Here is a 72,089-nt window from a genome sequence, read left to right as displayed (position 1 = left end):
ATAGCAACGAATGTATTGCTCAAGACTTCGATTAGTGACTTCTGTTTGGCCATCAGTTTCCGGATGGTACGCACTACTCATCCTTAATTTAGTTCCCATTTGACGAAAGGGCTCCTGCCAAAACATACTTAGGAAAACTCGGTCACGGTTAGAAACTATGGATTGAGGCACTCCATGTAGCTTGATTATGTTATGCACAAAAGCATCCGCGACGGTGCGTGCCGAGTACGGATGCGAAAGGGCTACAAAGTGAGCATATTTAGAGAGTCGGTCAACAACAACCATTATCACATTTTTCCCTGCTGATTTTGGCAGTCCTTCGATGAAGTCCATCGATACATCGACCCACAAAGCTTCAGACACGTCCAATGGTTGAAGAAGTCCACTTGGCATCCTCGTATCTGATTTGTTCCGTTGACAAATATCACAACAACGTACATAGTCAAGGACACATGCTCGCATTCCCGGTCAATAAAAAACTCGAGCGAGCCGGCTATAGGTGCGTAAGACTCCGGAGTGACCGACAACAGTGGAGTCATGGAATTCACGAAGTATAGCTAGTCGCAACTCCTTATCCTCTGGTACAACCACCTTACCATCTCGCAATAACCATCCCCGACTCACTGTATATCGAAGATCCGAACTCACACCCTTTTCTTAAATTTCAGCCACACGTTGTTTGAGCGCAACATCTAGTTGTGTAGCAGCCCGAATGGAGTCCCACAATTGTGACTTAGGCACTGAAATAGAAAGCAATTCACCCGTAGTATCTCTCCTTGACAAACCATCAGCGGCACTATTCTCGGCTCCTGGCCGATAAACTATCTCATAATCATATCCCATGAGTTTTGCCATCCATCGCTGCTGCTCGGGTGTTGAAACTTTCTGCTCCAGTAGAAATCTGAGACTTCGCTGGTCTGTAACTATCTTGAAACGGCGACCAAGCAAATAAGGGCGCCATAGTCGTACCGCTTCCAAGATGGCGAGCATCTCATTCTCATATTTGGAACGACCATGTTGCTTATCACTCAAACCATGACTCAGATATGCAAGAGGTCGCTTTTGCTGCATAAGTACTGCTCCTATCTCGTAACCGCTAGCGTCGGTCTCGATAACAAATTGTTCATCAAAATTAGGTAATGATAAAACTGGAGTAGACGTCATAACAATTTTAAGCTTATCAAATGCCTCTCCTGCCTCCTTACTCCAACCAAATTTACCTTTTTTGAGAAGTTGAGTGAGGGGTCGTGCGATTGCCCCGTAATCACGCACAAACCTCATATAATATCCAGTTAAACCCAAAAATCAGCGTAGCTCAGTCACATTTCTTGGAGTCGGCCATGTTTGCATTGCTCATATCTTTCTCTCATCCACCCTTACTCCTTGGGCCGAGATAAAATGACCCAAATACTCAAGCTCCTCTTGCCCGAACACACACATTGATGGCTTTAAGAAAAACCGATTATTTCTCAAAACACCCAAGACCATCTGCACATGTTTCAAATGCTCGTCCCACGTCGAGCTATAAATCAATATATCGTCAAAGAACACCAAAAAAAATCTTCAAAGATAGGAGCGTGATAGGTCGTATTCTAGGCCTTGGTTACTGGTCAGTATGATGTGCATAATTGGATTATATCTGCAAAACAGTTGCTTAAGTGTGCAGGATGAGTGTTCTAGCCAGTAGGCAAAGCTTCGGATACTTCAGGTGAAAAGGGCGTCAGAACGATTACATACTGACCAGGATGCATGCAAAAAAATATGGCTCGAGATGGAGAAGAAGGATAGCTGGGGCTGGTCAACTGCAATTAAGAGCAGAGAAGTCATTTCGCAATGAGGTTTTACCCTAAAATCAAGGGCAAGCCTCCCTATAAAAGGAAGCCACTTGGAGAGATAAAAAGGAAGATCATCATCCACTCTTAGGTAGAAATCTCTCGGGAGTTCAGTTCTTCAGTCCAGTCCAGAGTCTCATTCCTCGCCATAGCCATGATCACCTGAGTTCCAGAAACCTCCGGAGTTCCAGACGTTCTCTTTCCAGTCAGCACGATCGTAGTTAGCAGTTCCATCGCCCGGAGTGACAAAAACAATCTTTATTTGCTTTCTAGTTAATCTTGTTTGTTTTCTCTACGTTGGATCTTTCACATTTCCAGTATTTTGCTTATTTTGAAGTCTTGGTTGTGATCCAAACGTTTTCTAAATGATATGAAGTTGTTTCGTTTCGGTTGTATAGTTGTTCTTTCTTCTTTCTACCTAGTTAGCGTAGATCTAGTGTTTTAGGTTGTCTCTAGTGTTAAATCGCATATTTCAGTTTAGTAGGTAATTTCTCTAAGTTAGCTGGTTGTTTACTGTTTGATCGCGTTTGAAGATTGTTACATGCGAAGCTCAGTTTACGTGATTCTTACCACCTTGCATGTTGGCCGGTAGGTAAAGTTTCATTTTCATTGTTTGAGTTAGAGTTGGAATTTTGGTAGTAGATCTGTGTTCTGAAGATGTTAATCTGTGTTTTCATGGCGTTGAATCTGGTTGGTGATCTGATTATTTTCATGTTGAAGAAGATGACATCTCCAACAAGTTTTGGGACCACTTTGCTTTTTAGTTGCTTTTTACTTTTGTCCTTCACTTTTTAGCTTGTACCCTACAGATCTGTCAGCCCAGTCACCATAACTACCACTTATTCTCTGACCTTCAGTTTAGTCTTTTATAGAAACCCAGTACTTTTCACATATTTTTTCTGTTACACCTCATAAACCAATTTCCACGTACGCAACCACATGTCGACCACCCTTCTCCCGTCCTAGTCAGTAGAGTACCATCTTAATTTCCCGTCTAGGTAGAAACTCAACCCCAGCGTGGTAGCTAACCAAACCTTCCAGAATATCACCACAATCACTCCAAATCGTCACCATCTCTGTGGGATTCGACCCCTACCTTCACTATACTACCCAGTAGAAGAGGGTTGAGGAATTATTGATACCAGGTTCAGGATTAGCTGGGGCTTGTTTTATCTTGATCAGTAGGATACACCTGGGCTTGAACGACACCTGACGCAAACCTGCTCTTTCAAATGGCGCCGTTGCCGGGGATTAATGGCGTTATTAACTGTTATTGTGAGTGATACTTTGGCGTATATACTGTGCATAATTTTTCTCTTTTCCTTTCGTTTCAGTTTATGAGCAGCAGCTCGGCTCCTGACCATCGGGGACCGAAGATACTCGAGCGAGGGACTATACTCGTGACCACTCGTTCTGGCCTGTCAACAACTTTGTCTGACTTAGGTTCGAGTAGTGACGAGGAGCAATACATCATAGAAGGACCAATACCGGAAGAGATACCAAGGATAGAGGGAAACCCGATAAGGATGGCCACTCAAGGAGAAGAAGATCCTGAGATCGGGACGCTGAACGCACATACCGAGAGAGAACCACCTCAAGCCATAGTTGTGACCCCAGGGCAAACTGCCTGTGATGTAAAGCCTCATGTGATCGCAATTCTGCCTACATACTGCGGGAAGAGTTACGAAGGGCCATATGAGTTCCTTCATGAGTTTTGTAAAATTTGTAGGGCACAGAGAAGGCCAGCAAGAGTGACTGAGGATGATTATAGACTGAAGGCCTTGCCGTTCGTACTGAAAGGGGAGGCTAACACCTGGTTCATGCGCCTGCCCCCGACTCCATTGAGAGTTTTTCCCGTCATCCAAGACAAGCGCGCTGAAAAGGGAAATAACTAGTGTGAAGCAAGGGTACGATGAACCTTTGAGCGATTATTGGGCGAGGTATATGGGCCTTTTAGATGCATGTCCCAATCATCGCATGGCAGACATTGAGATACATCATACCTTCTATGAGGGGATGAACATAACAACCAAGGACCTGGCCAATTCGTCGTCGGGAGGAAGCTTCACGCAGCTACGGGTCAGCGAAGACAAGAGGGTCCTAAGGAAACTACCGAGTGCGAAGAATGAGTATGACCATTCAAGGGATGGATACAACCGAGAAAGGATTGCAAGTGCCTCGTCTACTGACCAGGAGCAGAAGCTTGAACAGAGGATGGATTTGAAGATGGATGAGCTGAAGAAGTCACTCCTGAGCGCAATCGAGAAGAATACACCGCCGACTTCCCCAGTTGGGAACTACAAGGGTACAGAATAGGGAAACCAAGAACCGAGCTATGATCAGCCAAACGACTCGGTCAGTATAGAGCAGGCTAATGCTGCCGGGTATTTTAACTCAAATGGGAATTGGATCCAGGGGAGACAACGGGACGCACCATGGAGGGATCACCCAAATTTTCGAAGGGGAGATGGGAACCAAAATCAAAACCAAGGTCAAGGTCAGAACTAATATAACCCCCACTCGAACCAAAACCCCAACCGTGGGCCAGCAAACCCGGACCACCAGTTCAACTGGTCAGGAAGGAACCAACAATCCCAAAACCAAAACCCACAACACCAAAACCCAAACCCTGTTTACATACCACCCCACCAGAGAAACTTCCAAAATTACCAAAATCAGCCGAATCAAGCACCCCAACACCATCAGAACCAAAATCATTTCCAAAACCAGAACCAGAACCAATATCACCAAGACCAGTATAACCCTCCTGGCCAGTATAACCAATACCCACCTAACCAGAACCAGCAAAACTTCCAAAATTTCCAGCCCAACCAAAGTTCCCAGTATAACCAGCACCAAGGCCCTAATCAGTCACAATATTCCAACAGGACCAGACGATCCATGGAGGAAATGATGGGAGAATTGCTCGCGTTGCAGCAAGGTATCAAGGGCGAGTTGCAATCCCACAACGAAGTAGTGCAGGGGATGCAAAATGCCCACAAGGAACATAAAGCGAACATGGATATGATGAATAGGCAGTTGGCCCAGCTGGCCAGTTTGGTGGGTGATTTGAAAGGAAATGCAGGGAAACTCCCGTCTACAGTCCAAATACCCGAAAAGGCGAATGTGAGTAAGGTTACATTCAGGTCAGGAACTACTTATGATGGACCTCGACCGAAACAACCAAGTGGAGAGCTGAGTGGAACGAAGATATGGGACGACACCATCTCAGTGGAAGAGCTTAATAGATCCATACCTCGGATGCAGGACCCATTTTTCTTGGAGGAGACGCCATGTGGAGGAGGTGAACCCGAGAACGTACTGGTCAGGAAGGAACCCCATCAAGAGGTAGAATCCAGAACGGAGGCTTAGTTCCAGAATTTGCCCAAGGAAGATTCCAAGGAGGTTGCTGAGGGACCGATAGAGGAGAGAAAGGGGGAGAAACCATTCCCTTTCCGCTTTGTTACAAAAAGAAAGAAGGAGAACCCGGTGGATTACTTGTCGATTTTTGGGAAATTGGATGTCACCATACCATTCCTCCAAGTCGTGAAGCTACCCTCTCTTGGGAAATTCATTAAGGAGTTCATAGCCGGGAAAGCCCAGGAGGATGGGAAGATCATGGTGGAAGGGATAGCATCGGCGATTGTGCAGGAAAAACTACCACCCAAGAGAGCCGACCCAGGTATGTTCACTCTACCCATAACTGTAGGAGATGTAAAAGTCGAGCATGCAATGTGTGACCTGGGGGCATCTATAAATGTTATGCCATTGTCAATCTATAACCGATTGAAGGGAGTTAGATTGTCGAGTACTAGGGTGTTGATCCAACTGGCTGATAGGTCATGCATAAGTCCTGAGGGTGTTTTAGAGAATGTGTTAGTTAGAGTGCATGATTTTACCTACCCTGCTGATTTTTATGTGATTAAAATGAGTGAGCCTGAGGCTAGGGAATCTAGTGGCATATTGTTAGGGAGACCATTTTTTAGAACGGCCAATACAATAGTAGACATGGCTGAGGGGACAATTTGCATTGATTTCCATGGGGAGAAATTTACTTTTGATATCAATGAGGCCATGAAGAAGCCTATTGATTCTGAAAACTTATGCTATGTTGATGTGATTGACCCCTTAGTCTAAGATTTTCTTGAGACCGAACTATTGCAGGAGAAAGACTACATTCACTTGCCCATTCGAAACCTATGCATACAGACGCATGCCTTTCGGCCTATGCAACGCTCCAGGCACGTTTCAAAGATGTATGATGAGAATATTCTCCAATCTAATTGAGGACTGTATAGAGATATTTATGGATGACTTTACGGTCTACGGAGATTCTTTCGACTCATGCCTTCATCACTTAGACATAGTTCTCGAAAGGTGTCAAGCAAAGAGTTTGGTTTTGAACTTTGAGAAGTGTCATTTTATGGTCACCGAGGGGATTGTTCTAGGACACGTGGTCTCAGAGAGAGGAATCCAGGTGGATCGAGCCAAGGTGGACGTTATATCCAAATTGTCGTTTCCTACTGATCAAAAGGGGATAAGGGGCTTCCTGGGGCACACCGGATTTTATCGAAGATTTATCAAGGATTTCTCCAAGACCGCCCAACCCCATACCCGACTTCTTCAGAATGAAGTGGAGTTCGTTTTTGATGAGCAATGCAAGGCTGCTTTCAACTTTCTCAAGGAAAAGCTGATATCCGCACCTATCATACGGGCTCCTGACTGGGACTATCCTTTCGAAGTAATGTGTGACGCCAGCGACTATGCAGTGGGAGCCGTACTGGGTCAGAAGATCGATGGGAAGAGGTACGTAATTTTTTTTATGCATCTAAGACTCTGAATCAAGCCCAGCGGAATTACGATAACACTGAAAAGGAGATGCTGACAGTGGTGTATTCTTTCGAGAAGTTCCGGCCATACTTGTTGGGATCCAAGGTCATCGTATATACTGACCATGCAGCGATTAAGTATCTGATTACCAAGAAAGAATCCAAACCCCGTTTGATCCGATGGGTACTCTTGTTACAAGAATTGATTGGGAAGTGGAAGATAAGGAAGAAGTCGAGAACTAGGTGGCGGACCATTTGAGTAGAATAGTGCAAGATGGAAACAACAAAGAGGTGCACGACAAGTTTCCAGAGGAGCATTTATGTGAGGTGATTTTTGAGGTCAGGAAAATTGACTGGGAAGAAGTGATGAAGCTTACTGGCCAGTACGATACATCAAGAGGGAAAGAAAAGGTAGGGCAAGAACCATGGTATGCAGACCAAGCCAACTACCTATTGACTGGAGAGCTTCCAGAAGTGTCGAGTATTACCAAGGCCCAAAGAATGAAGATTAAGAGTGAAGCAAAATACTACTTTTGGGACAACCCCTATCTGTGGAGAGTGGGATCCGATCAAGTGATAAGGAGGTGCATTCCTGACTGGGAGCAGCGGGATGTCTTGATCCATTGCCATTCGTTAGCGTGTGGAGGACATTTTGGGTCCAAGAAGACGGCAAGGAAGATTCTGGATAGCGGTTTTTATTGGCCAACCCTCAACAAGGATGCATACGAATTCTGCAGAAGCTGTGAACGTTGTCAACTGACCGGAGGAATATCTGCCCGGGATGAAATGCCACAGGTACCCATCATCGTTTGTGAGCTGGTCGACATATGGGGAATGGATTTCATGGGGCCTTTTCCTTCATCCTATGGCAATCTGTATATCCTAGTCGCGGTGGATTACGTTTCTAAATGGGTAGAAGCAAAGGCCACGAGCACGTGGGAAGCAAAGGAGGTGGCCAAGTTCTTAAAGAGTCAGATCTTCAGCCGGTTCGGAGTTCCGAGGGCGATCATATCTAATCAAGGTACACACTTTTGTAACCGTACAATTGAAGCTGTAATGAAAAAGTACGGTGTGCACCATAGACTTTCGAGCCCCTATCATCCGCAAGCTAATGGTCAAGCGGAGATTTCTAACCGAGAGATAAAGAAGATTCTGGAGAAGATTGTAAATCCTTCTAGCTAACCGAGAGATAAAGAAGATTCTGGAGAAGATTGTAAATCCTTCTAGGAAGGATTGAAGTGTGAGGTTAGAGGATGCTCTATGGGCCTATCGTACAGCCTACAAGACCCCCATAGGAATGTCCCCGTACCGGATCGTTTTGGGGAAGATGTGCCATTTACCGGTTGGAATTGAACACCGGATATACTGGGCAGTACAGAAAGTGAATATGAATGCTACAGCCTATGAAGAGGAAAGGAAGCTGCAGCTGTAGGAGTTGGAGGAACTCAGATTGGAATCGTTCGACTCAGCCATGTGGTACAAGGAGCGAACCAAATTGTGGCACGATAGGAATCTGAGGACCAAGGATCTCCATGTTGGGCAGAAAGTACTACTTTTCCAGTCAAGACTGAAGCTCATGCCTGGGAAACTCAAGTCGAAATGGACAGGGCCTTATGTCATCACCTCACTCTGTTCCAATGGAGCAGTAGAAATTTCAGGGAGTCCTTCTAACTCTGAACCTTTTGTTGTGAATGGGCATAGGCTAAAAGTATTTAGGGAGAATAGTGAGGTGGGTGTAGTGGATGAGATTCCACTACAACCACATACTTTATCCGCACACTGACCAGTAGGATAGGAATTTGGAATTCCACTGGGCCAATTCTTTTGAAAGTCTACATATACTGGCCAAGTAGAGTTCCAAATTGCCTAAGAGAAATGTAAATATTGTAAATACATAGTTAATTTTCGTTTGCAAAATAAATTTTAGAAAATCCAAAAATATTTTCGGGCCTTAATTATTTTGGAGTATGCATTGACTACGAGATTACTTTTCTGGTGCAACTTCAATTTTATTTAAGTGCCGAATAAATTGACCTACAACCGCACTCTCCCTCCCAAATAACCATACCGTCTCACCCATTCTCCCTCACAAACCCCCATTTCCATTTTCTCTCTTCCAAATTTCTCTTCCATCTCCTCCAGAAATCGAACCCAAGTCTCCACCAACAAATCACCACTTTGAAACCTTGGGAAAGAAGGCGTTTGCAACCAAAATTAAACCCCCTTCAACCCGCCGAGAAGAACCACCGCCGAACCCACAACCATCAGAGCCGGCTCCGCAAGCACCAGCGATGGTCTCTTTAGACGCAATGGCGGAGTTTCTTAGGCTACAAGATCCGACCAGAAATTGGGCGGCGGAATTGGCAAATTTCAGCCGAATCGGAGGACAGGGGAGCGTCACCGGAGCGGGCCCGACAGTAACCGCATCAGAGACAAACGCGCAGCCCACGGCATAACCTCCATCTACCATGCCGACTTCCCCAACGACTCCACAAGAAGAGGAATCTCCCACTGAAGCAGCTCCGTCAGAACCCTCGGAACCCTCTCCGAACCACCGAGAGGCAGAGCCATGGATGTTAACCCTATTGCGGCCTATTATAATTCTGATCCACAAGGAGAGGGATGAAGTGCAGCTGAGGAGACGCCGGTCACAGAAACCGTCCATCATGAAGTGGCTAGGGGAGAAATAGATCTGAATGAGACGGCCAAGAAGCAGGGCATGATGACGGATGACGAATTTCAGGCGATTATGGATGGAGTGAACCAAAGAGTAGAAAGCACTGCCTCGATGGCCGAGGATCTGAACCTCGCTTCGAGGGCAGTAGGAGAGAGCGAAGAGACAGGGGTAGTACGTGTACCAGAAGGGCCAGCCTACCAGCCTGGAGACCGAGCAGATGAAAGCCAAGCTGGGGACGATGAGATGCAAGTAGAGGAGGAAGAGCCAGTAACAGAAATCCAGGAACCAGCACCAGCGGCGCCTCCCGTCTTGATACCGAAAACAGTCAAGAGGCAGTTGATTTTGAAGAGCGGTCCTGCGGCAGAGCGGCAGAAACCAACACGGGTGTCTCAGAGATGCCTGGGTAAATGGGCAGCAAATAAAGCCAAGGCAAACACGGCAGAGAATCCGGTGGAAATTGTAAGCGAAGAGGAAAAGGACACTCCCAAAAAGTCTGGGGATGAGCCTATACATGCTACTGGCTTAGAAGATACCGCGGTTTCTCCAGCCCAGAGCGAGCAAGGCGAAGAAACTGAAAGGGTGGCTGAGGGTCTGGACCTCACACCCGAGTCAGTAGGGCCTGATGGATCTGAGAAAATCGATGCTCGTGTCCACGGAGAGACCACTTCTACTGCCCAAGATGAGTCTCTACTTCAAGCGGAGGAGGAAGCTAGATACCAACAAGCCAGAAAGAGGAAAGGGAAGGCCCCGATTCAAAGAAAGTTGGTAACCAAGAAGTCCCGAGTGGTGAACACTGGAATAGTCATCACTGAAACTGCTCGGAGAACACCACCGAGCCGACAGGAATTGAGCGACAGTGAGTATGCGGCCAGCGAGGAATCCGCCTTCGACGGCGATATCTCTTTGGAGGATGAAGAGCACGGGGAACAACTACTTTCGGACGATCATCGCGAACTTGTACATCCCCCAATAGAGAGGTTAAGATACCGGCGGTGGACAGTGGACTTTACTGACGAGATAGCAAAGGAGATGAAGCTTTTTGAAACCAAGAAATTGCAGGATACTTTTGACAGCATGGATGATGGAATAAGGACGTCAAGTGCGGGAAGGTAATGCATTACCCCTCTTTGGATGAGTTGGGTGTTCGAGAGCAGTTTGTAGCCTATTTGCATGCACTAGGGTTTAAATGGTTGCTGCCGAATGGAAACCTAGATATTTGTGTTAGGCTTGCGAAGGAATTCTTCACTACATTCAGGTTCAGGGTAACTACAGATTTAGATGAGGTGTCTATAAGTTTTAGGTTATTTGGAGGAGAGATCAGTATGAGTCTAATCGAGTGGACGGTTCGGTTGGGGATGTGCAGTCTTGAGGAGGCCATAGGGCCAGATTGGAGAAATAGGGAACGAGGAATCCCCCGCAGACATGTCGATTTTGACCCACAGGAGGCTTGGACAGAGTTAACTCATCCAGATGCTGGAGAGTTTGTTTCAACCATCTCTCGCTCAACCCATTTCAATGACCCCATTTTACGTCTAGTGCAACTCCATCTAGATTTCAACTTGTTGGGCCAGTCAAACTCAGCCGTCCGTACCTCAATGAAGGAATTGTATCTGCTGTAGTGTGTAAAACATGGACGGAGATTGCATCTAGGTTTCTGGACTGCATACCAATGCCATTTGATCGCCACCCATCCTGCCCGAAATCTCACCCTATGCAATATTCTGGGAATATTTGTCGGGAACAACATTATCGTCACAAAGGCTGAGGATTTGTCCCCGCTGACCATGGTACGCCCTCCTGGGTTGTTTGACATACCATTCTTCGTCCGCACAAATGCCGTGTACATGAGGGAAGGTGTTCCGCATTTCTACGCAATGGGACAGGAGGCTATACCAGCTGGTAGAGCTTCTGCGGGACAAGGGATGCAAGCTCAGAGGCAAGCGACTTTGGAGAGGACCGTGGCAGAGATGGGAGAGGAAAATCGACAAATGAGATCGGAGATGACCCGTTTAGCGTCAGTGATGGAAGGAATTTTAATGGAGTTAGCTCAGAGAAGGCAAGAGGAAGCGGCTGGACCGAGTGGCCATGGAGGCCAGAGTGATAAACCACAGGTACCCGAAACAGAAGCTGCAGAGACAGAGGAATGAAAGGCCGAGGTGCCGGCGGATGCTGAAGAGCCGGCGAAGTCTGATGAGAACCAGTCTGGAACTGAGAAGGAACAACCGGAGGAACCACCTGCACCACCTGCGCCGCGAAGGAGCAGACGACACCAATAGACCCCCCATGACGAGTTAGTTTTCTTTTTAGTTTTTAGTTTTTCGTATTTTAATTGTGTTTTACTTTGTTTAGGTAGTATAATTTGTGTATGTGTGCAACCCCCATTCATAACACTTAGCCTATTCTATAGTCTAAGTGTGAGAAGTAAAGGGTTTGTTTCTGTAACGCATGTTCTATTGTTTTTATGCTTTCGTAAGCATGTTGGCTCACACTTAGCCCATTGCATGGTCTAAGTGTGAGAAGTTTATGTATATATGTGTTTTGTAATTGTTGGTTTCTGTTTAGGTTTTACATTCTCCCACTTAGCCTATTCTATAGTCTAAGTGTGAGAAGTTTTCAGTTTTAGTATGTCGTTGTGCTTGTTTTGTCTGTGTGTCAACATACTGGCCATTACCTTTTCCACTTCACAGCCTTATCTGAGGGCAGACACTTGTGAAGTGGGAGGGGGGACGCAATGGCCAGTATGATGTATGTGTATATGTGTGGTTTGTGTTTGTGCTTATGTTAGTGTCTTGTTAGGTCTAGTTTTTTTTCTTTTGTGTGTTGATTGGGCTTAAAACTCAACTGTCCTGAGCTGACGGTGAGGGGAATTGAGGGAGATACGACATGCTGGAAAACAAAAACCACCCCCTTAGTACCTCCTAGCCAGGATAGATGATGCGAGTATGAAAGAAAAGCCCATCCTCAGAGCCAAACACGAAAGCCCTCTTAAAATGTGAGTTATAAGCCTTAAGTGGAACCACTTTCCACAAATCCAGAAAAGAAAAGAGTGGCTGCCACAATTTACCTAGGGCGAAGTGACCACAGGTAGCAAATACTGAAGGCAGTAGGAACCCCCCCTCAAAAAAAAAGAAACCACGTTTAGAACCCCTTTTCCTAACTTTTTTATACCCAGATATACACCCCTAGCCATTGGGATTATGTGCGTGCAAGGCATAAGATGAGTAAAGCTCACTGGCCAGAAAGGTGTACAAGAAAGCAGAATCTAACTAGGCAAGAGTGATTGAAGGCTCAAGGAAGAAAATCGACCAGGGAGTCATCCCAGGTCCAGAAAAAGAAGGAATAAGGGTGTCAAAGCCACAAGGGAAAAAGAAAAAGAAGAATATGAAGAAAAATGGTCAGAAAAACTTGACCACAAAAAAAAGAAAGAGAATGAATAAGGGTGGCGAAGCCACAAGAAGCTACTGACCAGTTGGAGATCAAAGCCAGAAGCGCCAGCCAAGAGAAGCAACAACCAAGATCCCAAATGCACACAGTTCCCCCACATCAAATAATGTAGAAGTTTTTGAACCTTAGAGCCTTAGGAACATCCACCCAAAACACTACAAACCAATAGCCCCGTTACAAGCCTTTAAGCCCTTCAGTAGCTGCACGTGAAATCTAAGTCCGAAGCAATTGTGGTTGAGCACTATGAGAGAATGCAGTCCTAACATTCCCGGTGAAGGTATGAGTGACTGAGTGAACCTAGTGTTTGGCCGAGAGTTTGGGCGATCTTGACGAACGGATATACTGACTGGAAAGAAAGGGGGGGCGGCGGAAGTTCAAGGCTGTCTAAGGCCGGATTGCACCTGATCCTGAGGGGAGGGATGGTTGAAAATATAACCCAATCTTTGTGTTTAGTCCTTCTGTGTTCGTTTATGTATTTTCTCTTCTGTGCTTGTTTTTGGTGTTTTTTTCTTTCCGTTGTAGTCTAGGGTCTAGTTTAGGATTGAGTCGGTCAGGGGAGTAACCAGACTAGAATTCGATTTATTTCTTTTTGTTTGTTCTTCACGCTTGAGGACAAGCATGTGGTAAGTGTGAGCAGTTTGATAAGTCGTATTCTAGGCCTTGGTTACTGGTCAGTATGATGTGCATAATTGGATTATATCTGCAAAACAGTTGCTTAAGTGTGCAGGATGGGTGTTCTAGCCAGTAGGCAAAGCTTCAAATACTTCAGGTGAAAAGGGCGTCAGAACGATTACATACTGACCATGATGCATGCAAAAAAATATGGCTCGAGATGGAGAAGAAGGATAGCTGGGGCTGGTCAACCGCAATTAAGGGCATAAAAGTCATTTCGCAATGAGGTTTTACCCTAAAATCAAGGGCAAGCCTCCCTATAAAAGGAAGCCACTTGGAGAGATAAAAAGGAGGATCATCATCCACTCTTAGGTAGAAATCTCTCGGGAGTTCAGTTCTTCAGTCCAGTCCAGAGTCTCATTCCTCGCTATAGCCATGATCACCTGAGTTCCAGAAACCTCCGGAGTTCCAAACGTTCTCTTTCCAGTCAGCACGATCGTAGTTAGCAGTTTCATCGCCCGGAGTGGCAAAAACAATCTTTATTTGCTTTCTAGTTAATCTTGTTTGTTTTCTCTACGTTGGATCTTTCGTATTTCCAGTTTTTTGCTTATTTTGAAGTCTTGGTTGTGACCCAAACGTTTTCTAAATGCTATGAAGTTGTTTCGTTTCGGTTGTATAGTTGTTCTTTCTTCTTTCTACCTAGTTAGCGTAGATCTAGCATTTTCGGTTGTCTCTAGTGTTAAATCGCATATTTCAGTTTAGTAGTTAATTTCTCTAAGTTAGCTGGTTGTTTACTGTTTGATCGCGATTGAAGATTGTTACATGCGAAGCTCAGTTTACGTGATTCTTACCACCTTGCATGTTGGCCGGTAGGCGAAGTTTCATTTTCAGTGTTTGAGTTAGAGTTGGAATTTTGGTAGTAGATCTGTGTTCTGAAGCTGTTAATCTGTGTTTTCATGGCGTTGAATCTGGTTGGTGATCTGATTATTTTCATGTTGAAGAAGATGACATCTCCATCAAGTTTTGGGACCACTTTGCTTTTTAGTTGCTTTTTACTTTTGTCCTTCACTTTTTAGCTTGTACCCTACAGATCTGTCAGCCCAGTCACCATAACTACCACTTATTCTCTGACCTTCAGTTTAGTCTTTTATAGAAACCCAATACTTTTCACATATTTTTTCTGTTACACCCCATAAACCAATTTCCACGTACGCAACCACATGTCGACCACCCTTCACCCGTCCTAGTCAGTAGAGTACCATCTTAATTTCCCGTCTAGGTAGAAACTCAACCCAAGCATGGTAGCTAACCAAACCTTCCAGAATATCACCACAATCACTCCAAATCGTTACCATCTCTGTGGGATTCGACCCCTATCTTCACTATACTACCCAGTAGAAGAGGGTTGAGGAATTATTGATACCAGGTTCAGGATTAGCTGGTGCTTATTTTATCCTGTTCAGTAGGATACACCTGGGCTTGAACAACACCTGACGCAAACCTGCTCTTTCAGAGCGAAAGAGGTCATTCATTGTAGATTGGAATGTAGATGGCGCATTACACAGACCAAATGGCATAACAAGGAATTCATAATGGCCATTATGCACTCTAAATACTGTCTTCTGAACGTCCGTCGGCGCCATTCGGATTTGATGATACCCTGCTCGAAGGTCCAATTCGGTGAAGTATTTTTCCCCAAATAATTCATCTAACAAGTCTTCTACAATTGGTATTGGAAATCGATCCTTTACCGTAACTTCATTAAGCTTTCGGTAGTCCACACAAAACCTCCAGGTTCCATTCTTTTTTTTAAACAAGAGTACTTGTGATGAGAATGGACTAGAACTCAATCCAGAACGTAGCATCTCATCGACTTGACGTTCGATCTCATTTTTTTTTTGAAAGTGAGCATAGCGATAAGGTGCCACATTCACAACCACCTTCTCATCTTTTAGTTGAATACGATGATCAAAATTTCTCGTCGGTGGTAAGCTCGTCGGCTCAACAAACACATCTTTGAAATTATTCAAAATCAATTCCATGTCCGGCTGTACACTTTCCTCAATATGACAGGTAGAAGAGCTTTTTAATAGAACAAATGCAGCAGCTCCTCCTTGTATCTCCGCATCCATCTCCACCCCATTAATAGCTACAATTTGATTCTTGGGACTAACCCCTTTCAATATACACTTCTGCCCTTTTCTTTCAAATTGCGTCTGACATATCAACATAATCAATCAAAACTGGACCCAAGCTTTCTAACAAAGGCAATCCTAACACCACATCTATATTACAAATAGCTAAGCCATATAGAGTAGTGGTAAATGAAATACCTTGAATAGTCACGCCAACCGCCTCGAATCGTATAAAACACGGCATTCTTTCTCTATTTGCCACTCGTACAAAAATTGGTGAGATGTGCGTTACCTGTAATTGGAGCTCCTCCGCCCTTCGGGGGTGAATGAAATTAAGACTCGCACCACTATCAATGAGGAGTTGCACCCCACCGTTGTTGATGTCGCCCGTCATCCTCATGGCTTTTCTCCCAATTTCTCCGAGCACTGCTTTGAGAGATATAGAGGCTTCGGTCTCCTCGCAATCCTCGTCGTACCTTGGTGGTGTTTCGCTCGCCTCTTCACCATACATATCGACAATCAAAGCTTGAGCACTTTTACACACGTACCCACGTGTAAATTGCTCGTCGCAGTTGAAGCAGAGGTTCTTCTCAAGCCGAGCCTGCATTTCCGCCCAAGAAAACCGTCGTGGTTGCGAAGGGCTTGCTACTGATGATGACCGTAGAGGTGTAGCAAAAGAAGCTTTTTCAGCAATAATAGCTTTTGGTTGTACACGCACCGAAGAGTATCCTGGACGCCGACTTCTAGATTGTTCATCAGCGTGTCTCGCCAACTCTATCGCATGCTCCAATGAATGAGGTTGAAAGAAACGCATCTCTCTTGCCAACTCATCTTTAACTCCAGCCAAGAACGCCCCTAATATGGCCTTATCCTCCCAATGTGATAGACAATTCACCAATCTTTCGATTTCCGCTAAGTAGGTACGAAAAACACCAGTTTGACGAAGCCGGATGATGGCTTCATTGGTCTCCTCCATCTCTGTGGTTCCGAAACGCTGCAGAAGCCCTCTCTCGAACATACCCCATGATACCCTCTTATGTCGAGTGCTGAACCACCTCCACCATTGGTTCGCCTCACCGTCGAGATGGTATGATGCCCACTGCACACGTTTGTTGGTGGGAATATGTTGTGCACCAAAGTATTGTCGTGCCCTATCGAGCCAATCCCGTGGATCCTCTGTCCCGGAGAACTTAGTGAAGTCCATGCGAACTGGATTCTTCCATTTCTTTCCTTTGTTGCTGCTGCTCTCCGATTCCGATAAATCAGAGTCATCGTCCTCCTATACCTCGTCCTCATCGTCTTGTAGTGTGCTAAAGGGATTCCGGACATGATCCTTCTCCTTCGCCTTTCTCGATTTTGCTGCACGTAGTTCTTGCAACTCCATAAGAACCGCATTAATCGAATTCTGCATCTCGGGCATGTTCAATTCCACCACCTCGAATCTGGCCCTTGTGGCTGCCTTTCCTCTGAGGTTGACGGAAGCGCAAATGGTTAAACGTCGTAACTATCACTGATACCAAATGTTGGGATCGAACTAGTCGAACGTAATCGTTTGGAATATCAAGAACAAGAAACGAGATGAATTTCAGCAAAACACTTGCCGAGACTCTTTTTGTATTGATAATTTGATAGATAACTCCTAATATGACAATAACCCACTTAAGTACAAATGCAAATCACAACTAAAGCCACTACTCCACTATTCAATAACTACTCGAGTAACTGCTATGCTAATAACATAAAATAACATAATAAACAAAGCATAAAATAACTACTGCATCCACCATTCCCTCGTCTCCCACTTATTCCACTTTATTGTCTTAACTTCCAAGTAGGTCTAGTAGTGCGTGAGCTGCGAAGAACCCCCGCTGGCTCAGCTGAACCAGACCCATCCTCTCCCCCTCTGGAAGACTTAGCTTGTCCTCAAGCGTGAAGTTTGGAAATCGTTTCTTAATCTCATCAGTTATCTCCCACGTCGAGTCATCCTCTAAAAGATACTTCCTCTTGATTAATACCTGACGTTGTGGTGCCCCCCGAACCAAGATTTATCGTTGAGCAAGCACCCACTCCGTCTCCACACTAGGCTCCTCTTGCTCTGAGAGTGGAGGTAAGGACACCGACACCACATCCCCACTACCCAATTGTCGTCGCAACAACGACACATGGAAAATAGGATGAACGCGACAATTTTCTGGCAGCTGCAACTCATATGCTACCTTCCCAATCCGACGCAAAACTTTATAGGGCCCAAAGTAACGACTTGCGATTTTCTAATAGACATGTCAGTAAACCGAATGCTGTCGATAAGGTTGCAATCGAAGATATACCATATCACCCTCCTCACACTCCTCATCTCGACGATGCTTATCTGCTTGAGACTTTTGTTGCTGCCGTGCTAACTTTAGATTAACCTTCAGCTGTCGGAATATTTCATCACGAGCTCGCAGGGCAACATCTACTTCTTGGACCATTGACGAGCCAAACTCATAAGGAACAACGACAGGTGGAGTCCGCCCATACACCGCCTCAAATGGGGACATTTTAATGGTGCGATGGTATGTAGTATTTTGTACCAATATTCAGCCCAAGCAAGATACTTCTCCCACTGCAGCGGTTTGTTCGAAGCATAGCAACGAATGTATTGCTCAAGACTTCGATTAGTGACTTCCGTTTGGCCATCAGTTTCCGGATGGTACGCACTACTCATCCTTAATTTAGTTCCTATTTGACGAAAGTGCTCCTGCCAAAACATACTTAGGAAAGCTCGATCACGGTTAGAAACTATGGATTGAGGCACTCCATGTAGCTTGATTATGTTATGCACAAAAGCATCCGCGACCGTGCGCGCCTAGTATGGATGTGAAAGGGCTACAAAGTGAGCTTATTTAGAGAGTCGGTCAATAACAACCATTATCACATTCTTCCCTGTTGATTTTGGCAGTCCTTCGATGAAGTCCATCGATACATCGACCCACAAAGCTTCAGACACGACCAATGGTTGAAGAAGTCCACTTGGTATCCTCGTATCTGATTTGTTCCGTTGACAAATATAAAAACAACGTACATAGTCAAGGACACCTGCTCGCATTCCCTATCAATAAAAAACTCGAGCGAGCCGGCTATAGGTGCGTAAGACTCCGGAGTGACCGGCAATAGTGGAGTTATGGAATTCACGAAGTATAGCTAGTCGCAACTCCTTATCCTCTGGTACAACCACCTTACCATCTTGAAATAAACATCCCCGACTCACTGTATATCAAAGATCCGAACTCACACCCTTTTCTTGAATTTCAACCACACGTTGTTTGAGCGCAACATCCAGTTGTGTAGCAGCCCGAATGGAGTCCCACAACTGTGACTTAGGCACTGAAATAGAAAGCAATTCACCCGTAGTATCTCTCCTTGACAAACCATCAGCGGCACTGTTCTCGCTTCCTGGCCGATAAACTATCTCATAATCATATCCCATGAGTTTTGCCATCCATCGCTGCTGCTCGGGTGTTGAAACTTTCTGCTCCAGTAGAAATCTGAGACTTCGCTGGTCTGTAACTATCTTGAAACGACGACCAAGCAAATAAGGGCGCCATAGTCGTACCGCTTCCAAGATGGCGAGCATCTCATTCTCATATGTGGAACGGCCACGTTGCTTATCACTCAAACCACGACTCAGATATGCAAGAGGTCGATGTTGATGCATAAGTACTACTCCTATCTCGTAACCGCTAGCGTCGGTCTTGATCACAAATTGTTCATCAAAATTAGGTAATGATAAAATTGGAGTAGACGTCATAACAATTTTAAGCTTATCAAATGCCTCTCCTGCCTCCTTACTCCAACCAAATTTACCTTTTTTGAGAAGTTGAGTGAGGGGTCGTGTGATTGCCCCGTAATCATGCACAAACTTCATATAATATCCAGTTAAACCCAAAAATCCGCGTAGCTCAGCCACATTTCTTGGAATCGGCCATGTTTGTATTGCTCCTATCTTTCTCTCATCCACCCTTACTTCATAGGCTGAGATAAAATGACCCAAATACTCAAGCTCCTTTTGCCCGAACACACACTTTGATGGCTTTAAGAAAAACTGATTATTTCTCAAAACACCCAAGACCATCTGCACATGTTTCAAATGCTCGTCCCACGTCGAGCTATAAATCAATATATCGTCAAAGAACACCAAAACAAATCTTCGAAGATAGGAGCGAAAGAGGTCATTCATTGTAGATTGGAATGTAGATGGTGCATTACACATACCAAATGGCATAACAAGGAATTCATAATGGCCATTATGCACTCATAATGTTGTCTTCTGAACGTCCGTCGGCGCCATTCGGATCTGATGATACCCGGCTTGAAGGTCCAATTTGGTGACATATTTTGCCCCAAATAATTCATCTAACATGTATTCTACAGTTGGTATAGGAAATCGATCCTTTACCGTAACTTCATTAAGCTTTCGGTAGTGCACTCAAAACCTTTAGGTTCCATCCTTTTTTTAACCAAGAGTACTTGTGAAGAGAATGGACTAGAACTAAATCCAGAACGTAACATCTCATCGACTTGACGTTCGATCTCATTTTTTTGAAAGTGAGCATAGCGATAAGGTGCCACATTCACAACCACCTTCTTATCTTTTAGTTGAATACGATGATCACAATTTCTCGTTGGTGGTAAGCTCGTCGGCTCAACAAACGCATTTTTGAAATTATTCAAAATCAATTCCATGTCCGGCTGCACACTTTCCTCAACATGACAGGTAGAAGAGCTTTTTAATAGAACAAATGCAGCAGCTCCTCCTTGTATCTCCGCATCAATCTCCACCCCATTAATAGCTACAATTTGATTCTTGGGACTAACCCCTTTCAATATACACTTTTGCCCTTTTCTTTCAAATATCAACATAATCAATCAAAACTGGACCCAAGTTTTCTAACCAAGGCAATCCTAACACCACATCTATATTACAAATAGCTAAGCCATATAGAGTAGTGGTAAATGAAATACCTTGAATAGTCACGCCGACCGCCTCGAATCGTATAAAACACGGCATTCTTTCTCTATTTGCCACTCGTACAAAAATTGGTGAGATGTGCGTTACATGTAATTGGAGCTCATCCGCCCTTCGGGGGTGAATGAAATTAAGACTCGCACCACTATCAATGAGGAGTTGCACCCCACCAATGTTGATGTCGCCCGTCATCCTCATGGCTTTGTTCCGAATTTCTTCGAGCACTGCTTTGAGAGATATAAAGGCTCCGGTCTCCTCGCAATCCTCGTCGTACCTTGGTGGTGTTTCACTCTCCTCTTCGCCACACATATCGACAAGCAAAGCTTGAGCGCTTTTACACACGTACCCACGTGTAAATTGCTCGTCACAGTTGAAGCAGAGGTTCTTCTCAAGCCGAACCTGCATTTCGGCCCAAGACAACCGTCGTGGTTGCGAAGGGCTTGCTGCTGATGATGACCGTAGAGGTGCAGCAAACAAAGCTTTTTCAGCAATAATAGCTTTTGGTTGTACACGCACCGAAGAGTATCCTGGACGCCGACTTCTAGATTGTTCATCAGCGTGTCTCGCCAACTCTATCGCATGCTCCAACGAATGAGGTTGAAAGAAACGTATCTCTCTTGCCAACTCATCTTTAACTCCAGCCAAGAACGCCCCTAATAAAGCCTTATCCTCCCAATGTGATAGACAATTCACCAATCTTTCGAACTCCGCTAAGTAGGTACGAAAAACTCCAGTTTGACGAAGCCAGATGATGGCTTCATCGGCCTCCTCCATCTCTGTGGTTCCGAAACGCTGCAGAAGCCCTCTCTCGAACATACCCCATGATACCCTCTTATGTCGAGTGCTGAACCACCTCCACCATTGGTTCGCCTCACCGTCGAGATGGTATGATGCCCACTGCACACGTTTGTTGGTGGGAATATGTTGTGCACCAAAGTATTGTCGTGCCCTATCGAGCCACACCCGTGGATCCTCTGTCCCGGAGAACTTAGTGAAGTCCATACGAACTGGATTCTTCCATTTCTTTCCTTTGTTGCTGCTGCTCTCCGATTCCGATGAATCAGAGTCATCGTCCTCCCATCCCTCGTCCTCATCGTCTTGTAGTGTGCTAAAGGGATTCCGGACATGATCCTTCTCCTTCGCCTTTCTCGATTTTGCTGCACATAGTTCTTGCAGCTCCATAAGAACCGCATTAATCGAATTCTGCATCTCGGTCATGTTCAATTCTACCACCTCGAATCTGGCCCTTGTGGCTGCCATTCCTTTGAGGTTGAACGGAAGCGCAAATGGTTAAAAATCGTAACTATCTCTGATGCCAAATGTTGGGATCGAACTAGTCGAACGTAATCGTTTGGAACATCAAGAACAAGGAACGAGATGAATTTCAGCAAAACACTTGCCGAGACTCTTTTTTGTATTGATAATTTGATAGATAACTCCTAATATGACAATAACCCACTTAAGTACAAATGCAAATCAGAACTAAAGCCACTACTCCACTATTCAATACTACTCGACTAACTGCTATGCTAATAACATAAAATAACATAATAAACAAAGCATAAAATAACTACTGCATCCACCATTCCCACGTCTCCCACTTATTCCACCTTATTGTCTTAACTTCCAAGTAGGTCTAGTAGTGCGTGAGCTGCGAAGAACCTCCGCTGGCTCGGCTGAACATGACCCATCCTCTCCCCCTCTGGAAGACTCAGCTTGTCCTCAAGCGTGAAGTTTGGAAATCGTTTCTTAATCTCATCAGCTATCTCCCACGTCGAGTCATCCTCTAAAAGATACTTCCACTTGATTAATACCTGACGTTGTGGTGCCCCCCGAACCAAGATTGATCGGTGAGCAAGCACCCACTCCGGCTCCACACTAGGCTCCCCTTGCTCTGAGAGTGGAGGTAAGGACACCGACACCACATCTCCACTACCCAATTATCGTCGCAACAACGACACATGGAAAATAGGATGAACGCGACAATTTTCTGGCAGCTGCAACTCATATGATACCTTCCCAATCCGACGCAAAACTTTATAGGGCCCAAAGTAACGACTTGCGATTTTCTAATAGACATGTCAGTAAACCGATTGGTGTCGATAAGGTTGCAATCGAAGATATACCATATCACCCTCCTCACACTCCTCATCTAGCGATGCTTATCTGCTTGAGACTTTTGTTGCTGCCGTGCTAACTCCAGATTAACCTTCAGCTGTCGGAGTATTTCGTCACGAGCTCGCAGGGCAACATCTACTTCTTGGACCATTGACGAGCCAAACTCATAAGGAACAACAACAGGTGGAGTCCGCCCATACACCGCCTCAAATGGGGACATTTTAATGGAGCGATGGTATGTAGTATTGTACCAATATTCGGCCCAAGCAAGATACTTCTCCCACTGCAGCGGTTTGCTCGAAGCATAGCAACGAATGTATTGCTCAAGACTTCGATTAGTGACTTCCGTTTGGCCATCAGTTTCCGGATGGTACGCACTACTCATCCTTAATTTAGTTCCCATTTGACGAAAGAGCTCCTGCCAAAACATACTTAGGAAAGCTCGATCACGGTTAGAAACTATGGATTGAGGCACTCCATGTAGCTTGATTATGTTATGCATAAAAGCATCCGCGACCGTGCGCGCCTAGTATGGATGCGAAAGGGCTACAAAGTGAGCATATTTAGAGAGTCGGTCAATAACAACCATTATCACATTCTTCCCTGTTGATTTTGGCAGTCCTTCGATGAAGTCCATCGATACATCGACCCACAAAGCTTCTGACACGTCCAATGGTTGAAGAAGTCCACTTGGCATCCTCGTATCTGATTTGTTCCGTTGACAAATATCACAACAACGTACATAGTCAAGGACACCTGCTCGCATTCCCTGTCAATAAAAAACTCGAGCGAGCCGGCAATATGTGCGTATGACTCCGGAGTGACCGGCAACAGTGGAGTCATGGAATTCACGAAGTATAGCTAGTCGCAACTCCTTATCTTCTGGTACAACCACCTTACCATCTTGCAATAAACATCCCCGACTCACTGTATATCGAAGATCCAAACTCACACCCTTTTCTTTAATTTCAACCACACGTTGTTTGAGCGCAACATCCAGTTGTGTAGCAGCCTGAATAGAGTCCCACAACTATGACTTAGGCACGGAAATAGAAAGCAATTCACCCGTATTATCTCTCCTTGACAAACCATCAGCGGCACTGTTCTCGGCTCCTGGTCGATAAACTATCTCATAATCATATCCCATGAGTTTTGCCATCCATCGCTGCTGCTCGGGTGTTGAAACTTTCTGCTCCAGTAGAAATCTGAGACTTCACTGGTCTGTAACTATCTTGAAACGACGACCAAGCAAATAAGGGCGCCATAGTCGTACCGCTTCCAAGATGGCGAGCATCTCATTCTCATATGTGGAACGGCCACGTTGCTTATCACTCAAACCACGACTCAGATATGCAAGAGGTTGATGTTGCTGCATAAGTACTACTCCTATCTCGTAACCGCTAGCGTCGGTCTCGATCACAAATTGTTCATCAAAATTAGGTAATGATAAAATTGGAGTAGACGTCATAACAATTTTAAGCTTATCAAATGCCTCTCCTGCCTCCTTACTCCAACCTAATTTACCTTTTTTGAGAAGTTGATTGAGGGGTCGTGCGATTGCCCCGTAATCATGCACAAACCTCATATAATATCCATTTAAACCCAAAAATCCAAGTAGCTCAGCCACATTTCTTGGAATCGGCCATGTTTGTATTGCTCCTATCTTTCTCTCATCCACCCTTACTCCTTAGGCTGAGATAAAATGACCCAAATACTCAAGCTCCTCTTGCCCGAACACACACTTTGATGGCTTTAAGAAAAACTGATTATTTCTCAAAACACCCAAGACCATCTGCACATGTTTCAAATGCTCGTCCCACGTCGAGCTATAAATCAATATATCGTCAAAGAACACCAAAACAAATCTTCGAAGATAGGAGCGAAAGAGGTCATTCATTGTAGATTGGAATGTAGATGGTGCATTACACAGACCAAATGGCATAACAAGGAATTCATAATGGCCATTATGCACTCTAAATGCTGTCTTCTGAATGTCCGTCGGCGCTATTCGGATTTGATGATACCCGGCTCGAAGGTCCAATTTGGTGAAGTATTTTGCCCCAAATAATTTATCTAACATGTCTTCTACAGTTGGTATAGGAAATCGATCCTTTACCGTAACTTCATTAAGCTTTCGGTAGTGCACACAAAACCTTTAGGTTCCATCCTTTTTTTAACCAAGAGTACTTGTGAAGAGAATGGACTAGAACTCAATCCAGAACGAAGCATCTCATCGACTTGACGTTCTATCACATTTTTTTTAAAGTGAGCATAGCGATAAGGTGCCACATTCACAACCACCTTTTCATCTTTTAGTTGAATACGATGATCACAATTTCTCGTCAGTGGTAAGCTCGCCGGCTCAACAAACACATTTTTGAAATTATTCAAAATCAATTCCATGTCCGGCTGCACACTTTCCTCAACATGACAAGTAGAAGAGCTTTTTAATAGAACAAATGCAGCAGATCCTCCTTGTATCTCTGCATCCATCTCCACCCCATTAATAGCTACAATTTGATTCTTGGGACTAACCCCTTTCAATATACACTTCTGCCCTTTTCTTTCAAATTGCGTCTGACATATCAACATAATCAATCAAAACTGGACCCAAGCTTTCTAACCAAGGCAATCCTAACACCACATCTATATTACAAATAGCTAAGCCATATAGAGTAGTGGTAAATGAAATACCTTGAATAGTCACGCCGACCGCCTCGAATCGTATAAAACACGACATTCTTTCTCTATTTGCCACTCGTACAAAAATTGGTGAGATGTGTGTTACCTGTAATTGGAGCTCCTCCGCCCTTCGGGGGTGAATGAAATTAAGACTCGCACCACTATCAATGAGGAGTTGCACCCCACCGTAGTTGATGTCGCCCGTCATCCTCATGGCTTTGCTCCCAATTTCTCCGAGCACTGCTTTGAGAGATATAGAGGCTTCGGTCTCCTCGCAATCCTCGTCGTACCTTGGCGGTGTTTCGCTCTCCTCTTCGCCACACATATTGACAAGCAAAGCTTGAGCGCTTTTACACACGTACCCACGTGTAAATTGCTCGTCACAGTTGAAGCAGAGGTTCTTCTCAAGCCGAGCCTGCATTTCGGCCCAAGACAACCGTCGTGGTTGCGATGGGCTTGCTGCTGATGATGACCGTAGAGGTTCAGCAAAAAAAGCTTTTTCAGCAATAATAGCTTTTGGTTGTACACGCACCGAAGAGTATCCTGGACGCCGACTTCTAGATTGTTCATCAGCGTGTCTCGCCAACTCTATCGCATGCTCCAATGAATGAGGTTAAAAGAAACGTATCTCTCTTGCCAACTCATCTTTAACTCCAGCCAAGAACTCCCCTAATAAGGCCTTATCCTCCCAATGTGGTAGACGATTCACCAATCTTTCGAACTCCGTTAAGTAGGTACGAAAAGCACCAGTTTGACGAAGCCGGATGATGGCTTCATCGGCCTCCTCCATCTCTGTGGTGGCGAAACGCTGCAGAAGCCCTCTCTCGAACATACCCCATGATACCCTCTTATGTCGAGTGCTGAACCACCTCCACCATTGGTTCGCCTCACCGTCGAGATGGTATGATGCCCACTGCACACGTTTGTTGGTGGGAATATGTTGTGCACCAAAGTATTGTCGTGCCCTATCGAGCCACACCCGTGGATCCTCTGTCCCGGAGAACTTAGTGAAGTCCATACGAACTGGATTCTGCCATTTCTTTCCTTTGTTGCTGCTGCTCTCCGATTCCAATGAATCACCATCATCGTCCTCCCATCCCTCGTCCTCATCATCTTGTAGTGTGCTAAAGGGATTCCGGACATGATCCTTCTCCTTCGCCTTTCTCGATTTTGCTGCACGTAGTTCTTGCAGCTCCATAAAATAACTACTGCATCCACCATTCCCACGTCTCCCACTTCTTCCACCTTATTGTTTTAACTTCCAAGTAGGTCTAGTAGTGCGTGAGCTGCGACGAACCCCCGCTGGCTCAGCTGAACCAGACCCATCAACTATGTATATGGAGAGAAAGAATGAAGGTTGAGGGTAGAGTTGTCAAGTGCGCTGGGCCAGGCCGGCCCGGGCCGGCTGCTGAGGCTCGCTTATATTGAGGGCCAAGCCCATGTCTGAGACAAGCTGGATTGGGCTTTTCTAATTTTGCTAAGCTCAGCCCGTCCTAGCCCGTCTTCCATGTAGGCCCGAGCTAGGCTAGGCTTTGTTTAATTTTTTAAAGATATCCTAAATGTATTATATGCAAAAATAAAACATATAACTTGTATATATATTTCATTAACTAAATATGGATTTAATTAATGTGTTTAAATTCATTTAATGACTTTGTATTAACAATATTTTTCATATATTTTTATTCTATTTAAAAGTAAGTATATAACTAAAGGAATAACCAATATTGTTAGTTTTGTTAGTAGATGATGACATATGAGTTGATGTTGTATTTTCAAAACTACAAGTATATGAACTAACTAACAAATTAAAAGAATTCTATAATTATTCATCAAATATTAAGGTTTGAATACGTAATATTTTTAAAGTTAAACTTCAGAACCATCATTTTTACATCTTGGATAAAAAATATATAAAAAACATTAGATGTAGTCAAGATTGAAGGTTGCATTCATGATTTAATTGGAAACCTATGTTGATATTAAACTATTACTCCACTGTTTGAGTCCACTTGGAGACATCCAAAAAATTGGAATGCTATAGACAAAATTAACATCTCTCGTGCACAAGATGACATGCATGAAAAGGGAAATATACTATTATTAGTCACTAATTATATTAAAATAGTTTGTATATAAATGTTTTTTGTTTTTGAACAATATTTATCATATAAATATGAATACATTTTGATAGTTAATTTAAATGGATCAACAATACGTTAATGGTAAATAATAATGAATACGTAAATTAAAAACTCTGTATAATACTCCCTCCGTCCCATGTTACTTGAGGCGTTTTTTTCGCCACGTGATTTAAGAAAGTTGTGTTTAGTGAGTTAAATAGAGTAGAGGAGAGAATAAATTAAAACAAAGAAGAGAGAGTAAAATAAAATAAAGAATAAAATATGTGATATTAGATGTTTTGTTTTTAGTGAAAAAAGGAAATGACTCAAGTAACTTGAGACAACCGAAAAAGGAATACGACTCAAGTAACTTGAGACGGAGGGAGTAAGAAAATACGAAAAAAATATTATAGTAGAAATTAAACAAAAATGAGATTACATTCTAATACCCAATTTCTTTTTACTAAGTGATTTTGCATTCTCCATACCCAAATTTCTTTTAGGTGAAAGAAAACTTGGAGTGAAAAGAATAGAGCTGAAATATAAACAATCACCATCTATTTCCCCAATCAAATCAATTCCTATAACATTTCTCTTCTCCTTGGAATAGTAAAAAAAGCATCTATCGTGTAACATCAATATGCCGCCATTTCTGTAAATTTTCATAGGTTGACTACACTTTCTGTAATCATAATGATTACAATGCTCTTCCCCGATGAGTTGTATAGTCGTCCAAAAGTTTTCAAGTTGTTCATATTCATTCAGCAACCATATCAGATTATTACCTAGTGTATCATTATGAATACATAGGCAATCCCCCAAACCATACAACTACCCTAGTGTATCATTATGAATACATAGGCAATCCCCCAAACCATACAACTACCCCCTTGTAAATGTGACATTAGTAGGAGGCACAAGAAAGGTGTTAAAACGTTCAGTTTCAAGATCAAAACAACAAATATGAATATCCTCCGTCTTACTTTTAACTAACCAATGGAGATTGCCACTAAAAAATGCACGACAAATGGAGGAGTCGCAGTAATCAGAAAAAGGGGGGCGGCTTCGACGACTCTCCACATAGATCTCGCTTTAAGAGTGTACACATGAATTCCAGATTCAGGGCTATGACAGACAACTTTATGTTGTCCACTGATTTTGCTCACACCAAATCCAAAATAATCTCCCTTTCGAGTAACAAGCCCACGAAGCTCAACAAATTCTCGGGTGATGGGATTACATACATAGAGATGATCATCCATGAAAGCATTTTTTAAAAGAAGCAGACCATTGGCAGAACATTGTATTGTTCAATCTCGATGAAAATCAAACTTGGTGATTGGACCATGCTTGGCATAAACATCGAACCAATTTGAGAACGGCTCAAGCTCGTCTTCCAATTTGAAAACACTAAACCAATTTGAATCCCACTTGGTAATGGAAACAGCTAGGGCATGGGCCGATTTAGAAAGATGGGACTTGACAAAAGCATCACTCTCAATGAGATTAAGCCATGGTTTGCAAATGCATTTGCAAGTTGCAATGCTTTGAGTAGAGAGTCTCAAGAGGATATTTTTGATGATTTCTAAAGGTAGGTACGGCTTCATTTTTTGGCTGGATAAATTTGGTAGACGACTTTCAATTTTTCTGTAAAGAATAAACAAAATATATACATAAGCAGAAATCATGAACACTAACAAAATCTTCAAAAAAATTAATTTCAACCAAATCCATGCGTATGCCATATATTACACTTTACACACCTAAAAAACAAACCACATGTGTCGTATGTGTTAGGGAGTTTAAACAAAAACGTAAACAAATCGGATGTCCTGAAAGGCGTGAAATACTTTCAGATCAAATCAATTTGGCGGTTCTACCAATATTTGATCGGATACAATTCAGGTTTCGAAGACATATTCGTATGTTGATTTCTCGATCAAACTTTGAACCGAAAATGATCATTAAGTCGAGGCAGAAACGAAGCATCGCGTCTCTTCACGAAGCATCTTGTCTGTTCATCAGTTAACCGATTTTAACTGATTTTTGGCGGGTTTATCAAATTGCAAAATAGTCCTTCAACTTTCGGAAATTTCATTTCCCGATGAATTTTCTGTACAGCAACATTAATTAAAATAAAAAATTTTCAGCTCGACCCCAGCCAGGTGCTGCCGCCCCTTGGACCCCGCTACTCGGGGGCGCTGCCCCCGAACCCTGGTCTAGTCATAACGAATTCAAATAAGTGTACACTCCACACTTCCAACTTATTTGATGTCTCATTATGATCACGTTGATCAATCAAGTTAATCCAATTACACTAAAATATCCAACAATCCCCCCCTATTTTAGTGCAATCCTTGATTAACTAAAACAAGTCATCTCAAAATTCAAACTTTTGCATAAATGAAATATCGTAACGATTGAATTTCGCCTTAACACATTATTCATTCCATACATTCGAATACACATGGTGTCTCTAAGGATTGAACCATGGGAACTCACTTTGAATACACGAAGATAATGTACACAAAAGTTTACACTTTATTTACTAGCCTATGTCCTTATCCTTCATAAACATGTCGAAGCCAAGTCCTAGCTTCTTGAAGCGGCTAACCTTCATGCTTATATAGGTAGTTCCTTTATTCTTGCACCTACATATGCAATTTTTCAAAAGAACTATTAAGAATATATACATTCAACCTTCTTAACTAGTAGGTTTGAACACATACCTTGGGATGATTCTTCAATGTGTTCCAATCTCAAAATATTAAGCCTTCCTCATTGAATTCATCATCTAGTGTCATACTAAATGGGAATTGGGCATCTTAATATCAGAGATTTGTAGTGGACTTTAATCCCATCCCTATAGTCGACTTGTGCACAAGATCTCTACTTTACCCTTTGGTTAAATGATCGGCTAAATTGTTGTGAGTTCTCACAAATTCCACAGATATCCCACCATCCGTAATAAGTTCACGAATCATGCTATGTCTAACACCTAAGTGTCTTGACTTTCCATTATACACTTGACTATATGCCTTAGCCAAGGTAGCTGCACTATCGCATCTGATAGATATGGGCGATATCGGTTTAGGCCACAATGGAATTTCATAAATTAAATTTCTTAGCCATTCAGCCTCTTTACCGGCTGCTGCTAATGCCACAAACTCTGATTTCATTGTTGAATTTGTGATAGAAGTTTGTTTCTTTGATGCCCAACATATAGCACCACCTCCAAGACGGAATACTCAAACACTTGTGGAAGAATGATCTTCCATATTGGTAATCCAACTTGCATCCGAATAACCTTCAAGAATGGAAGAGAATCCAGAATAAGACAAACTATAATCCATGGTTCCTTTTAAGTATTTAAATACTCGATTCATTGCTTGCCAATGGATTAAACTTGGATTGTGAGTATATCGACTCAATTTTCCAACTGCAAAGGCTATATCAGGTCTAGTACTAATCGTGGCTTACATGAGTGATCCAATAGCCTTTGAATATTCAAGCTGATTCACAACAACTCCTTTATTAGGCACGAGTTTTGCACTAGGATCAAAAGGAGTCTTAACTGGAGAACAATCTTTGAAATTGAATTTTTCCAACACCTTCTCAATATAGTGTGATTGAATAATGGAAATTCCTTGTTTTTCATGTGTGATCTTTATTCCAAGAATCATATCAGCCTTCCCTATGTCTTTCATCTCAAACTTAGATGACAAAAATTTCTTTGTTTTAGCCACTTGATCTTGGTCTGTACCAAAGATCAACATGTCATCTACGTATAGGCAAATGATCACCTCTTTACCAGTAGTGTCGAATTTGCTATATACACACTTGTCTGCTTGGTTTAATACAAAACCATTAGACAACACCAAGTCATCAAACTTTTGATGCCATTGCTTGGGGGCTTGCTTTAGTCCATAAAGAGATTTTACCAATTTACATACCTTATGTTCATTACCATGCATGACAAAGCCTTCTGGTTGTTTCATGTAAATCTCTTCATCTAATTCACCATTCAAAAAGGCAGTCTTAACATCCATTTGGTGAATTATTAGATTATGTATAGCAGCAAGTGCTAACAATAATCTAATTGTGGAAATCCTTGCAACAGGAGCATGGGTGTCAAAGAAATCAATTCCTTTCTTTTGTTTAAAGCCTTGGATAACCAGTCTGGCTTTATATTTGTCTATGCTTCTATCCACCTTCAACTTCATTTTGAAGATCTATTTACTATCCAAAGTTCACACCCAGGTGGTAAATCAGTCAGTTTCCATGTATTATTTTGGATTATGGAATCTATCTCATCTTGGATTGTCTCTTTCCAAAATGCAGCATTCCTTGAAGCCATAGCTTCTTTGTAGGTCTTTAGATCATCACCAATATTAAAACAATATTGATATTGAAAATTAATTTAATTCATTGATTCTTCTACCAAGTACAATTGGAAATCATCACCAAAAGACTTAGCTTTTCTTGCTCTACCACTCCTCCTAACCTCGAGAGGTGAATCAGTCACTTTGTTAGACATATCATAGTTACTAGAGCTTGCAATCATGGCTCCAGGTTTAGGTAAAGATGTGAATCTATCCTCATTCCCAAAATCAGCATCTCTTGACTCAATAATAGAGTGCACGGATACATAGTCATTAGGTTCCATGACATAGAACCTATAACAAACAGAATTTTCAGGATATCCAAGGAATACACAATCTATCCCTCTTTGACCTATGGTCTTTATTTTAGGATCAGTCAGTCTTACCACAGCTCGACAACCCCAAACTCTGAGATAACTCAGTTTCGGTGGTTTCTTATGCCAAAGTTCATAAGGAGTTATCTTGTTCCTTTTATTAGGAACTCTGTTCAATAAGTAACAGGCTGTTAACATAGCCTCACCCCAAAATCCTTCACTTAGGCCAGAATAGCACAACATTAAATTAACCATTTCTTTCAATGTTCTATTCTTTCTTTCCGCTACACCATTTTGCTGTGGTGTATATGGAGCAGTGGTCTGATGTACTATACCGGTAGATTTGAAATATACTGGATCATAATACTCACATCCCCTATCAGTGCGAAGAACTTTAATCTTCACACCATGATGAAGCTCTATACTTTCTTTGAAGATTTTAAATTTATCAAGAACTTCATCTTTTGAATGACACAAATACATATTGCAATATCTAGTAGCATCATCAATAAAAGTAACTACATACTTTTATTTCCAAGTGATGGAGTAGAATGAAAGTCACACAAATCACTTTGTATAAGTTATAATACCTTAGTATATTTACTGATATGTTTATTGAAAGGTTGACGAGTAATCTTAGTTAACATGCAAGTTTTACCCCTTTCATTATTCAATTCAAAAGCAGGTATTAAACTCATTTTCGACATGTCTTTCAATCTCTTGTAATGTACATATCCTAATCTAGCATGCCACAATTCTGATTTACTAACATGATTACTAGAACTAGTAGAAGTCATGCAAACAGAATTATTAACAAAAGAAACATCTAGATTTAACCTAAACATGCCACAAAGATAACCAAAGCCAATAAAAGTACCATGTCTTGACATAATATATTTATCACTTTCTAAAACTTGTTTGTAACCACAATTGTTTAATACAATACCAGACACCAACTTTTTACGAATGCCAGGTACATATACTATATTCTTTAACACTAAAGAGTTTCCGGAAGTAAACACTAGGCTAACAGTTCTTAATCCTTTGATTGGTTCAGTTGCAACGTTGCCCATCTTCAACGGAGATCCATCTTCAATTGGTTTGAAATCTTTGAACCATTGACGATCCTAGCACACATGACACGTTGCACCCGAATCAACCCACCACGAGAGATCATCATCCTGCACATAAAGTGCTTCAGAAATTATTGATGCATAATAATTTTCATCTGAATGATCATTAGGTACAGAAAACGAACCTGATTGTTTTCCCGGATCCTTGGATCCACTTGTACCAGCCACGTTCTTTCTTTTACTTCCACCGTTTCCAGACTTGCAGTCCCTTTTGAAGTGCCCAGATTTACCGCACTTCCAACACATCAGTTTAGGCTTCTTATCCCCAGCCTTAATGTAGTTTCCTTGAACAACGATCTTTTCTCTTTCCCAGCCTTGGAGGATTCACCCTCTTCCACCATGTTCACAGAAGAACCAACCATTGTTTTCCCATTACCGACAGAGCCCTTTTCCATATCACGTATGGACTGTTCGATTTGGAAGTCACTTCCAAGTTCGACCAAATTCAACTCCTCCTTCTTATGTTTCAGATTGTTTTTAAAATCTTTCCACGAGGGTGGCAGTTTATCGATAATGCTAGAGACAGAAATGAATTCATCCATTTTCATATCATATTGGGAAAACTGTCCCAATATCCTTAACAATTCGTTGTATTGTTCCATGACAGGCCTCGAATCAACCATTTTATAGTTAATAAAATTACCATCAAGGAATATCTTGCTAGAGGCATCTTCTGTCATATATTTGGCTTCGAGGGAATCCCACAACTCTTTAGCAGACTCTACGTTTTGATATACATCAAAAAGGGAATCAGACATATCGTTTAAGATGTGACCACGACATATGTAGTCGTCGTTCTCCCACTTCATCCGCCTCCTCATCTGTTCCAGAGTTTCATTATCAATAGCCTCGAGCATGGGAGTACTCAGAACATACACGACCTTCAAACCCGTTAACATGAAATGCATCTTCTTCTGCCAGCGTCTGAAATCCTGGTCAGCAAACTTGTCCAACTTCGCAAAACCTTTCGTTGCTTCCTTTGCCGTTTCCTTGTTCGACATTTTCAGAAAAGATTTGATCTTTGTTAGGGAGTTTAAACAAAAACGTAAACAAATCGGATGTCCTGAAAGGCATGAAACACTTTCAGAGCAAATCAATTTGGCTGTTCTACCAATATTTGATCGGATACAATTCAGGTTTCGAAGATATATTCGTATGCTGATTTCTTGATCAAACTTTGAACCGAAAATGATCATTAAGTCAAGGCAGAAACGAAGCATCGCGTCTGTTCATCAGTTAACTGATTTTAACTGATTTTTGGTGGGTTTATCAAATTGCAAAATAGTCCTTCAACTTTCGGAAATTTCATTTCCGGATGAATTTTCTGTACAGCAACATTAATTAAAATAAAAAAAATTTCAGCTCAACCCCAGCCAGGTGTTGCCGCCCCTTGGACCCCCGTCTAGTCATAACGAATTCAAATAAGTGTACTCTTCGCACTTCCAACTTATTTGATGTCTCATTATGATCACGTTGATCAATCAAGTTTATCCAATTACACTAAAATATTCAACAGTATGAACTATGGGGATTTAATCTTAATCAAGGACGTTGTATATATGTTCAAATTAAAATTCAAATGTATAACACTACATATAAAATTTACATGAAAGATTACCTTGATTAGATTTGCACACCACTGCACCCTTTTTGTCCACCAAATTTCGACTCTTCTCTGGAACATAATATGGCATATTTGTAAGATTTATGGGCTAAGCTTGGTGTTAGATGATTGATTGTAGCTTGTGATATAGAGCTTAATCGAGCTCGTTGTTGGCTGATATAAAGAACTACTGCATGGACCAATGTGAGCCATCGGATGCAGATTAGTTAGCTAGTTTAATGACAGCCGTTAGATTTGTTTTGAGTAGTTAGAATTTGAATGTTAGTTAAAGGAGCCAAAAACCTGATTTCAAAAGCTAACTACTGTTGTATCTTCGTTTTCTCTTCTTCGATTGAATAGAGAATTCCTTTCATTGATATTGTGTTCTTGAGCTATGGGGATTTAATCTTAATCAAGGACGTTGTATATATGTTCAAATTAAAATTCAAATGTATAACACTACATATAAAATTTACATGAAAGATTACCTTGATTAGATTTGCACACCACTGCACCCTTTTTGTCCACCAAATTTCGACTCTTCTCTGGAACATAATATGGCATATTTGTAAGATTTATGGGCTAAGCTTGGTGTTAGATGATTGATTGTAGCTTGTGATATAGAGCTTAATCGAGCTCGTTGTTGGCTGATATAAAGAACTACTGCATGGACCAATGTGAGCCATCGGATGCAGATTAGTTAGCTAGTTTAATGACAGCCGTTAGATTTGTTTTGAGTAGTTAGAATTTGAATGTTAGTTAAAGGAGCCAAAAACCTGATTTCAAAAGCTAACTACTGTTGTATCTTCGTTTTCTCTTCTTCGATTGAATAGAGAATTCCTTTCATTGATATTGTGTTCTTGAGATTAATTGTTCATCAATATTGATCATCACAATTGGCGTTGTCTGCCGGAACGATTGTTGTGTTCCCCAAATTCCAAGCTGAGAATCGGAGCGAGTTTTTCAATCGCGATTCTTGAAGATGGTCACTCGTCTTGAAGCTGAAAAATTCACCGGCACTAACGATTTCGGACTATGGAGAATGAAAATGCAAGCAATGTTGACGCAACAAGGACTCACATCGGCTTTGGAAATGAAGCAGAAAGATCCGAAGGAAAAGGGGGTTCTCGATGAGAAGACGATGTTGAAACAAGCCGAAATTGAAGCCAAGGCCCATAGCACGATTGTATTGTGCCTCGCCGACAAAGTATTGCGGGAGGTGGCAAAGGAGACAATTGCTGCGGGCATTCTATCCAGGTTAGAGGATCTTTATCTCATGAAATCTTTGGCCAATCGGTTGTATATGAAGCGTAAGTTATATTCCTATAAGTTCTTGGAAAGTAAGGGGGTGCTAGAACAGCTAGAAGAGTTTAATAAATCGATAGATGATCTGGAGAATATTGATGTGGCTATAGGAGATGAGTAAGGCCATTCTGTTGTTAAATGCTCTCCCTAAGTCTTTTGATCAGTTGCGTGATGCTATACTGTATGGGAGAGATAAGGCTATTACATTTGTGGAGGTTCAAACTGCTGTGAGAGCCAAAGAACTCAAAGAGGGAATGGGAATCGAGGCTAGTTCATCTGTGGCAGAGAGCCTGAATGTGAAGAAGCATAAGTTCAAGAAACCCTTTAAGAATGATCATGATGCTCCCAAGTTTGTCCAGAATAGCCAGAAGGAGAGTAGGTCTTGCCATTGGTGCAAGAAACCTGGACACCTAAAGAAGGATTGCTTTGCTTGGAAAAAGAAGTAAGCACAATCTGGGGAAAAATTGGTAAATGCTACTGACAGTATGGATAATGGTGATGATCAAATCCTGAATGTGATGGAGAATGGGATTGGTGGATCTTGGATTATGGAATCGGGCTGTAGTTTTCACATGAGTTCTAACTTGATGTGGTTTCAAGATCTAGGAGAGAGCATTGGATCAGTGGTTCTAGGCAATAACCAAGTTTGTCAAGTTGAAATTAAAGATGAATGATGGTTGTATTAGAACTCTCACTGATGTCAGGTATATTCCTTAAGTAAAGAGGAATTTGATTTCCCTTAGACTCCTTGAGAGAAAGGGGTGTGTGTTTTCATCTGCTGAGGGCAGAATGGTGGTTAGCAAAGGGGGAAAGGAGGTGATGGAGGCTGGGAGAAGAGGCAGCTTGTACTATCTACTGGCAGAAGTGCAGGTTCCTATGGCCCAAGTGAACTCAGTGACATCAGATGTGAGATTGTGGCACATGCGGTTAGGCCATCCTGCCGAGGGCAGTATAAAAGAGCTTGTGAGAAAGGGAGTTGTGCAGGCACAACTTGATAAGCAACCACTACAGTGTGAAGAGTGTGTGCTTGGAAAATCAAAGAAGCTATCCTTTCCAAAGGGGAAGCATCTATCCACTCAGCCATTAGACTATGCCCATAGTGACCTATGGGGGCATGCTCAAGTCAACTCCATAGGAGGTGGCAAATCCTACATGACCATAATTGATGACTTCTCAAGGAAGATCTAGATCTATATACTCAAGGAAAAGTCAAAGGCCTTCAAGAAATTCTCCAATTGGTGTTCTAAAGTTGAGCTAGAAAAGGGGGATGTGTTGAAGTGTCTCAGGACAGATAATGGTTTGGAGTATTTGTCAAGAGAGTTTGATGATTATTGCAAGAGTAAGGGCATTAAACGACACAGAACAGTCCCTATGAACCCTCAACAAAATGGTGTTGCAGAAAGGGCAAATAGGACTATTGTTGAGAGAGTAAGGTGCATGCTATTGTCAGCTGGATTGGAGAGGAAGTTCTGGGCTGAAGCTGCTTCCACAGCTGTTAAATTGTTGAATATGTGCCCAGCTTCAAGTATAGGTGGTGATGTCCCTGATTATAGATGGCATGGCACATTAGGTGATTACTCTAGATTGAGAGTGTTTGGCTGCAAGGCCTATGCCCATATCAGACTTGGAAAGTTGGAAGCCAGAGCACAGAGAAGCATAATGCTTGGTTACCAAAGTGGAGTGAAAGGATATAGGCTATGGTGTATAAAGCCGGGGAATGCAAAGATCATAATCAGTAGAGATGTAATCTTTTGGGAATCTGAAATGCCATTCCTTAAGGGCAAAACTGAGGCTGATCAGAGGAATGTGACTGCTGATTTTGAGGTGGAGCCAATGGAAGCATCATCTGAAGTTGAGAATGTTAGCAAGGATCAAGACTCTAGTGGAGATCATGGAATTAATATTGATTCTGATCATCCATCAGCTGATCCAGAATCACTTTTTTTTTTAGAATTATCAACTTGCAAGAGATAGAGTGAGGAGAAGAAATGTGAAGGCTTCTGCACGTTTTTCTGATTGTGAAATGCTGTTTTATGCTCTCTGTGTTGCTGAGGAGGTGGAGTATAATGAGCCAGCATCTTACAGAGAGGCAATCCAGTCAAAGGAATCAGTCAAGTGGATGCTTGCTATGGTGGAGGAAATAGAGTCTCTTCTCAAAAATAGGACTTGGATACTAGTTGAAAGGGTGGAGGGGAGGAAGGTTGTGAGCTGTAAGTGGATTTACAAGAAGAAGATTGAATCAGCAGCTCAAGGTGACCATATCAGATTCAAAGCCCGACTAGTTGCAAGAGGATTCACACAAGAACAAGGTGTGGATTTCAATGAAGTATTTTCTCCAGTTGTTAAACACACTTCTATTCGAATATTGCTTGTTGTGGTTGCACAAAAGAATTGGGAAATGGAGCAACTTGATGTTAAAACTGCCTTCTTGCATGGTGAGTTAGAAGAAACGATTTATATGTCTCAACCTGAGGGTTTTGTCAGCCCAGGAGATGAAGGGAAGGTTTGCTTGCTCAAGAGGAGCATTTATGGGTTGAAGCAGGCAAGTAGACAGTGGCACAAGAGGTTTGATAATCACATGGTCAGTTGTGGTTTTGAGAAATTCTTATATGATGAATGTGTGTATATCAAAAGGAAGGATTGAGTGTCTGTTGCTTATCTTCTATTGTATGTAGATGATATGTTATTAGTTGGAGCATGCAAGAAAGAACTCCAATCTGTGAAGGATGATCTGACAGCAGCCTTTGATATGAAGGATTTGGGCTCAGCCAAAAGAATATTGGGGATGAACATTGTAAGAGACAGACAGAAAAAGCTGATTTGGCTGACTCAATATGATTATGTGTCAAGGCTTTTGAGAAAGTTAAAGATGGATAACACTAAGGAGACTGCAACTCCTTTGGCTCAACAATTCAGGCTGTCTGTAGAGCAGAGACCAAAATCAGAGGCTGAAGCTATTGAAATGCAGAGAATTCCATTTGCCAATATAGTTGGGAGCATAATGTATGCTATGATCTCAACAAGACCAGATGTAGCTCATTCCATCAGCGTGATTAGCAGATATATGGCCAACCATGGAAAGGAACACTGGAGAGCACTCAAGTGGCTGATGAGATATCTGAGGGGAGCTGGTGATTTTGGTATAATATTCAGAGGTGATGATGAGTACAAAGGGGATGTGATAGTGGGTTTTTGTGATTCTGATTTTGCTGGGAACATTGATAACAGAAGATCACAAACCGACTATATATTCACAATGTTTGGAGCAGCTATAAGCTGGAAATCAAGCCTTCAAAGTGTAGTTGCACTATCAACTACAGAGGCTGAGTTCATGGCCTTGAATGCAGCAGTAAAGGAGAGCTATTGGTTGAAGGGAATAGCTACTGACTTTGGTTTCAGATAGGAAGCAATCTCAATAGGCTGTGATAATAACAGTGCATTGTGTTTGGCAAAGCACAAGGTCTATCATGAACGGAGCAAACACATTGATGTTCGTTTACACTTCATCAGAGAAGGCATAGAAAGGGGTGAAGTGAAGGTTTTCAAGGTGCACACGGATGACAATCCGGCTGATATGTTAACAAAGTCACTGCACAAGGATAAGTTTGAGAAATGCAAAGCTTTGGTGAATGTCTGCAAGTTGAAGACAGATTGAGCTTCATTCAATCAAGGTGGAGACTGTTAGATGATTGATTGTAGCTTGTGATATAGAGCTTAATCGAGGTCGTTGTTGGCTGATATAAAGAACTACTGCATGGACCAATGTGAGCCGTCGGATGCAGATTAGTTAGCTGGTTTAATGACAACCGTTAGATTTGTTTTGAGTAGTTAGAATTTGAGTGTTAGTTAAAGGAGCCAAAAACCTGATTTCAAAAGCTAACTACTGTTGTATCTTCGTTTTCTCTTCTTCGATTGAATAAAGAATTCCTTTCATTGATATTGTGTTCATTGATACTGTGTTCATGAGATTAATTGTTCATCAATATTGATCATCACACTTGGGTTTCCTATAATAAGTAGGGTTAGGACGTATAATGCGATTTAATCTGTTTAGCTTAGTCCAATTTAATTTAGTTTATTAATATAAATTTAATAATCTATTTGATTCATATGACTAATTAGAGATATGTTCAAACTAAAATTCAAATTTATAACACTACATATTAAAGAAAAGTATATCAAAGTTTACCGTAATTAAACTTTACACCACCGCTCTTTCTTTCCACCAAATTTAACTCTTCTTTGTAAGATACTCCTAGTAAGGGAGTACTAAAATTAATTCAAAAGGTGTGTCTTTATCTAACTAACAATGAGGCCTTTATATATAGAATCCTAAACTTATAAAAAAAGAAGGAAATAAACTACAAAGGAAACTATAATTTGGTAAAAATTAAAACAATTAGTATATTTTTCCATCTACAAATTCTATTAATTAGGAAATAAATAAATATGCATAACTACACACCTCAGATAACATAATCACATTAATTCACGCAACATATATATTATGTCTACCACATTACAAGTATATAGTAGTAATAAAGTTTTTTTGGAATACTCCATATTATACTCCGTTTAGAGGAATATTTCATATGCATTGAATCTTCCTAAAACGATGCTGATCACATATTAATTACAAGAGCCATCCAGCCCTAATGACCTAATTGTGCTATTTTTGTGATTCTAGTTGATATTTTAATGGTGTGCTAAGCAAATTCTGTAATTTCTATGTTTCCTCATTTGTTTTTGAGATTATACAAACACACAATATCGTGGTATGAAATTGATAAAAAAAAACTTAAGTCCAATCATCTACCGGGCCGGGCCCAAAATATAGTAGCAATCTCAAATTAATATTGGGGTGAGTTTTTAGCGTTTAATCTATTCTATTCTATTCTATTCTATTCTATTCTAATCTAATTTAATTTATTCTGTTCTATTCCAATTAAATTTAGCTCCGGCTGATACAGAGTTTCGCGGCATCACTAGTTTTGATTTCCGGCAACCATTCTTTAACTCTTCATTGCCTTGCGACTTGCGAGAGAGAAAATAATTTAGTGTGTGAGAGAGGGAGGAGGATCACTATGTATGAAATGAAAAATCCACGTCATTTCAACGCAAGTTTTGTTGGAGTTAAAATTTAATTTTAAAAAGGGAAAATCGATTTGTATTATCATTTAATTAATAACTAAATCATGCATAAACTAAATTATTTACAATTCTCATCATTATCCCTTTTTAAAATATTAAATAAATTTGTATAAAAGGTTAATTAAATTTATATGTGACGTGTGATATTACAAATTAAAGTTAAAGAATGAAGTGAAAATTTGGCTATTGGGAAAATTTGTAACTTTGTTCATTAAAAAATGCCTTCTAGCTAGTTTGGGGACAGGCAGATGCAGGGTGTCAAAATAGGTTGCTACTACTTGGATAAAATATTTTTTTACAAAAAATAATAACGCAAATAGATGGTAAAATACTTTAGAAAAAAAAAGTAGAAAAAAGGATTTTTTTTTTTGCGAGACTTTCGTTCGTATACAAATTAGGTTGCTACTACTTGGATAAAATATTTTTTTACAAAAAATAATAACGCAAATAGATGGTAAAATACTTTTAAAAAAAAAGTAGAAAAAAAGATTTTTTTTTTGCGAGACTTTCGTTCGTATGCAAAATTTGTACTTTCTGGATTTTGTAGAATCTTATACAGAGAGCATTAAGGCGCATCCTTAATTAGAGTGCTAATATATATCTAATCACGTGTTGCCACGTGGCACGAAAGATGCAATATTATATAGAAAAATGCAATATACATTTGTCAAGCTGTATATGCATTTCCGTAGATTGCATTTTAGTTATAGGCAAATTGCATTATATTGTTGAGTTTTGCATGTCAACATAAATTGTTTACAATGCAAAATAAACAACCTATATCTAAAATGCAAAACTCAACAATAAAAATTCAATTTGCATATAACAAAAATGCAATCTTCCGAAATTTATCTATAGCTTCTATAAATGTATATTGCATTTTTGTGCTATGTGGCGGCACATGATTGGATGTACATTAACACTCTAAAATCAGTTAGCATATTAGTATATCTCATCTTATACATGTATATAGAAATGTCAATGTGTCATTTGAAAATGACCTAATATTACATTTATATGAATTGTTGGAAAAAGTAGCACAATCTTTTTCGTATAAAAAAAACTATTAGCAAATTGATGATCAAATTAAAAATAAATAAATATTTGACAATACATGTAACAAATTCAAGAATATATCGTGATTGATGAATGGCAAGTTCCATCATGATTCTACCTTATCACTATCCATAATTTATTGCTTGGCCTAGGCCACATAAACAATGCAGTAGTGATCTAGGCAAACCATAACTTAAATACATAACTAAAGAACATGAATTTAGTTTACTATTATAAGAGTGATTTAGTTCACTACACGAAGGAGTGAACCAAAATGCCATTACAATAAACTAAATCCTTCGCGGAGTAAATACCTTACTATAATGGTGTTTTGGTTCACTCCTTGTTTTCAAATTCATATTGTGAACTAAAACGCTCATATAGTTAACTAGATCGTTTTGATCTAATGACTGAGATTTATTCTCTGGTTATGCACTTGATATTAGTTATATTTTGATCACCTCATTAGGTATATTTATGTATAATAAAATTAAAATTGTGTACAAAGGGATTGAAATACTAAAATATTAATGAATAATCAATCCAAAAATAGTAAATTAATGGATATGCGTGAGAAATGTGTATAGACTAAAAATTTCCTTTTGGAGTTGAACTAGTGAATCGACTCAGCACTAATGTATTCAAGTGTTATATGGTTTAAGCACAAAGGCTTTAAATGGGGCATATAATGCATAGTGACTCACATTTTGCTTAGCTCTATCATGAAATTGCTACCCAAAAAAAAGTGGAGCACTCATCATAATGGTAAGTCTTTTGCAAGTAAATAGTACTCAACATGAGGGAGGAGACTAGCTAGAATTATTATCTTGCAACTGAAAATGTTAATTAACACGTGGATGAATGGAAAAGAGGATAGAGAGTTAGTAATTAAAAGAAGTTGGGTTATGGAATCTAAATATTTGAATTTGTAGTTTTCCCCTTTAAAATAGTTTAAATATTGTAATTTGGGTGGCCTCTAGCTAATTAACTTCATGTTCATATAGTTTTTTTACAAACATTTTAACGAACCACTATGCAACTCCAAAAAACTGAATTCTTTCAATAAAATACATGATACTAGCAATACATACATATCATGACACCTTATTTTTCCTTTTGTCAAAACCTTGGGTATATTAGGTTCTTACCAACAACGTTTTCATTACACAATCAAATGACAACTAAGCGTCTACTTATCTAGATTTGAAGATATTTAAAAACTATATTGTCGAAAATTTCTTCGAAAGAAACCCAACAAGGAAAAGTAACACCGACATGAATTTTATATCCTCAACACTCGACAGCATAAATCTATGTATGAGTAGTTTCATTCATCTATAAGATCAATAGCTATTGGTGAAAATACATTGGTTTATCAAGATAAAATGATATTATCATAGTTTGACTCAAGCAATTATTGATACATCACTCAAGGCCATTAAGTTGGATTTAGGTGAATTTTGGTCCAGATTAAATTTTCGTTGTTATTGGATAATTCTCTTTGTTATTGGATAAGATGAAGGTGAATACTTTGGCAGCTAGCCGTTGATTCGCCCAACTATTATTGAGGCTAAAGCTTCCACTAAATCACATTACTAAGCTAAACCAGTTTTCATGTACGTAGGAGTACTATTTTGCACATTTGGTTGTCAAACAAAATTTATGATACTCCATTTCTTGAGGTTAATTATAAAAAGTACCCATGTTTCATCTTAGTCTAGTGCATATTTTACACAAGTAGTAGTATTCACAGATAAATCACGAAACTATACACCTTAAATTAAAATCACTCCACTAATGAAAATCATGCAAATGCAACAAATCCAAATACAAAATTCTCATGCTTCACACGTCTAACCTCCACTAATTCAAATATCGATCGATCAATAATTGAGCCAAAAACAACAACACACACAAACACTCATATATATATATATATATATATATATATATATATAGGGTTTTGATCTATGCAAAACTAGATTTAAATACAGAAACGCAGAACAATATCATAATTAGGGCACTTTTAAGTCATAATTAGGTAATTTTTAGGTCATGCTAACAAAGCATGACCTAAAACGATCTTAACATGACATTAAACCCAAATATTATAATATGACCTAAAATTGTTTAATTATGACCTTCCGTGTTTTTGGTTAATTATTGACCATTAGATCATCTAATCCTAGGGCCAAGATTTGGTCTGCATTTCTGGATTTAAACACATACTTATTTTGATCATCTCCCTATATATATATATATATATATATATATATATATATATATATATATATATATATATATATATATATATATATATATATATAGGTGCATTATAATGATAACCCCAATTTGTGTGATAACCCTATAACTAAATCTCCAACACACATTTTTAAAATATGTGGTCTAGATTTAATCTAACAAAACTATCATTTTATCAAATAAAACTATCATATTTCGGTTATATAAGGTCAAAATTGTCATTTCATTATAAAATTGGGCGCGTAAAAAGAAAACATGAACTAAACGCTGCATTCAATTTCTCTCACACTCAAACCCTCTGAATCTCATTCAAACCTTGCTTCTTCAGTTTCGAAGGAAAAACCATCCAAATTCTGGAATATGACGACGTAAAAGGATCAAGCATCATCGAAGAAAGGGTGGATGAAGTTTTTTACTTATTTCACTTTAGTTTTTGCTCGATTTTATCATTTTGCCAGTGATTCTCGTTTTTTTAGATTCTATAGTTTTTTAGTGTAGATTTAGAGTTACATATGACAGCGTGATGAATTTACGTTGAATTTACTACACACTTGGTTTTGTATCATCAATTCATACCTTATTCCATATTATTGTGTACAGCAGTAATGCAGATTCGAAGCAGTTTATTTGAGTGCTGATTTTGTGAGTAGTGTTTTATTCTACTTAAGTGACAAGTTATGCTCTCTCTGCTGTTTTGAACTCATTGAAATTTAGCAAATGATAGTTTCAGAAGGTAAAATGATAGTTACACTTGATAAAATGATGGTTTCAGAGGATAAAATGATAGTTTCAGAAGGTAAAATGATAGTTTCTGGGGTTAAAATGATAGTTGCACTTGATAAAATGATGGTTTCAGGGGATAAAATGATAGTTTTAGAGATAAAATAATAGTTCAATCCTTTAAAAGTTTGGATTTGTCAAAAGTTCAATCCTTTCAAAAGTATCATTTTATCACTCAGAGTATCATTCTATCAAGCAAGACTATCATTCTATGCGGCAAAACTATCATTTTATAAACCAAAACTATCATTTTATCAACTAAGAGTATCATTATATCCGGTAAAACTATCATTTTATCAACTCAGAGTATCATTCTATCCGGCAAAACTATCATTTTATCAACTCAGAGTATCATTCTATGAAGCAAAACTATCATTTTATGCAGTAAACATAACATTTATAAGCCAAAAGTATCATTTTAGCAACTCAGAGTATCATTCTATCCGGCAAAGCTATCATTTTATCAACTCAGAATATCATTCATTCGGCAAAAGTATCATTTTATCAACTCAGAGTATCATTCTATCAAGCAAAACTATCATTTTATGCAGTAAACCTAACATTTATAAGCCAAAAGTATCATCTTAACTACCAATCATTGGGTTCAAAGCATCATAACAAACAGTAATGAACATACCTACAAATCAGTAAAACTATCATTTTATCAACTCAGAGTATCATTCTATCCGGCAAAACTATCATTTTATCAACTCAGAGTATCATTCTATCCGACAAAACTATCATTTTATCAACTCAGAGTATCATTCTATGAAGCAAAACTATCATTTTATGCAGTAAACATAACGTTTATAAGCCAAAAGTATCATTTATCAACTCAGAGTATCATTCTATCCGGCAAAGCTATCATTTTAACAACTCAGAATATAATTCATTCGGTAAAAGTATCATTTTATCAACTCAGAGTATCATTCTATCAAGCAAAACTATCATTTTATCCAATAAACCTAACATTTATAAGCCAAAAATATCATCTTAACTACCAATCATTGGGTTCAAAGCATCATAACAAACAGGAATGTACATACCTACAAATCAGTAAAACTATCATTTTATCAACTCAGAGTCTCATTCTATCGGGCAAAACTATCATTTTATGCAGTAAACCTAACATTTATAAGCCAAAAGTATCATTTTATCAACTTAGACTATCATTCTATCAGGCAAAAGTATCATTTAATCAACTCAGAGTATCATTCTATCCGGCAAAACTATCATTTTATCAACTCAGAGTATCATTCTATCCGGAAAAACTATCATTTTATCAACTCAGAGTATCATTCTATAGGCAAAACTATCATTTTATCAACTCAGAGTATCATTCTATGAAGCAAAACTATCATTTTATGGAGTACACCTAACATTTATAAGCCAAAAGTATCATCTTAACTACCAATCATTGGGTTCAAAGCATCATCACAAACATGAATGTACATACCTACAAATCAGTAAAAGTATCATTTTATCAAGCAAAACACATCACTCTTATTTGTATTTTACTTCACTGTTGTTCACAAAACACTAGTTCCTTATTCAGTGAAGTAAATAGATACAACACAACAGTGAATTAAATAGTAAACAAGATATTAATGTACAATAAGTACTTGCTATTGAATTTAAATGAAGTTTTCTACAATAGTTCATGAATGCTTGAAGTTTACAATCATTTTTTTCACATCTATTTTATTTGTTTTCCCATATTCTTCATAATGCTTTGATGCTAGTGACAAGATATTCAATGCCTCATGGTTTTTTTCCGACAATAATAATGCGCTGAAATACTTTGCCCTTAGTCTTTGGAGTATTCCCTTGCTTCTTGCAGTTAATCCACACTTCCAATCTTGTTCACGCTTACCATAATAACATTCCAAATGTCGCATCAAAAAAACTCAACAATCTTCTACATTTGATGTTGTTCTCCAAGGCATTTTGAGCCTTACTATGATCACATCCTTTATTGATTTGCTTTGGTTGTGATACCCCATTTTTGTCAAAAAATGACAAAAATACAATCTATGCAATATATCATTATGAATATCAGATGTAGTTCACTATAAAGAGTACTATACTTCACTGTAATCACAAAAATACTTCGCTATATATCATGTATACTTACCACATTTGCAGGTATGCTACCATATTTGATTAATACGTCTGCATCGTCAGCATTCTTCGAATTGTCAATCACCACTATACTTTTAGTACTAAATCTGAAGCATATGGTATAGTAATGTTCTGCAGCACATATTGGAAAGAACACCTACATAGATAATAATAATAATTTCAGAATAAAAATAATTAGTGAATATAACAAAGAATCAATTGTGTTCAGTATTTACCAAATCTACATCGCCCCATTTGAAATACAGAATTTGTTCAACCTCAGTTTGTAAATTGTCACAGAATCTATCAATTAGAGTCATGAGGTCGACCCCATCAGGCCGGTGAACAACTGTATACAGCTGAAAGATGAGACAAGTCAAATCTGGATGGAAATAATTCACTTTGTGTCCTGTTTTATAGAACTAATGAACTGTGTATTGTGTAAAATAGTGAAGTGAAATCAGAATAAGAGTGAAGTGTTTTGTAAATAAGAAATAAGAGTGAAGTGTTTTGTAAACAAGAGTGAAGTAAAATCGAAGTAAGAGTGATGTGTTTTGTGAACAAGAGTGAAATGAAATCGAAGTAAGAGTCATGTGTTCTGTGAACAAGAGTAAAGTGTTTTCTGAACAAGAGTGATGTGTTTTCTGAACAAGAGTGAAGTGAAATAAGAATATAGTGCATATATACTTATGAAGTTTAAATATCATATAGTGAAAAGAATATAATTAGTAGTGAAGTAAACATGCTTTATAATGAACATATACCATGCAATAAATTTTTTAAAATTTATATTATTCTTACTGATGGGTATGTAGTGAAAAAGAGGCGCCTTGATGAAGATAGAGCCATGTATTCTTCCATATTATTCAAATAAGAACCCCATGCACTGATCACACCCACTTCTATTAGCGTACGTGGCAATAGTGAACAGAATTCTCTTTTTGTTAACATTATGACATTATCATCATACACTATGACGTCCCTGTTCAAATATGTGTGTGTGTTAGCACATCTTTTGTATATTTTTCTTCTAAATCAGAACTATAATATAAATCTTACTCATTTGATTCATATGTTGTCATAATCCACAAAAAGATTTGTGACTCCTTCAAGGTAAACTTGGTTTTGGCCTGGACCACCCTTTCATGGAATGGAGATTTCAATGCAGCTGATATTCTCTTCTCAGCTTTTGAACGTATCTCCATTTGTTCAGTCCTAGCAGTTGCCTGTCAGGGCAAGAATGATATGAAAACTTCACTATATAAGACATATAGTTCACTTGATGTTTGTTAAAAGTGTTGGTGAATGGATGAGATATATCACTGCTTAACACTTACCATGTCTGGATTGTAAACTACTATTTCGGTTGAAGGATTTTTGCCAGATACATTCAACTCTGATTGATCATCAGTATATATCTACATGCATGCTTCTATTGCATATGCAATCTGGGCATCTACAATGTCTTCCTATTTTCATAATAAGAAATGAAAACACATCAATATTAACACGATTTTTACTTCAGAATAAGAGTGATGTGTTTTGTGAACAAGAGTAAAGTGAAATCAGAATAAGAGTGATGTGTATTGTTCACAAAACACATCACTCTTGTTCAGAAAACACATCACTCTTATCTGATTTCACTTCACTCTTGTAATAAACACATCACTCTTGTTCAGAAAACACTTTACTCTTGTTCACAAAACACATCACTCTTATTCTGATTTCACTTCACTCTTGTTCACAAAACACATCACTATACACATGCAAAACAGAAACCTCACTTAACAATGGAACACATCACTCGAAGCACTTTTTTATACCTTCATCTGTGTGTTTTGTGATGTTGTTTTAGCTACATCTTCATAAAATTCATTTGTCTCCTGCAAATAGTGAAATGTGATATAACATAAGAATAAAAACTCAAAAAAGTAAATAAATTGTTTCCCAAATCTTCAACTTACTGGTTTCTTTCCCAAGTTAATATCAAGCAAAATTGATGTGCCTTCATTCACTAATTTGCATTTTTCATCATGGGCTTCCATCATTTTTTCCATAAGCTGAATCCATTCTGGATCATCTTCTTGATCCTCTTACATATCTTGTGTCATGTTTTCAGTTGGCTTAGACACAGCTTGGTCCCCTTGATCAACCTCCACATCAACCATCTTTAGTGCATTTATAGCTGCAACTCTGAAGCAGTTGGTGTCATTGGTATTTGCTGGAGCATTCTTTATATACCTCATCAGTTTACTAATAGCATCTGCAGCCTCCCTAATTGAACTTTTAATATCATCAGACGAAGGAACTTGATCAGTTAAGGGGGGCTTCATCAGTTGAAGGGGGGGCTTCATCAGGTAAAGGAGCTTCCTCAGTTGAAGGGACAGAGGTAGTGACAGTTATTGAATACTTGTTGGCATATAAAGATTCAATGGAGACAGGATCAATGATACTTTCTGTGCTTCCTCTTCCAATGGTGCCTCCATTATCGAATTCCATCTATCCTCTCTCCTTAAGAATGGATTCTGTCCAGTTACGGACAGTTGGGAATCTTCTAACCGCCAGTCTTGTTCTGTAGACAACCCTATTTACATAGCATGCCTGCAAAAATAAATCAATAATAAAATGCATTACAAGGACTTCACTCTTATTATGATTTTACTTCACTCTTGTTCACAAAACACTTCACTCTTATTCTCATTTTACTTCACTCTTGTTCACAAAACACATCACTCTTATTCTGATTTTACTTCACTCTTGTTCACAAAACACATCACTCTTGTTCTGATTTTACTTCACTCTTGTACACAAAACACTTCACTATTATTCACATTTTACTTCACTCTTGTTCACAAAACACATCACTCTTATTATGATTTTACTTCACTCATGTATAAAAAACACATCACTCTAACCATGCATTTACTACTTAACCGTGAAAAATATCACTCTAAATATGATTTTACTTCACTCTAAGCATGTTTTTACTTCACTATAAAGGAGTGGTTAAGATAGAAAACTCATCAAGAGGAAAGTGATTGGTCCAATGAATGGGGTGGATTTGTTCTTGAGTTTCCAGCTATCATGTGCTGTGATTAGCGTATCCAACACGTAGCTGCACCAATTGCACTGCCTCACATTTGAAATGTTGCCAATATCGTCCAAGATACGGCCAAGACATTTTTCGTTGGCAGTTGGTGAGATCAGAACATTGTCTAACAGAATAACAAATATTTTCTTAAACCACTCACCACCTTCTAGATCACTATCAAGCTGTTCTTGCAAATCAGCTGGGGTTATTGCTTTTTTCTTCTTAGTCTTGACAATGGTCTTCATCACATCATTCATTTCATGCTTCTTTTCTCTTTTAATCATCAACTCTCCTCTTGGCAGTCCCAATGTAGCATACACATCCTCCTCAGTGATGTGTAATGGTTGATCATCAACAAGTTTTATTCTGGAGCAGTTGTCATGATTAAAATTTTCAAGTAGTGAAAATGTCATGTCAGCAGGAATACATCGTATCTTCAAATGCACAAGCTGTCCAAAACCCATCTCTTCCAGAGCAGCTATTTGTTTGCAGTTCATTTTCTCACTGGCATCAACCAGAACTTTCACCCCTATCTTTACGACCAATTTAGGTCTTCTAATTTTACAACTAATATCTTTAACACTCTTTCTTTTATCATGTTTCTTTCTGGCAAGCATTTCTTCTTCGTCGTTGGTTTGTGACCTCCCACGCTTTGAGGCTGGAAGACATACAAAAAAAGTGGTGAAATTCATGAATACACACTAAATATAGCACAAAATTATTCACTGAGATACTAAATAATTAAATATTTCAGTTGTACTAAATATTTCAGCAATTTGTTGCGGTCTATCCTCATGCATCTTAAACCTTATTTCGGATGCAGCAGCTTCATTGATATGAGAAAAAAAATCAATATAGCAAAAAACGAAAGTGAAATAAGTAAAAAACTTCATCCAACCATTCTTCGATAATACTAGAGCATTTTCCATCGTCATATTTCAGAAGTTGAAAGGTTTTTCCTTCGAAACTGAAGAAGCAAGGGTTTGAATGCGATTCAGAGGGTTTGGATGCGATTCGGAGGGTTTGAGTGTGAGAGAAATTGAATTCAGCGTCTAGTTCACGTCTTCTTTCGACGTGCCAATTTTATAACGAAATGACAATTTTGCTCTTATATAAACGAAATATGATAGTTTTATTTGATAAAATGATAGTTTTATATGATTAAAATGATACTCTGAGTTGATAAAATGATAGTTTTGTCGGATAGAATGATACTCTGAGTTTATAAAATGATACTTTTGCCGAATAGAATTATACTCTGAGTTGATAAAATGATAGTTTTGCCGGATAGAATGATACTCTGGGTTGATAAAATGATACTTTTGGCTTATAAATGTTAGGTTTACTGCATAATGTATCGAATTTCATGTCAATCATTGGCTTCAAAGCATCATCATAAACAGGAATGTACATACCTACAAATCAGTAAAACTATCATTTTATCAACTCAGAGTATCATTCTATGCGGCAAAACTATCATTTTATAAACCAAAACTATCATTTTATCAACTCAGAGTATCATTCTATCCGGCAAAACTATCATTTTATTAACTCAGAGTATCATTCTATCCGGCTAAACTATCATTTTATTAACTCAGAGTATCATTCTATCTGACAAAAGTATCATTTTATCAACTCAGAGTATCATTCTATCCGACAAAACTATCATTTTATACAACACACCTAACATTTATAAGCCAAAAGTATCATCTTAACACTGCATAATATAATTAAATATGAAGTTCAATACATCACAAACATAAACCAATTGACAGCTAATATTATTCTAAAATCAAATTCAATACATGAAGCAAAACAATCAATAAATTAAAATATGAACACAATCAATAAGCTAAATAATAGATGATGATTGTTACCTTCGTTATTTGCTACAGACTCCATCGAAGCGAATTCTGACAACAATTTATAAGCCAAAACTATCATTTTATCAAGTGCAACTATCATTTTACCTTCTGAAACTATCATTTTATCCCCTCAAACTATCATTTTATCAAGTGCAACTATCATTTTATCCCCTGAATCTATCATTTTATCCTCTTAATCTATCATTTTATCCCCTTAAACCATCATTTTATCAAGTGCAACTATCATTTTACCCTCTGAAACTATATAAGCTGACATTTTAACCTGATAAAATGATAATGTAAGTGGATAAAATGACAGTAACCTTATAAAATGATATATAAGCTGAAGAAATGGCATATAAGCTGATAAAATGATACTTTAACGTGACAAAATGTCTTACAAGTTACTATTACAACTACTAGCTCTCTTTAGGGGGTTCAAATTCTCTAATCATCTTTTCAACATCGATTTCCTCTTTTTTGCTATCATTCTGAAACTTCTGCTGTATCATTGTAAATGTCTCAAGAGCCTTCTTGGTAGTTTCTCCAATAAGCAATGCTTCAGTATATTTGGCACGGAGTTTTGTGAAAGTGTATGTCGCCTTCTTCGTTAAGCCCGAATTCCAGTTACGAACAGCACCACCCATATAAGTCTCCATATGGCGCATCACATAAACTCCACAGTCAACTTTGTTTGTATCGTTCTGCCATGGCATAGTTATGTGTCTGATTTTTGATATTTTGACAATTCTCTTCATGGATTGATTAACTCCATCACCAAGATAAATTCGAAAGAAATGTTTCTATTCAAATAACACAAAACATACATGAGGTTGATTAAAAATGATATTATGTTCCGTACTAAATGATATTCAATGCATTTTAACTAATAAATATTGAATGCATTTGACTAAACATACCAGCATACTTGGTGCAGCTCCATATTTCTTCTTAATCAAATCTTCACTAATCAGAGCATTGTCAATCACATCCATCATTTGCATTTTGAGATTGAAGCACATGATATAAAAATGTTCGTGTGCCCAGATCGGAAAGAATATCTAATTTTCAAAACATTATATAAAAATGTCATTTTAAAAAATATAGGTACGTTGTTCTGTAATGAATATCTCATTATGACTTACCATGTCATAATTTTCCCATTTGAACTTTTCAATCTTTGACACAAATTCATTTAACGCTGTACAGAATTTTTCTTGAGCCTCGGCTTGAGTCCATTCAGATCTCCTTGCAGTAATATTGTATACCTGTCATGTTTACATTTTTGTAAATAAATTTAACTTTTAATGTAACACTATTATTTATTTACTCGTTTACTGTACTGTAGGTGTGGTGTTGATGAAAAGACGACTTGGTGATGCCTTTGATTTGAATTTTTCATGGTGGTTGAGGTACACAACCCATGCATCTATGATGTTGATACTGACGTATGTACGTGGAGCAAGACTGTGGAAATCAATCTTGAACATGCTCATCATGTTGTTCTCATAAACCATCTCATAACTGATTTCAAAATCATATGTAATATTAGTTAAAAGAATTTAATAAGAATATAATTATGTAATTCAAAACTTACTATTCGCTTTCTTCATGTGTCATCAACCAGTACATTATTTCTTTCTATTCTTTAGTCAGTTTTCCTTTTATGTTTACTGCTCTGACATTGTAGGGAGACCACAGTGCTTCAACAATTTTCTTTGTTGTTCTGGCCACTTTCTCCTTTTCAACTGGAGGTTCTTGGGAAACCATCTTCTTCCCTTTGGCCTTTTTCAAAATTTCTTCTCTCTCTTTTAAAACTTCATCATCTCCTATTTCACCATGTATATCCTCCATGACAGTGGATATTATGGTATATGCTCTGTCATGCTTTCAATCAAAAATATAAATTGTTATTGACATAAGGGATATTATTTTACCCAATGGAACTCATATTATCAGCCAAAATTATCATTTTATCAGCCAAAAATCTAAAACTATCATTATGAAACAAAAATTTCATTTTATCACTGAACCTATCATTTTACCCACTGAAACTATCATTTTATTCCCCGAAACTATCATTTTATCATTTTATACAAAAGTATCATTTTATCATTTGAAACTATCATTTTATGATGCAAAAGTATCATTTTATCACTGAACCTATCATTTTACCCACTGAAACTATCATTTTATCATTTTATGCAAAAGTATCATTTTATCATTTGAAACTATCATTTTATCCCCTTACACAATCATTTTATGATGCAAAAGTATCATTTTTCAAATAAAACAGAACAATCAAAAAAACATCATCAAACCTATATCATCTTAACCATATAAACAATCATTTTATGTATTTAAACTATCATTTTTAAAAGTTACCTCATATTCATCATTGTGAAAGAATTCAACTTCTTTCTCTAGAACTTTTTCCTTCTCTTCTCGAGCTGCTTTATTAGCCTTTTCCTTTTCGCTTTCATTCTGTTTCTCTTGCTCTTTTTCCACCTCAACAGGAGTGGTCATATTCCGGTATGAGAGTGAATGTAGGGAACTTATCCCTATTTTTCAGAATAAATGTCCTCTCAGCAGCTTTAGTTAGCTCAATCATGATATCGATCCATTCAGGATCATCAATTTCATCATTGCTCATAGCATGTGACATTGTTTTCTGACTTTCTGTAACATTCTGCACACCTTCCTCTCTCACTCCCATTGCAATTCTTGTTGTATCACATATTATCTTAAAGTTATCAAGCTTTCTGAATTCATCTAGCGCTGCTTCAAGGACATCAAGCATCTTCGACATTGACGCTTTACAATCCCTGGCAGCTTCCTTCCATTGATCTATGAAAGTCTTTTCTTGACTTCTACTGGTTGTCCCCTTTTCATCATGATCTTTCATCTTCAAAGCTTTTACATCTTCAAGATCATCATCTTCATCTTCAGATTCATTATCTTCATCTTCAGATTCCTTATCTTCATCATTTTCTTCATGTGGTTGCTTTTTATATCGGTCATACTTATGACCGAGACCAAAATCCGATTCATTCATTTATGCTCTTTGTCATTCTTTCAACAGTTTGGCAGTCCATCCCTTAACTGTTGGATAACATCTTGGCACCATTTTTTTTTCAAAGACAATCCTGTCCACGTAACAAGCCTACATTAACAAAAAATAAATATTAGTTTTTCTGTAAATAGATTCATATACAATGGAAAACAAATATATTCTTACCACTACAAAGATAACTGGTCCGGTAAATATCTTTGTTGTGTTTCTTTTCCATCTCTTTTGTATTTCAAGCAATTTAGTTATGACATAGCTACACCAATTGTATTGTTTGATGTTCTCAACATCAGCTATGTAATCCAAAATTTGTGGACTCAAATTTCCATCAGCAGGAGTGTTAATTAATGCATACTCCACGAGAACCATAAAACACCATTTGAACCACTCACCACCTTCTTCGTCTTTCATCATCTGCTCTACAACATATGCTGGCACCATTTTTTTCTCTCCACCTTTACATTAGCAATTTGAGTTTTGATGTCGATATTTTTCTGAAATTTTCTCATATTCATAGGTAAAGATCCAATGGGGAACCCAAGAGTTATATGGACATCTTCATCATCTAAAAACAGTGATTCCCCACTGTTCAATTTAATTGATGAACTTTTATGGTTAAAGTTGTAAATCAGATAATATGCTAATGATCTTGGGAAACTTCTTATATTGAAGTTTAGCAGTGCACCAAACCCAATCTCTCGAACACCTCTTCTTTGATTCTTGTTTAGAGATTTGAGCATGTCAACGAAGAAGTCAGTATTCCTTCTTCCTGCCAAAGTTGGTGAATGAATGGCTATATCATCTTGAACAACTTTTTTCTTGCCCTTCTTTGAAGGTGTCTTACTATTACTTGCACCATCATTCTTTCTTTTCTTGTTATTTCTTATACGTTCTACTTCATCTGCCAATAGTATATCATCATCAGCAGCAGCAGCATCACCAATGTTCTTTCCTAATACACAAAAGATCCAGTGTGTTAAACGGTTTATGTCATTATATAAACTCAAAGTATCATTTTATCCCCTGAAACTATCATTTTACCAACTGAAACTATCATTTTATACCCTGAAACTATCATTTTATACTCTGAAACTATCATTTTACCTTCTGAAACTATCATTTTATCCCCTGAAACCATCATTTTATCAAGTGCAACTATCATTTTACCTTCTGAAAATATCATTTTCAATTTAAAGATTTATCATTAATACACATGAGATTTATCATTTTACCTTCTGAAACCATCATTAATTGTCTATCATCATCAGCAGCAGAAGCATCACGAATGTTCTTTCCTAATACACAAAAGATTTCAGTGTGTTAAACAGTTTATGTTATTATATAAAGTAAATTCAAAGTAAATTCATCATGCTGTCATATGTAACTCTAAATCTACACTAAAAAAACTATAGAATCTAAAAAAACGAGAATCGGAGGCAAAATGATAAAATCGATCAAAAACAAAAGTGAAATAAGTAAAAAACTTCATCCAACCATTCTTCGATGATACTAGAGCGTTTTCCGTCGTCATATTTCAGAAGTTGAATGGTTTTTCCTTCGAAACTGAAAAAGCAATGGGTTTGAATGCGATTCGGAGGGTTTGGATACGATTCAGAGGGTTTGGATGTGAGATAAATTGAATTCGAAGGGTTTGAGTGTGAGAGAAATTGAATTCGAAGCGTCTAGTTCACGTTTTCTTTCAACGCGCCAATTTTATAATGAAATGATAATTTTGCCCTTATATAAACGAAATATGATGGTTTTATTTGATAAAATGATAGTTTTGTTTGATTAAAATGATAGTTTTTCCGAATAGAATTATACTCTGAGTTGATAAAATGATAATTTTATTGATTTGTAGGTATGTACATTCCTGCATACAATGATACTCTGAGTTGATAAAATGATAGTTTTGCCGGATAGAATGATAGTCTGATAAAATGATGGTTTCATGGGATAAAATGATAGTTTTGTTTGATTAAAATGATACTTCTGTCTCATAAAATGATAGTTTTTCCGGATAGAATGATACTCTGATTTGATAAAATGTTTTGCCGAATAGAATTATACTCTGAGTTGATAAAATGATAATTTTATTCATTTGTAGGTATGTATATTCCTGCATACAATGATACTCTGAGTTGATAAAATGATAGTTTTGGGGTTGATAAAATTATGGTTTCATGGGATAAAATGATAGTTTCAGGGTATAAAATAATAGTTTCAGGGGATAAAATGATAATTTCAGAAGGTAAAATGATAGTTGCACTAGATAAAATGATAGTTTCAGGGGATAAAATGATAGTGTCAGGTGATAAAATGATAGTTTCAGGGTATAAAATGATAGTTTCATGGGATAAAATGATAGTTTCAGGGTATAAAATGCAAGAAAAAAGTTGTTCAAGATGATAAAATGATATGGGACAAAACACATCACTCTTGTTCAGAAAACACTTCACTCTTGTTCACAAAACACATCACTTTTATTATGATTTCACTTCATTCTTATTTGCAAAACAACTATAAATATAATCATTTAAACATAATACAAAGGCCATACGATTTTCATAATCAGTTAACATTTATTAAAACAACTATAAATCTAACCACAGAAACTACGGTTTTCATAATTACTTAACATCAGTGAAACAACTATAAATCTAAACACAGAAACTACGGTTTTCATAAATATAAACACAGAAACTATCATTATATAATCTGAAACTATCATTTTACCTTCTGAAACTATCATTTTATCCCACAAAATGTCATTTTATACACCAAAAATACCTATCATTTTATCTGCTAAAAGTATATTTTATCGCCTGAAAGTGTCATTTTATATCAAATGGCTTCAATCTGCCTTCTCATTGAATCTACCACAATTTCTTGAATCATGACGACCCATCTTATGACATTTACCACACCGTCGTAGAGGCTTATTTGCTTTCCTTATTGCACTCTCCCTCTTTGATACTTTGTCACTAGTTGATCCTTTGGTTCTAACAACATCTGGAGGATGTACATCAATTACATCAGGTACTGCCATTCCATAAAATTCCTCAACCATCTTTTTCTTTTCAATAACTGAAGGTATTGCACAATTTCCAAATATATGCTCTTCCAAATCATCAAGACCAGCACATAATAAAGACAGATGATCCATACTTCCCTCAGACTTTTGGACTAATTGATAAAAGTTGGAGAATAACTTTTTCTTAACTTCCTGCTTTTCATCCAAATCTGCAAGGTAAAAGATAACATTATTACAATAAATACTATCATTTATCTGACTGAAAAATAGAGTTTTTACAAATAAGGTTAAAAATGGAGCACACGTTCAAATAGTTGTATCTCCTCAGATGGTAGACCATGGGCTGCCTTTAGTAAAGAGCTCTTCAACCACCTTCGACCAAAATATTTCTCAGGAATGAGATTAGCAGACTTATTCTTCAACAAACAAAATATATGACAGCATAACAAACCAATTCCAGAAAACTTCTTACAACTACAGTCGAATGTGTCTTGCTTACAATCATACTTAACATCCCATGTTCTACCATATTGGTCCTTGACCATATGCATCTTGATGTTATCCTCAACAGTTATCGAAACAATCTCACATACCATACTTATTTCCTGTTGTACATGTTTGAAAATAGAATCAGTGTAGATTGTAGATGCATGCTTCTCAATAGGCAATTGGGTTGACATATAAGGAATAGTTGAGTAATCCAAGTAGTTCAATCGTGAATTGGCATTCCTTTGATCTCCCACAGCATAGTTAAAGAAATTGATGAACTGTACAAGATTTGCACGAGGCTTTGTGTAGTTTTTTAAAAAGCAATTCTCTGATTCAGACATCGATGTAGTCCTAAGAAGCGACCCCATGGGAAAATCTCAAAAATAAGCAGGAAGAATTCTCTATCTTCAAACATTGATCCAAACCAGTGCACATCTTCTAATCCATACCGTTCCATCATATCATTCCATATTATATCAAACTCATCAGGCTCTAACAAATCAGACCAAACATATGCATTCAACTATTTTTTGAAATCTTCATTACCAAGCAAGGATTTGGACAACTTATCTGACACCTTAACCATAATATGCCACATGCACCATCGGTGCCTTGTTTGTAAAAGTACTTGTTGAACAGCAAGTTTCATCCCTCAATCTTGATCAGTGATAATCAATTTGGGTGCTACCCCCATACATCGAACAAAACAGCCAAACAACCAAGCATATGAGTCTCTACCTTCACTTGATAACAATCCAGCTCCAAATGTAACTGCTCTGGAATGGTTATATTTTCCAGTGAATGGAGCAAAACTCATGCAATACCTTCAGAACATAACATATAAATGAATTATATTTTCATACATACAGAAAAGTATCATTTTATCAGCTAAGAATATCATCTTATCAGCCGAAAGTATCATTTTATGTCTTTTAGCAACAAAAGTAATATACCTGTTAGTGTTGTATGTTGAGTCAAATGAAATTACATCTCCAAACATATGATAATTTCGTCTTGAAATAGCATCAGCCCAGAAGAGTTTAGTTAAATTTCCATGAGATCCTATCTCAATTTCATAATAGAAGGCATCAGATGATTCCTTTTGAGAACACACATAATCAAAAATCATTTGAGCATCTGAACCATCAATATTGGACATAATATCGCGATAACCATTTCTAATATCAATAATATCACATCCAACATTTTCAGGTCCACCCATTATCTCCTTCAGAAGTTTGAATGTGAGTGTGGGACCAATATTACACCTGCCACAATCCTCCATAAACCTCCGATGGATAGGATCCAGACTGCGATTGGCCGTCATAAAATGCTTATGCTCATCCGCAACCATTAAGTGATTATGATACTCAACAAACTGATAAACCTCATACCCTTTGCTCATGCCATCTGAAAAATGTCTCAAGTTGAGCTTAGCAAGACATTCACACCTAAATGACTGACACCTACAATTCTTAACAGATACTTCAGTTGATTTGGATGCATCACCAGGTATAAAATTCTTAGAGCCTTGTCTGCTGCAAGCCAAATACTGCCACTTAATAATACCATGAACTGATTTGTTGCCCAGTTTACGAATGCCAAAACCAACTGAACGAGCATAATGTTCATAGAAATCAGATGCTTCTACTAATGTATTGAATATCATACCAATCATTGGCTTCAAAGCATCATCACAAACAGGAATGTACATACCTACAAATCAGTAAAACTATCATTTTATCAACTCAGAGTATCATTCTATCGGGCAAAACTATCATTTTATTTATGCAGTAAACCTAACATTTATAAGCCAAAACTATCATTTTATTAACTCAGACTATCATTCTATCCGGCAAAAGTATCATTTTATCAACTCAGAGTATCATTCTATCCGGCAAAACTATCATTTTATCAACTCAGAGTATCATTCTATCGACAAAAGTATCATTTTATCAACTCAGAGTATCATTCTATGAAGCAAAAATATCATTTTATGCAGTACACCTAACATTTATAAGCCAAAAGTATCATCTTAACTACCAATCATTGGCTTCGAAGCATCATCACAAACAGGAATGTACATACCTACAAATCAGTAAAAGTATCATTTTATCAACTCAGAGTATGCGTCAAAACTATCATTTTATAAACTCATAGTATCATTCTATCCGGCAAAACTATCATTTTATCAACTCATAGTATCATTCTATCCGGCAAAACTATCATTTATTAACTCAGAGTATCATTCTATCCGGCTAAACTGTCATTTTATCAACTCAGAGTATCATTTTATCCGACAAAAGTATCATTTTATCAACTCAGAGTATCATTCTATGCGGCAAAACTATCATTTTATACAGTACACCTAATATTTATAAGCCAAAAGTATCATCTTAATACTACATAATATAAATAAATATGAAGTTCAATACATCAGAAACATAAACCAATTGACAGCTAATATTATTCTAAAATCAAATTCAATACATGTAGCAAAACAATCAATAAATTAAAATATGAACACAATTAATAAGCTAAATAATAGATGATGATTGTTACTTTCGTTATTTTCTACAGACTCCATCTAAGCGAATTCTGACAACAATTGAACAGGTAATCAATGAAAACACTTCACTCTTGTTCACAAAACACATCACTCTTATTCTGATTTTACTTCACTCTTGTTCACAAAACACATCACTCTTGTTCAGAAAACACATCACTCTTATTCTGATTTTACTTCACTCTTGTTCACAAAACACATCACTCTTGTTCAGAAAACACTTCACTCTTATTCTGATTATTTACTTCACTATTGTTCACAAAACACATCACTCTTGTTCGGAAAACACATCACTCTTGTTCACAAAACACATCACTCTTGTTCAGAAAACACTTCACTCTTTTTCACAAAACACATCACTCTTGTTCAGAAAACACTTCACTCTTGTTCACAAAACACATCACTCTTATTATGATTTCACTTCACTCTTATTTGCAAAACAACTATAAATCTAACCATGTAAACATAATACAAAGGCCATACGATTTTCATAATCAGTTAACATCAGTGAAACAATTATAATGCACGAAAATAAAAAAAATTATCGAAGAAACAACAGTAATTATGAAGAAGCTTGAATCACATCCCACAATATGCAGTAATAAAACATATAGTGTTGGAAATCTTAAACGATTACCAAAACATGGAGTATGACTCAACTTATTTTAACACAAGTTATACCCGCAAGTGTACGGGGCTAGTGTAGCAATCAGTAAGCAAGAGTATCGTATCCCACAGAGACAATTTTGTATCAACTTAACTACCACGAACAAAGATCAACTACTATCTAGACAATCAAGTGCAGTTTGGTTTGTTCTAACAACTAATAAAAATATATAATAAGCCAGTAACAATTAAGAACAAGAAAACACGGTGTGATAATGAAAGATAATATGGAGAAATTGTAGAACTCAAGGATCCGACGCACAATTCCAAGCTCTTATCCAATTGACTCGCCCTACCTTTTGGTGTCTCTAGAGTTACTAAGTCAACCACGATAATAGATTAAACCCCCTCCCTAGGTGAGAAACCTGTAGATTAGATGCTAGAATTGAAGTCCCCTTCTAATCCTAAAACCTCTAACTCCCAAAAGTTTGATTAGGTTAATGACCTCACTCAAAACCTCAACTCTCCCGAGTTCTATTGTATTAAGGTGTGAATTATTCTTCTTTCCGGATTAACTATTTCATCTCACGATTAATCTAATTAATCCTACACAATCAAGTGGTGATCAAGCAATTGAAAGGAATAAACCCAAGAATAATCAAATAACTACAAGAGCAAGGCAAGAACAAAATCAATCGGATAAAAACTATGAAATTAGTGCATCATCACCAAGAATTCTACAAGAGATGTTTAGCTACTCATGTTTATGAAGAAAATCATATTCAACACAAAGAAATTCAACAAATACATGAAATATAGATACTAAGTACTCCTGTGAGATCAATCTATGGAATGAAGCTTCAATCTTCCGATATAGAGTCTCCAATCTTCAAATCTCTCTCTCAAAGGTGTTCTTGGGGTGTGTGTGCGTGTGGTAGGCGGTAGGTCGAATCTTTTTCGAACCCTAGGCATTTTCTCTATTTCATTCACTTCAAAAATCGCGTTTTCAGCTTCAGACGCGTCAGACACTCCTACCCGGCCGGGTTGTATTTTTGAACTGGAAATTCAACCCGGCCGGGTCCCCATTTTAGGGTCGTTGCTGGACTCAGGCCCTACCCGGCCGGGTTATATTTTTGCACTGTAAATTCGACCCGGCCGGGTCCTTCTTCTCGTGCCCCTGCTGCCTCTGAACACTTATGCTCCATTTTCTCTTCTTTTCACCTATCTTTCCTAGAACACTCAACAAAACACATAGAACTCCAAAGGTATAATAATCGGTTAGATGAAGACAATATCGAGTGATAAAATTAGCATTTAGCACTTCAACATACCAATTGCACCTATGAAAATATGAGTTTGTCAGAGTATTAGTGTTGTGTGAGTTGGGCTAGTGGGTGTGGTGTTGAATTGGTTGTTGAGTTGAGAAAGAGGCAGGCCACTGCACAGTCATCAACCTCTGAAGTTGGATACTTATTCATCCATGCAATTCAACTATCATTTCAGGGGATAAATTATAGTTTCAGGAGATAAAATGATAGTTCCAGGGGATAAAATGATAGTTCCAGGGGATAAAATGATAGTTTCAGAAGGTAAAATGATAGTTGCACTTGATAAAATGATGGTTTCAGGGGATAAAATGATAGTTTCAGGGGATAAAATGATAGTTTCAGAAGGTAACATGATAGTTGCACTTGATAAAATGATGATTTCAGGGGATAAAATGATAGTTTCAGGGGATAAAATGATAATTTCAGAAGGTAAAATGATAGTTGCAATGGATAAAATGATAGTTTCAGGGGATAAAATGATAGTTTCAGAAGGTAAAATGATAGTTGCACTTGATAAAATAATGGTTTCAGGGGATAAAATGATAGTTTCAGGGGATAAAAGTAAAACTATCATTTTATCAACTCAGAGTATCATTCTATCCGGCAAAACTATCATTTTAGCATCATTAAAATGAAGAGCATGTAGACAACTATGTATTGGATAGCTCATCAAATATACAAAAAATGATTTTCTATGTTTAACTACTAGGCAAGATTACAGATAAAAAAGATACTAAAACCTTTTTCAAATTTTTTTTACTGAACAAATAAAGAAGATCTCACCCATTCGAATAAAATCATCATCAAATTAACTATAAAACTGAGTTGATGCTGAGTTTAGTTTCAGCTGATATTACAAAAGAAAGATATATATAGAGTTTTGAGGTGTACCAATCAAATTGTACATGCACCCTCTTTCTCATTTTTTATGGTACAATTATTTTTGGAACGAAATTAAGACTCTCTAACTTTGTCTAACGAAGGTGGCGAGGAGAGTCAACATTTCTCGGCCGGCCTTCTTCCGGGAAGAGACGGTGAGATTCTGTTCCATATCCGGCGTCGTCTGCCTCTTCAGAAGCTTCATCAACCAGAATTCTTTCCTCAACACCATCAAATCTGGGAACAAAATCGATGAGAAGAGGAATATGGAAACAAAATTGCTGAGAAAGAGGAGAGAATCGAACAGAGAAAGAATGAAAGAATGGAGCAAAATTCAGAAATTAAATGAGAGAAATGACATATTTACCCCCTGCGCCTTTTTTTATGAAGAAAATCTAAGTTTGAATCTCAGCCACAAGATTAGAAAATATGTGTGGTCCAGATTTGGTTATAGGGTTATCACACAAATTGAGGGTTATCATATGATCACAACTCTTTCTATATATATATATAGGAGAGCGTTATTCTCATATTCATCCCTTAGATCCTTTATTCTTCTTAATATGGGCAGTTAGATCTCATTCATCAACGGTCCAGATGATCTGCATTATTACACTATAATGGTGCATTATTAGTCGGTGTGCATTATTCAATTGAAAATCTGCATTGTTACACTATAATGGCGCATTATTAGTCGGTGTGCATTATTCAACTGAAAATCTGCATCATTAAATGACACGTGGCACCAATCTAACTGTCGGATGACAAAATCGTGGGGCTGAGATTAAAAAGAACAAAGAACAAAAGATACAAAAAGGAAATGAATACATCCCTAATATATATATATATATATATATATATGAGCACAGAGTTGTAGTGAATCTTAACAAAAAATGGAGTGCCTACACTTAGTTTTGATGGTGGCGATGACAATGGTGGTGGTAATGTATGGCGAGGGCGATATAAAGACCGGCTTCTACACTTCATCATGTCCAAAATCCGAGTCAATTGTTTGGTCCACGGTTGAGAAGTACTTCGACAAAGACCCCACTCTTGCTGCTGCCTTGCTTAGGCTCCATTTTCATGATTGTTTTGTTCAGGTAATTCAACCAAATTCATAACAAGCTAGCTATTTTGATTTTATGTAGTGAAGGGTTGATTTATCGTACGTTTCAGGGTTGCGACGCGTCTGTTCTGATCGATTCGCCTTCATCCGAGAGAAAAGCATTGCCTAATCTGGGGCTGAGAGGCTTCCAAGTGATTGATGATGCCAAGTCTCAGCTTGAGGCAGCATGCCCTGGCGTCGTCTCCTGCGCTGATATCCTAGCACTGGCTGCTCGCGACGCTGTCGATTTAGTAAGCATTTTCACACATCACAAATAAATAGTAGTACTACTATGTTTTTATCATTATATAATGAAAACACATTATTTTGTTAATTAGTACTTACCACTTTGTTACATTATTTTTTTAGAGTGGTGGCCCAAGTTGGGGAGTGCCGACTGGGAGAAGAGACGGCCGCGTTTCTTTATCGTCCGACACCTCCAACTTACCCGGCCCTGCGGACTCCGTTGCTGTCCAGAGGCAGAAGTTTGCAGCCAAAGGCCTAGATGACCATGATCTTGTCACACTTGTTGGTAAACGTACTTAATTTTGAAAACAACATTTTCCTCTTTTCATTGCTTATAACATTAAGATCAAACCCTCTACATCCATCCACTACAGCAAAAAAAAATCGGGTCGAAGACACTTTTTAATGCTATTAAGGATGTTAGTCTTTGTGTCTAATTATACCACCAACGCTTCATAAAGTGTTCTTATTGTTAGTGGCCCAACAAAAATTAGGAGATACAAATAGAAGCATCCTAAAAATATAAAATATTAAGATAATTTGCTCTCAACTTAGACACGCTTTCTTTTGCATCCTAAATTATGATTATTTTTTAAAATTTGCGGACATACATGTAAGCAGGAGCACATACGATAGGGCAAACGGACTGTCTGTTCTTTCGATATCGACTCTACAACTTCACCATAACGGGGGGGTGCGGATCCGAGCATAACCCAAGCATTCCTGCAGCCGTTACAAACGCTCTGCCCAAAAGCCGGCGATGGCTCACAAAGAGTGGCTCTCGACAAAGACAGTCAGCTGAAATTCGACGTTAGCTTCTTCAAGAACGTTCGAGATGGCTATGGCATTCTCGAGTCGGACCAGAGGCTATGGGGTGACGCGTCCACGCGACGAGTGGTGGAGAATTATGCGGGGAATGTGAGAGGGCTGCTTGGTGTTAGGTTCAATTTTGAGTTCCCAAAAGCTATGATCAAAATGAGCACCATCGATGTGAAGACTGGTTTGGAAGGGGAGATTTGAAAGATATGTTCCAAATTTAATTGACTCGATCATTTGGATTCATTTCCATCATCTAGATTCATTTCTATCATCTATTAATGACTAGTTATATTCGATCTAGTTTGCTTTTCTAATTTACCTTCTTTTATTTCAACTGATACAATTGAATATATATAGTACCATCTCATTAACTTGTAAATGCATTAATTATTAGGACGTGATGCAACCTTTAAATTTAAATTCATTTATATTAAAAAAAAATATGAAGACATCCACTAAGTATCGGCTTGACATAAATAAATAGTGAAGTTATCCTACTCCTATTGTGTCGATGGTTTAAAGCAGTAAGTCAATAATTTATGAGTCTGTGTCGTGCTCTTTTATTTGTGTCAAAACTGATTGGATGAACCCTAAATTTAGGGATTGTTCGGTTGTATTGCTAGGAAAAATCAAGACTGAAAATTACAGTTATTATAATTAGTTGTAAAGATAAAGATTAAATTAATAGTACTATTACTTTGTATGTTGTTTGGAAGATACTATGATTAAATTAAGATAAGAAAAATGAAATTATTTTGTAGATTACGCCACAAATGATTTATTTTTTACTAATTTCATTACTTTTTTCTTCCTCCTTACTTTGCTCATTTTTTTTCTCTCTTACTTTACCAATTGTGCATTAAAAATTAAAACTCATAGTCATTTTTAAAGTTTCCATATTCAAAAGATGGAAGTATTAATGAATATTCAAATGATTTATTTAGGGATGGGAACACGGTCAAGGAGACGCAACTAAAATTAAGATAGTAGTACTACCAGGTTTTTGTTAATTGTATACAGACAATAAACTTCTCTCTCAAGCTCAATAATTTTAAGCAACTAACATAAGATAATCTCTACTTATTAAATTTGCGTTGACTTATATATATAGGCGACCAAGGAAGGAGAGGGGGACCTTAATTTTAACCAAATCATAATCAATCTTATTGATTGCAAAATCCAAACTTACAAATGAGGATTCTATAAAGAAAGGGAATCAATCTTATTGATTGCAAAATCCAAACTTACAAATGAGGATTCTCACCTATTTATACAAAGAGCCATGAGCTAAGATATTAAAACAAAATATCTCTTAACTAACTTTGTAACTAACTCTTCTAACAAACTTGTTAATGTTGGGAAATGCTGGAATTACAAGATATAAAACAATATCGGGCGTAATACAACCCAAGAAGGAATAACTGAAAACTGAGAATTACAACAAAATCGAAACTGTAAAAGTAAATTAAACTTAGCCGAGTCGAGGAAAGCCCTCTTTCCGCAAGACGAGATATGCCCCGGTAGTGCTCTCGGTTATGTCGTGTCGTCCCCAAAGATAAAACAGCAAACGTCTCTGGTGAAGCAGCACCACTATCAGCAGAGCTCCGGCGAACTGGATGGAGGAGATGGCAGAGCTTTCGACAGAAAGATTATGCAGAGGGAGTATGATGTTTGTGTGTATGATATCGTATCTGATGATCTGGTATGGATGCAAGGAATGACTGGTCTATTTATAGGCTTGGTCCACTGCGGGGGTCAACTCAGCCTTGATGGCTGTCATCATGGCTCATCATGGCGGGCATGTAACCGCTGGCCGTTACGAGTTTGAAAGCTGGAGTGGTCGACGAATCTAGATGTTTTACACGCCCAGTTCAACCGTCACATGTGGACTTCGTGAAGGGACTTGATCAAGACACTGATCAAGCCATCGCTCAAGGCGCAGCAGGCCGAGTTGATCAGGCTGCTGATCAAGGCGCAGCATGTCGACTTGATCAGGCTGCTGCCCAAAACTGAGGTGGTCCAAATCATTCGGTCTGGATCCAGGGACAAGCCCAAAGACCACCCAAAGACCAATTTCCAAGTCCAAGTCCAAGACCAAGGGCAAGGGCAAGGGCAAGGGCAAGGGCACGGGTGCGGGTGCGGGCACGGGCACGGCTCGGCTCGGCGCGCGCGTGGGCTCTTTCACCCATCTTAGTCCACAATAATTACTATGTGTAGTAATTCACTTAATAAATACACATTTAAAGATGTGTCTCATCTCCTATGTGGGATAATTAACATTAGTTAATTACTCCCTACACTTTCAACTCATAGCTTTATCAAAAGCTACAATGTGACCAACTTTAATCTACTATTTCTCACTCACCGGTAATCGGATTTGAGAAAGTGAATACATTACGGTCATCTACGCGGAATGTAGATCGACCCTATATCATTTAATTTCTGAAAATTAAATGTCTCGTCACATTTATTATTCGTCAAATTTCATTGACCGGACATCTTAAATTCAAGATTCCAACAATCCCCCACATGAGTGGAAATAGCCAAATGCATAAGCATGCAGACACAAGATCAACCCTCACGAGGTATATAAGCATAAGGATATGTAGTTTTTGGCTTTGAACCCTCCATAGTCGAAATCATCGGATACACAGGCGGCTTAGTAGCGCGATGCTTTGAACTAATCCCCCACGGCATGCACCGAGACAATGGTGTTAACGCTTAAACACCCCAACCCCATCCGTTCTCACATTTTGTGTCCTTTGCGGCCTTGGAAACCACTTTAGATTCATAAGTGTGTTATTTGAAGCGGCCTCACTTCACACTTATATAGGTGATTCCTAATCGAGTATCTTGCCCTACTCGGTCTCCTTGAGAACTCAATCTCCTCGAGATCCTTAGGAGTCATTAAAAGTCATAGACTTAGCCTCACCACTAGGCAAGTTTTCCAACACTCTATTGCTCTCTAGGGAATAGATATAGTTGAGTGTTTCTCATGAACTCTCATAGCTTAGTTGTCCCTTTGAACCAAGTTCTTGGGATCTCCAGTCATCATGGTTGGTTACCACTATGACAATTCTTTAATTTGTGGATTTCAAACTCATTCCCTCTAGCAACTTATTCATTTGATCACGGTTTAACCCTTTGGTTAGTGGATCCGCTAGGTTATCTATTGACTTCACATAGTCAATTGTAATCACCCCTGTTGTGATCAAATGTCTCACGGTGTTATGTCATCGACGTATATGGCGAGACTTACCGTTATAGAAGCCATTGTTTGCCCTTCCAATATCCGTCTGGCTATCGCAGTGGATCAGCACTGGCTTAGACCAACATGGAATATCTTCAACGAAGTTCTTAAGCCACTCGACTTCCTCACCAGCCTTATCTAAGGCAATGAACTCCGATTCCATCGTTGATCGGGCTATACAAGTCTGTTTTGTGGATTTCCACGATACAACACCACCCCCAATAGTAAAGACGTATCCACTTGTAGAAAGTGAGTCTTTGTTATCGGATATCCAGTTCGCGTCACTGTACCCTTCAAGTACCGGGGGGTATCTCGTAAAGTGTAGCCCATGATTTTGAATATATTTTAAATATCTCAAAACCCTTACAAGAGCCGTCCAATGATCGTTGCTTGGATTGCTCGTGTAACATGCTAATTTATTCACGGCGCAAGCAATATCGGGCTGAGTGCAATTAGTCAGATACATAATGCACCCAATGACCTTCGCATATTCTTCTTGTGCGACAGGTTCGCCTTTGTTCTTGGTTAAATGAACATTTAGCTCTATAGGCGTCTTAGCCGGCGTGCTATCATAAGCACTGAATCTTTTTAGCACTTTCTCAACGTAATGAGATCGTGTTAAGGTGATTCCTTCAGATGTTCTTAGAATCTTCAATCCAAGAATTACATCGGCTAGACCCATGTCCTTCATGTCAAAGTTTCTCTTTAACATGGCTTTCGTGTCGTTAATCACTTGGGTGTTACTACCAATGATTAACATATCATCAACATATAGACACACTACAACGTATCTGTTATCAGTGTTCTTAATGTAGACACATTTGTCACATTCGTTGATCTTGAATCCATTTGATAACATCACGTTATCAAATTTCAAGTGCCATTGCAATGGCGCTTGTTTCAATCCATAGAGGGATTTAACCAGTTTGCAAACCTTTTCCTCTTGTCCAGGTACTACCAAACCTTCAGTTTGTTCCATATAGATCTCATCTTCAAGGTCACCATTAAGAAACGCAGTCTTAACATCCATTTAATGAATCTCAAGATTGTGCACAGCAGCAATCGTGAGAAGCACTCGAATTGATGTAATCCTCGTTACAGGTGAGTAGGTATCGAAGAAATCGTACCATTCCTTTTGTTTAAAGCCTTTGACTACCAGTCGAGCTTTATACTTGTCCACTGTTCCATCGGCCTTAAACTTTCTTTTAAGGACCCATTTGCATCCTAAAGGTTTAGCACCTTCAAGTAGATCAACCAACATCCACGTGTGGTTTAGTAAAATTGAATCAATTTCGCTTTGAACAGCTTCTTTCCAATGTAACTCGTCTGGGCCAGCAAATGCTACTTTTATCGATGTTGGTTCTTCATCCAACAAAAATGCAATATAGTCAGGACCAAATGTCTTTAGTGTTCTGACCCTACTACCACGTCTTAGTACCACATCGTTTGGATCAGGCCTTGTTCGCTTGCGCGATTCTGGCTCTTCATCCACTGATTTAGGACTAGTGGTTTCATCCTCAATTCTCGTCTCAGAATTGGATGCTACATTTTCCTTCTTTTTACAAGGAAATGTATTTTCAAGAAATACCGCGTTTCTTGACTCAATTGTTTTTCCCACGGTCACAGTCGGTATTTCAGACTTGTGGACAACAAATCGATATGCACTACTATTAAGTGCATATCCAATGAAAATGCAATCAACCGTTTTAGGTCTGATTGTAACTTCTTTGGGCGGAGGAACCATCACCTTTACCAAACACCCCCACACTTTGAGGTATTTGTAGGATGACTTCCTTCCCTTCCACAACTCATAAGGAGTAGCATCTTTTCCTTTGAGATGGATTTTATTCAAAATATAGTTGGCTGTCAAAACAGCTTCCCCCACATATTATGTGGTAATCCTGAAGTCAGAAGCAGTGCATCATCATCTCTTTTAGAGTTCGGTTTTTGCGTTCTGCAACTCCATTAGATTGTGGTGAATATGGTGCAGTCGTTTGATGGATTATACCACTTGCATTGCATAATTCCTCAAACAGGGCTACATATTCGCCTCCTCTATCGCTTCAAATCGTTTTGATTTTACAACCAAGTTGATTCTCAACTTCGTTCTTATAATTTTTGAACGCTTCTATTACTTCATCTTTACTTCTTAAAAGATAAATGTAGCAATACCT

At 38.6% G+C, this 72,089-nt stretch overlaps 3 protein-coding genes and 1 pseudogene across 3 annotated transcripts; 2 read left to right on the top strand and 2 right to left on the bottom strand.

Annotated features, from left to right (window-relative positions):
• Window positions 1-33,534: 33,534 nt before the first annotated feature.
• On the bottom strand, window positions 33,535-34,290 carry LOC121808829. The gene has a single exon (XM_042209404.1). It carries the CDS (start codon window positions 34,288-34,290, stop codon window positions 33,535-33,537), a length of 756 nt encoding a protein of 251 aa, XP_042065338.1.
• A 2,696-nt stretch (window positions 34,291-36,986) lies between these two features.
• On the top strand, window positions 36,987-37,385 carry LOC121808828 (uncharacterized mitochondrial protein AtMg00300-like). Its single transcript, XM_042209403.1, has one exon. It carries the CDS (start codon window positions 36,987-36,989, stop codon window positions 37,383-37,385), a length of 399 nt encoding a protein of 132 aa, XP_042065337.1.
• A 21,062-nt stretch (window positions 37,386-58,447) lies between these two features.
• On the bottom strand, window positions 58,448-64,727 carry LOC121808827. Its single transcript, XM_042209401.1, has 7 exons — window positions 64,586-64,727; window positions 60,321-60,526; window positions 60,070-60,215; window positions 59,855-59,940; window positions 59,542-59,608; window positions 59,079-59,467; window positions 58,448-58,836 (listed from the first exon to the last, which is right to left on the bottom strand). The coding sequence occupies exons 1-7, from the start codon at window positions 64,725-64,727 to the stop codon at window positions 58,448-58,450; spliced, it is 1,425 nt and encodes a 474-aa protein (XP_042065335.1).
• A 661-nt stretch (window positions 64,728-65,388) lies between these two features.
• On the top strand, window positions 65,389-66,890 carry LOC121809712 (annotated as a pseudogene).
• Window positions 66,891-72,089: the final 5,199 nt, after the last annotated feature.

The sequence above is a fragment of the Salvia splendens genome, chromosome 6 (genome assembly GCF_004379255.2).
Source record: "Salvia splendens isolate huo1 chromosome 6, SspV2, whole genome shotgun sequence".
Taxonomy (NCBI): domain Eukaryota; kingdom Viridiplantae; phylum Streptophyta; class Magnoliopsida; order Lamiales; family Lamiaceae; genus Salvia; species Salvia splendens.
The sequence above is the reverse complement of the archived record's forward strand: the minus strand, read 5'-3'. Positions and strand labels throughout refer to the sequence as shown.

Coding starts and splice junctions, on each gene's coding strand:
- LOC121808828 (XM_042209403.1), top strand. CDS start 36,987: ATGGTGGTTAGCAAAGGGGGAAAGGAGGTGATGGAGGCTGGGAGAAGA.
- LOC121808829 (XM_042209404.1), bottom strand. CDS start 34,290: ATGTCGAACAAGGAAACGGCAAAGGAAGCAACGAAAGGTTTTGCGAAG.
- LOC121808827 (XM_042209401.1), bottom strand. CDS start 64,727: ATGGTGTTGAGGAAAGAATTCTGGTTGATGAAGCTTCTGAAGAGGCAG. Junction 60,527..64,585: donor CGCCACCTTCGTTAGACAAA/GTTAGAGAGTCT, acceptor GACATTTTTCAG/ATGGCATGAGCAAAGGGTAT. Junction 59,609..59,854: donor TGGATTGTTATCAAGTGAAG/GTAGAGACTCAT, acceptor CTGATTTGTTAG/AGCCTGATGAGTTTGATATA.